Source organism: Lactuca virosa, chromosome 7 (assembly GCF_052849685.1).
Source record: "Lactuca virosa cultivar CGN04683 chromosome 7, Lactuca_virosa_CGN04683_v6, whole genome shotgun sequence".
NCBI classification, from domain to species: Eukaryota; Viridiplantae; Streptophyta; class Magnoliopsida; order Asterales; family Asteraceae; genus Lactuca; species Lactuca virosa.
In genome coordinates, this window is record NC_136432.1 from 2548360 (window position 1) to 2620448 (window position 72089).

General features: G+C 39.7%; 3 long non-coding RNA genes across 4 annotated transcripts; 1 reads left to right on the forward strand and 2 right to left on the reverse strand.

The window, feature by feature from the left end:
• Window positions 1–8821: 8821 nt before the first annotated feature.
• On the reverse strand, window positions 8822–10786 carry LOC145125570 (uncharacterized). Its single transcript, XR_013716051.1, has 3 exons — window positions 10510–10786; window positions 10335–10419; window positions 8822–8982 (listed from the first exon to the last, which is right to left on the reverse strand). It is a non-coding gene; the product is annotated as an uncharacterized LOC145125570 (long non-coding RNA).
• Window positions 10787–15639: 4853 nt separating this feature from the next.
• Window positions 15640–19065, reverse strand: LOC145125435 (uncharacterized). Of its 2 annotated transcripts, none has more exons than XR_013715995.1 (3): window positions 18772–19065; window positions 18597–18681; window positions 15640–16197 (listed from the first exon to the last, which is right to left on the reverse strand). It is a non-coding gene; the product is annotated as an uncharacterized LOC145125435 (long non-coding RNA). The 2 variants fall into 2 exon arrangements; XR_013715994.1 differs by lacking the exon at window positions 15640–16197 and adding an exon at window positions 17084–17244 and having other exon boundaries at window positions 18772–19045.
• A 35689-nt stretch (window positions 19066–54754) lies between these two features.
• Window positions 54755–55472, forward strand: LOC145125988 (uncharacterized). The gene is made up of 2 exons (XR_013716241.1): window positions 54755–55221; window positions 55324–55472. It is a non-coding gene; the product is annotated as an uncharacterized LOC145125988 (long non-coding RNA).
• The last annotated feature ends 16617 nt before the right edge of the window (window positions 55473–72089 follow it).

Sequence of the window (72089 nt, forward strand, 5' to 3'; positions counted from 1 at the left end):
TATGAGTAGAGGAAAATCTTAGGATAGCCTGAGATTGAGGTATGCGGTATATGTGGGATATGGCTTGGTTGTGGGACGAATTGGAGATATCGGGTAGAGCAGTGGGGAAAGGTACAGGTAGGTGTGGAAGGTAATATTGGGCCCGTACTACTGGAAGCACAGGACCTATACCCGAAGCACTGTTAGATCGGACGACTCCAAGGAGGACCGGTGTGGAAAGATCCCTTATATGGAAATCCTGATCATTGTAATTTATGGTATTTCAGTCCAGCATGGTGATGACACGATTTGGAGCAGGAGGATCAGGATCGGGGTCTGGATCCGGGGCGAGATCTGGAGACACTACTGATGTCATCGATGAGAGGCTGTGCGAACTCATTGCAGCCGAGGTTACCAGGGGTATTCTTGACGCGACCCCAGTCATTTTTGGGACGGTCAAGGAGGGTATTATGGAGATTATGGAGGAGAGACTCAGATCGTTCAGGACTGAGATTGTTGCGGGCCAGATTGGGGCCCAAACTCCCTCGTTTTGGGAGTTCAAGGCGTGTGGGGCGCCGGAGTTCTTCGGGGTCAGGGACCCCATTGTCAGCCGACGCTGGGTAGCGGACATCAAGAACGCCCAGCGCACGAGTTCCTGCCCTGATGCGGAAAAGGTTGGGTTTGCTTCTTGCATGATGAGGGATAGGGCCCGAGATTGGTGGGGCGAGGTTACTAGCCAGGTGGGGCCAGCCGGGGTGGCGGAGATGTCATGGGCCGAGTTTGTTCGGCGGTTTGATTTGGAGTTTGAACCACCTATTGAGGTGCAGCGCCTAGTGAGGGAGTTTCACGACTTGCAGCAGACCACCGAGACTGTGGCGGAGATCACCGCCAAGTTTCGGGAACGAGCCTTGTTGATCCCACAGTATGATACCGATGAGGAGATGAGGCGGACCCGATATCATTCCATGTTGAGGGATGATATTTGGGAGTTTGTGAGCTTTACGGGGTGCAAGACCCTGAATGAGATGGTGGAGAAGGCCCATGAGAGGGAGATGGAGTTGGATACCCGCATGAAGCGGAAGACTGATCAGGCGCAGGCAGCAGGAGGTCTGGCTAAGAAGCCTAAGACCTCTGATTCTTCGGGCAGGGGCCAACAGGGTCGGGGCCGGTGTGCCAAGTGCGGGAGGTTTCATAGTGGGGCGTGTCGGACAGCTGGGATATCGGGATGTTACTCTTGTGGTCAGCAGGGCCATGTGAGCAAGGATTCCCCCAAGAAGGGCCTGATATGTTTCCACTGCAACCAGATTGGCCATAAAAGGCCGATTGTCCGAGGTTGCAGGGAGGGGGAGGAGCAGTGATGGTGCCCGCGCCTGCCACAATGAGGATCATAGATGGCCGCCCTACTAAGGCGGATGCCCCAGCGGTGAAGAGCCGTGCTTTTCAGCTGACTACCGAGGAGGCTCGGGAAGCTCCGGACGTCGTGGCTGGTACGTATTTGTTATTCTCTATTCCTATTTACTTGTGTGACTTATGTGTACTATATGCTTGTATGAGGACCTTTTTGGTCAATGGTATGTCTGCTCATGTCCTATTTGATTCGGGTGCTACCCGATCATTTGTGTTGCTTGCACTTAGCAAGAAGTTCGGAGACGCGTCGGGGACCTTGGATTCCCCACTCGAGGTGGAGATTGCAGACGACCGCACCGTTAGTGTTGCGAGGGTATATCGGGACTGTGTACTGAATGTATTGGGCGAGAGGTTCTGTGTTGATCTAGTTCCGATACCATTGCGAGGGTTGAAAGTGATTGTCGGGATGGATTGGATGGGGGCCCACAGGGCCATGATTGATTGTGAGCGCCAGTTGGTCAGGGTTTGAACCCCAAATGGGGGAGAACTGGTTATTCAGGGTGAGAGGGCCTCGCAGGGACCGACCCTCTGTTCGGCAGCGAGGGCTAGGAGGTTTTTACAGCAGGGTTGCACGGGATTTCTGGCTTATGTCTCGGATACGAGGGTAGAGATCGTGACGGATGTGAGCAGTGTGCCGGTGGTACAAGATTTTCGGGACGTCTTCCCCGAATAATTACTAGGAGTGCCTCCGGAGAGGCAGGTGGAGTTTCGCATTGACTTGGTGCCGGGTGCCGCTCCGATAGAAAAGGCACCCTACCGGTTGGCACCTCCGGAGATGCAGGAGCTATCTACGCAGCTCCAGGAGCTGCTAGAACGAGGGTTCATTTGTCCGAGCAGTTCCCCGTGGGGAGTACCGATTCTTTTCGTGAAAAAGAAGGATGGATCGCACAGGATGTGCATCGATTATAGGGAGATGAATAAACTAACAGTGAAGAACCGTTATCCGTTGCCAAGAATCGATGATTTGTTCGATCAGCTGCAGGGTGCGTCATGGTTTTCTAAGATTGATCTTCGGTCGGGATACCATCAGATGAGGATTAGGGATGAAGATATACCGAAGACGGCTTTCAGGACTCGATACGGGCATTATGAGTTTGTGGTGATGTCGTTTGGGCTCACCAATGCCCCAACAACGTTCATGGATCTTATGAACAGGGTATGCAGACCGATGATGGATCGGTCGGTGATCGTTTTTATTGATGATATCCCGGTCTACTCTAAGACCAGGGAGCAGCACGAGCAACATTTGAGGGAGGTATTAGAGACCCTGAGGGCGGAGAAACTTTATGCGAAGTTCTCCAAGTGTGATTTATGGCTGCGGGAAGTACAATTTCTGGGGCATGTCATCAATCGGGAGGGTATTTCGGTTGATCCAACCAACGTTGAGGCTGTGATGCGGTGGGAAGTACCGAGGAATGCATCAGAGATTCGTTGTTTTTTGGGCTTAGCGGGCTACTATCGGAGATTTATCCGGGACTTCTCCAAGGTTGTCGTACCTCTGACCCGCTTGACCAAGAAAAACGTCACTTTTCGGTGGGGTGCGGATCAGCAGATGGCTTTTGAGACCCTGAGGCGGAGGTTATGCGAGGCTCCGATTCTAGTACTACCTGATGATGGGTTTTAGGTAAAACAAATAAACTAGAAAAACAATTCCTAAGTTCACATGCAACCTACTTTGGATCTATGTTTTATCTATTGAACATATAACTTTGAATTGTAAACAAGAACCCTAAGGAGAGAGGCTATTTTCGAAAATACCAATTAGGGTTTAAGAGTTACATACCTTTCAATTGTTATAGCAAACAATTGACAATCCTTTGATATTGGTCTTCTTGGAAGCTTAGCACCACAAATGTAATGCCTCTAATGGAATCACACCCAAGAGCTAGCAAGAAGGAAACTTATGAGGAGAGAGAGGCTAGGGTATGCAAAATTCGGCCTAGGGTTTCTTCCAAGGTAGGAGTGACCGAATTTTAGGAGCTGGGAGGCTCCTTATATAGCTGAGGGATCTAGGGTTTAGGGAAAACCCTAATACTCCTTTGCTTAGGGCCTAAGCTAACCCAAAGGCCTTATCCAAAGCCCATTGGACGAAATCCTTAGGGTTTCCCCTATAGATTTCGTCCACCTCCTTCCAAGGAGGTTCTGGAGCCTTCCACTCAACTATTAGATAACTGCAAACTAGTCCCTGCACTTTATAATTAATACTTTTAACCCCAAAATTAATTCTGATTAATTTATGGCTAACTATTAATTAAACATAATGATTTCTAATTAATATATTAATCTTTTAACATATTAATAAATCATTTATATTAATTTATTAATCTTATAAATTAATATCTCTCCTTTCATAATTTCCTTGTCTAGTTGCTAGGTTTGAGGGCAACCCAAAAGGACTGTGCTGCTATCAATTCAAGTACATACCAATTATAGTTATGGGCTTAGACACCTAATCGAACAGTCTCCCACTTGGATAAGTCTGTAACTATAATTGCTAGTATGCCTTCTAAATTTGACCAGCAAATTGTAGCTTCCAAAAGCTGTTGCTGAACTCTGACCCAGTCAGTTACGTGTCCTTAGATAAGTGATCATATAATCCTTCGTTCTGCAAGATATCCCCAGACATAAGACATGGAACGAAATCAACCTCTTTGTCCAGAATCTATGTTTCCCGATTTCTGATTTGTGATGATGTAGGACTTCTAATTGAACACATTAATTTAGTCCTGGCTGGGCCCAACACATAAGTCAACACCAAATCATCGAGGGGCCCACAGATATCGCTTTTCCGGTTAGGGCAAAAGGAACGAATAAACGTTGATTTATATGCTTGTATCTTTTACTCATCAAATTATACATGACAATACGTTTTATAACACCAAGTTACTGATGCGTTTTCGTATCACCAATGTATAACCGACTTTGTAAATTACAACTCATATATCTTCGTTTCAAGATTATAAGATATTATCGTCTCAGTATTACTCGTGATGAATTCCATGAAGTGATACTCTGAGCGAGGGTTTATCCAATACTCAAATCTCAATTTCTGAGTACTCATGAACATTGCAGCAATTCTATTGCCATGTCTATCCTTAGACAATCTACAATCCAATTCATGACAGTCTTAATTCACTACTTGCTTCCAAAAGTACGAGCGACGGTGGAGTTTGAATAATCTTATTATTCGGGAAGTAAAACATGCAAAATATGAAACATAATAATAAACAATCGACAAAAGGCAGTAACCAAACTTATAAATAATACTTTATTATTTAATCACCAAAAGTCAATTACATTTACTTTGTTACTAGTTTCAGAACAAAACTAATCTAACTACTAAAACTAATATCATCTTTCAGTCCTATGCTCCGAGCATGTTGAATATGCTTAGCCCTACTCAGACCCTTTGTGAGGGGGTCTGCTGGGTTATCTTCAGATGACACCCTCTTTACTACAAGATGGCCTTCTTCTACTCTATGTCTGATAAAATGGTACTTTCTGTCGATATGTCTGGTTTTACCATGATCTCTCGGTTCCTTTGTTAAGGCAACCGCTCCCTCATTATCGCAGAACAGTTCCATAGGCTCCTGGATGGTTGGAACAACTCCGAGATCTCCGATGAAGTTCCTTAACCAAGCTGCTTCTTTCGACGCTTCACTCGCTGCTATGTACTTTGATTCACAAGTAGAATCAGCCACCGTATCTTGCTTGGAACTTTTCCAAGTAACCGCTCCTCCATTCAGTAAAAATACCCAGCCAGATTGAGAACGGAAGTTATCTCTATCCATTTGAAAACTGGCATCACTGTAACCATCTACTCTCAAAGTATCATTGCCACCAAGCACAAGGACCCAGTCCTTTGTCCTTCGCAAATACTTGAGTATATTCTTAACCGCTATCCAATGAGCTCTACTCGGGTTTCCCTGATAGCGACTGACCATGCTCAAAGCAAATGCCACATCAGGGCGAGTACATGTCATAGCGTACATGATCGATCCGACAGCGGAAGCATAAGGTACACGACTCATGTCTGCTATTTCCTCATCTGTACTCAGGCATTGAGTCTTACTCAATTTGGTATTGCTCTGGATAGGTAGCTCTCCCTTCTTGGAATTTTCCATACTAAACCTCTTTAGTACCTTATCCAAGTATGTGCTCTGACTAATTCCAATTAGTCTCTTCTTTCTATCTCTCAATATTCTAATCCCAAGAATATAGGCAGCTTCTCCAAGGTCTTTCATGGCAAAACACTTTCCAAGCCAAGACTTAACATCTTTCAAGGTTGGAACGTCGTTACCAATGAGTAATATGTCATCGACATATAACACCAGAAAAGTTACTATACTCCCACTAGCCTTGATATACACACAAAACTCATCTTCACTTCTAGAGATACCAAACTCTTTGACTTTCTCATGGAAGCAAAGATTCCAGCTGCGAGATGCTTGTTTCAATCCATAAATGGATTTCTCAAGCTTGCACACTCTATTAGGAAACTTTGCATCAACAAAACCCTCTGGCTGATTCATGTAAACATCCTCAACCAACTTCCTGTTAAGGAAAGCAGTCTTGACATCCATGTGCTAGATTTCATAGTCATGAAAGGCAGCTATGGCGAGCAATATCCTAATGGATTTAATCTTGGCTACTGGCGAAAAGGTCTCATCATAGTCAACCCCTGGGGTTTGAGTGAAACCTTTTGCAACCAGTCGAGCCTTGAATGTGTGCACATTTCCATCCATGTCTGTCTTCTTCTCGAAGATCCATTTGCACCCAACTGTCTTACGACCTGGTGCACTTTCAACCAAATTCCAAACTTGGTTGTCATACATGGACTTAATCTCGCTTTCCATTGCCTCTTTCCACTTGGAAGCCTCTGGGCCTGCCATTGCTTCCTTATAAGTAACTGGTTCATCTAAATTTACCAGTGCCCTATCACTGATGAATGTGTCGCCATCTGAAGTAATATGAAAACCATACAACTCAGGTGGCACACTCACCCTAGTGGATCTTCGAAGAGGTAACGAGTTATCAACTGGTTCAACAGGAACTGTTTCCTCTGGTTGAGTGCTAGTGTCATCTAAGGTTCCTTCATTGGCCAACTCTTGAATTTCTTCAAGGTCTATGGTGCTCCCACTGTCCTCTTTGAATATGAGCTCTCTTTCTAGAAAGACTCCTCTTCGTGCTACAAAGACCACGTTTTCACTAGGTCTGTAGAACAAATATCCAAAAGACTGCTTTGGGTAACCAATGAAAACACATTTCTCACTTCTAGCTGCTAGCTTGTCGTGAGTCTCCCGTCTTACGAAAGCTTCACAACCCCAGACTTTAATATGTGCTAACGAGGGAACTTTCCCCGTCCACATTTCGTGAGGTGTTTTGGCAACCTTCTTTGTAGGGACAAGATTGAGGATGTGGGCGGCTCTCTCTAATGCATACCCCCAGAAGTAAATAGGAAGCGAAGCACGACTCATCATAGAACGAACCATGTCTAACAAGGTTCGATTACGCCTCTCAGCTACACCCTTTAAATGTGGTGTCCTAGGAGGAGTTAATTGTGAGACTATCCCACATTCTTTCAGATAGTCGTTGAACTCGATACTAAGATACTCCCCGCCTCTATCAGATCTAAGTACCTTTATCTTCCTGCCCAATTGATTTTCGACCTCATGCTTAAACTCTTTGAACTTTTCAAAGGTTTCTGACTTATGTTTGATTAAGTAGATATAGCCATATCTGCTATAATCATCAGTGAAAGTCACATAGAACCGATTAGCATCCCTTGTAGTTGATCTGAAGGGCCCACACACATCTGTGTGTATGAGATCCAACAGACTTTCACCTCTTTCACAAGACCCTGTGAATGGTGATTTTGTCATCTTTCCCAAAAGACAAGATTCACACATATCATCTGATTTTAGGTCAAATGATTCCAACACTCCATCCTTTTGGAGTTGGGCTGTGGGTTTCTTGTTAATGTGTCCAAGACGACAGTGCCACAAGCATGCCTTGTCTACACTATTAGACAAGTCAATATTAAATACACTATTTCCTAAGCTATCAACACAAGTCACTGTTTCATACACACCATCACAAGGTAAAGCTTCAAATACAAAAACACCATTCTTATAAACAGAAATTGAACCATTCAAATCATTAAAAGAATATTTAAAACCTTGTATGAACAATGCATGAAATGAAATAATGTTTCTCATCATCTCAGACGAATAGCAACAATTTAATAAATCTAATCTAACATCATTACTAAGCAAAAGTTGATAAACTCCGATCTTGGTCACTGGTGAAGACTTCTTGTTTCCCATGATCAAGTTTATCCTTCCTCGCTCTATCTCCTCACTTTCTTTTAGCCCCTGTAAATCAGAACAGATGTGAAAACCACATCCTGTATCAAGGACCTATGAACGAGAAGATAATGAGTTATTAGAAGAAATAGTGTAAATACCTGCTGAAGATGGCTTCACTTTGCCATCTTTGATATCCTGCAGATATTTTGGGCAGCTTCTCTTCCAGTGCCCTTTGTCATTGCAATAAAAGCAATCTGCATATTTTGGATCAGAAACATGGGGAATGGTAGCATTGGGCTTAGCCTTTGGGCCGTTACTAGATGACCCAGCTTGAGCCTTGTTCTTCCAGTTTTGCTTAGGAGGACCTTTCCTCTTTTTCCCCTTTCCCTGTCCAATAGCCAAGACAGAGGCACTTGCAGGAGTGGAGGCTATACTTTTACCCTTCATCCATGCTTCAGCTGTCTGCAACAAGTTGTACAATTGGGCCAGTGTCTGCTCAGTGTTGTTCAAATGGTAAGTTAGAATAAACTGACCATAACAATCAGGTAATGAGTTCAAGACCATGTCAATGGACAATTCCTCATCAAAGTGAATGTTGAGCTTGACCAAACGCTCTATGTAGCGTTGCATTCTTTGCACATGAGACACAACCGACTCCCCTTCTTTCATCTTGCAAGCCATGAGTGACTTGACTACTTCAAACTTTTCTTGACGAGCTCGCTTATGGTACTTTTCCATAAGGTCCTTGTTCATCTCAAAGGGCCAGTAGTCCTCATAGTACCTCTGCAGTTCTGGGGACATGGTTGCGACCATGATGCATGCCACTTTGGTGGCATCATCATAATGTTTCTTGTAGGCAGCATATTCTTTAGGAATAGCTTTAGACTCATCAAGCTCTTTGAGCTCCTTTTCAAGGACATATTCTTTGTCCTCAAAACGAAGCGCCATCTTGATGTTGCGCATCCAATCGTTATAGTTAGAGCCATCCATAACGACTTTGGAGCAAATGTTGAGCAAAGAGAAGTTGTGGTTGGAGGATGATGTCACACCCCCAAACCAAGGATGGCGGAAACGTCCGGGGGTGGAGGACTTCATGTATAGTATCATAACAGCAATTGTAATAGTAATTCAAGCAAACACAACCAACATATATATAATTGAAAAAATATTACATCATTGTATGAATTACATGTTTACGAATCAATTACAATATGTTGATAAAATATGAAATAGTAGACGCCTTAGCGTCCCATCCTCAAAAGCACTTGATTACCTGTTTAATGATTTCCTGAGAATACAAGTTGTTTGAAAAAGTGTCAACACAAAGGTTGGTGAGTTCATAAGCTTTTCATTTGTAAAAGTAGTATTTGTGTTAGAAAAATCCAATATTTTCCTTAATGTGTAAATGTAGTCTTAAAACCCAAAGACCGAAATGTACAAGTAATTTGTCATATTTATAGTAAAACAATGCAATTTTAAATCGACATAAAATCGTTAAATTTTAATGAAGTTCCCGTAAATTCCAATGTTTGTTAATACTTTATGTGAGTTTATTATAACCATACTATGACCAAGGTTGCCTAAAACGACGTTCTTCAGGCGTCGGAAATGTTATGACATTTGTCACCCCAGACCTATCGGTCTAACTGTTGCATGCAGTTTAGGTGTGGGTTTGTCAAACCCAATATAGATCTATACACAAGTATCACGCTCTCCCTCAAGGAGACTCTGGTTACAATACAGGACTTAATGGTAATTTGAAGTAATTGTCTCACAAAGTCATTAACGGAATTTCGTGTTATGAAAACTTGGTACCGTATGGCCGTACCTTGCTTAATGAAAATATCCTTTGTATAAATGTACCCTTTTTAAATGTATGTGTTATGTAATGTATCATAAACTATACCTATTATAGTTTATCAACCAAGGGTAGTACGTGGTAATGTATGCAAACTATATTCAAAATAGTTTATTTAATGTTTGAATGTATCGATTGTACTTTGATTATAATCACTTGTTATTCTTTATATTTTATATGACCAAATCCATTTGTAAACTGATGTGTGTCTAAATATTAAGATAAAATGTCATATATTGCAGTAACATATAGTCACATAAAGATATACACCTTGCTCAACATGTTACAAGATGAAATGAAATTAACAGCAACTTTTCGTTAAAAACAGTTTCTGTTACCGTTCTTAGAAAATTTATAGAAAAATCATCACAGCTCTAAATCCAAATCCGCAAATTTTGAGAGTTTGGAATATGAGTCTAGTTTGTTCGTGAATTTTATCATGATTTTTAGTGATCTCTAACAGAGGTGAAAATGTTCATAATCACAGACTGGTCGGGGTTTGCCTCTGAAATGACAGACAGTTTTGTAAAAATCACCATTAATTGTAGAAAAATCATTTGGAGGTGTGCAAGTAGTCATTTTAAAGCTAAGAGTTTGAACTACTTGCATCTGAAACAGTTTTGAAAACTAAAATTTTTAAGTTAGCCAAAACAGTCCGTGATTAACGTCCATCTTTTCTGATGCAATCTGTTAGAAAAAGTTTAATTGTGTTCTTGATGATTTTACTTGTATTCCCCCCTTAAAACTTAAGAAAAACATGTAAATGTATGGTATGAACTCACTTTATGTGGTTTCAGTGGATGAAAGTGAGAGAGAGGAAGTGTTCAACTCAAGAACACTAAGAAGATGTCTTGATGATTCGAAAATCTAACACCGAATAAGATGGAACTTGTGTAAGATATCAATGATTTGAGTAGAATGGAGTTTAATAATTATGTGAATGATGAAGATACTTACTAATTGAAGCAAGAAATCCCTGGAGAAAGCCTTGAAGTTCTTGAAGTTGAGAGAAAAGATGAGAGAATTTTGGAGAGTGTTCTTGGTTGCTAAGTGTAGAATGAAAGAGTTTTTATGGAGGATGAGGAGAGAGGATCAATCCTCCAGCTCTTAGAACGTGGGAAGAGCTGGAGATTGGTTGTAAAGGTCCACTAAGGAGACAAGGAGTAGTGGGAAAGAGTGGATGATCATAGAGTGAGGTGGTGGTGGCTTGCTTTTGTCATAAAATAAGGAAAAGCAAATATTCCCTCAATAATTAGTCCAACCACCAATTCTTTTAATACATTTTTATAAAAACCCTGGAGATTTATATATTTTGGGGCCTTAGTTTATAAAATAAAGTTTTGGGTGAAAATCCCACGTTAAAATAATGAAAAACGGAGTTAAAACGAAGTCGTAGTCGAAAAACCGGAAAAATTATGACACGCAAACATGCATGTCGTCTTCTTTTATGACAGGGGCTTCCTTGATACTCATTGCGTGTCCTAAACACGCGAGTCGTAAGTTTACGACAGACAAATGTGTGTCGTCTTCCTTTATGACAGGGACTTCGGTCCTGAAGCTTCAGTTTTGGGTCCTTAAGCCTATTTTACCCGTTTTTACCCCGTTTCAAGTGGTTTTTGACCCAGTTAAGGGTCGGGATGGCCCGAATGATTACAAAAAATTAAAGGAACTTTTGAGAGAGATTTGGGAGAGATTTTAATAGAGAGAGGTTGAGTGAAAGAGATTGTGAGAGGTTTCGTTTGTGATCTTTTTGAGTGTCCGGCTTCGCAACGAAAGGTCCATAAACCCCGTTAAGCCATGATTTAGTGTCTTACACAATCCCGATGATTGTGCAATAGTGTTTTATCGCTTTGGTCTGTTGTTTAGCATTGTTAAGGCTAAGGAAAATCAAACACATGAACTTTCCAAATGATGATTTCTCATTAAAATAGCGAATTGTATAGTGATTACATAACGTAAACCCTAGCATACAAGGGTTATTGGAGTTGACCGGTTTGACTTGTTGACTTTGAATTGACCGAAATTTGACGGTTGTCACATCATCCCCCCGTTAGAAGGAATTTCGTCCCGAAATTTTCATTTTGACTGGGATTTCAAGAGTTTGGGAAGAGATGTGGATACTTTTGTTTCATCTGATCCTCGCGTTCCCAGGTGAATTCGGGTCCTCGTTTAGCGTTCCAACGTACCTTCACAATGGGAATACGACTTTGTTTCGTTCGTTTGATTTCCCGGTCCATGATCTCCACAGGTTCTTCCACGAAGTTGAGGCTCTCATTGATCTCGATTTCCTCGAGTGGAATAATGAGAGTCTCATCGGATAGGCACTTTTTCAAGTTCGAGACGTGGAAGGTAGGATGCACATTACTAAGTTTGCGGGGTAGATTGAGTTTGTAAGCTACGGGGCCGATTCTAGCGAGAATCTCAAAAGGTCCTATGTATCTTGGATTCAGCTTCCCACGCTTTCCGAAGCGTATCAAGCCTTTCCAGGGTGAGACTTTCAAAAGGACTCGGTCTCCCACCTGGAATTCCAAGGGTTTCCTCCGCTTGTCCGCGTAGCTTTTCTGTCGGTCTCTTGAGGCTTTAAGTCGTGCTCGGATTTGTACGATCTTTTCGGTGGTTTCGCGGATGATTTCTGGACCGGTGAGAGTGCTATTAGAGACTTGCCCTCTAGCTAGCTGTGTATCCCCCACCTCAGCCCAACACAGGGGTGATCTGCATTTGCGACCGTAAAGAGCTTCGAATGGAGCGACTTTGATGCTAGTATGATAGCTGTTATTGTAGGAGAATTCGATAAGCGGTAGATGGGTATCCCATGCTTTACCGAAGTCTATCACACAAGCTCTTAACATGTCTTCCAACGTTTGAATGGTTCGCTCGCTCTGTCCGTCGGTTTGTGGGTGGTAGGCCGTACTCATGTCAAGCCTAGTTCCCAATGATTTTTGTAGAGACTGCCAAAACCGTGAGGTAAATCTACTATCTCTATCGGAGATAATGGATATCGGCACACCATGGAGTCGTACAATCTCTCTGATGTACGTTCTAGTCAGCTTCTCCATCTTGTCGGTTTCTTTTATTGGAAGAAAGTGTGCTGATTTGGTCAATCTGTCTACAATTACCCATATTGTGTCAAGACCGCCCGATGTCTTAGGCAGCTTGGTTATGAAGTCCATTGTTATTCGTTCCCACTTCCACTCAGGTATATCCGGCTGTTGTAATAGCCCGGATGGTTTCTGGTATTCGGTTTTGACCTTAGCGCAAGTCAGGCACTTGCTCACATAGGTAGCAATCTCAGCTTTCATGTTCGGCCACCAGTATAATTTCTTGAGGTCCAGATACATCTTATCCGACCCGGGATGGATGGAGTATCGAGTCTTGTGTGCTTCATTCATGACGACATCTCGGAGTCCACCGAACTTCGGTGTCCAAATCCGGTTCATGATATAACGTGCTCCATCCTCCTTGACTTCTAAGTTTTTATCCATTCCCCTTAATGTCTCTCCTGCCACCTTTTCTGGTTTCAAAGCTTCCAGTTGAGCTTCCTTGATTTGTATGGTCAGGTGGGAATGGATTGTCATTGTTAAGGATTTTACTCGGCGGCCCGAGTACTCCTTCCTGCTTAGAGCATCGGCCACTACATTGGCCTTGCCCGGATGATAACGAATTTCGCACTCGTAGTCATTCAGCAACTCCACCCATCTCCTCTGTCGCATGTTGAGCTCTTTCTGATTGAGGATATGCTGAAGACTTTTGTGATCAGTGAAGATAGTGCATTTCGTGCCGTAGAGGTAGTGTCTCCAGATCTTCAAAGCGAATACCACTGCTCCTAATTCCAGGTCGTGCGTAGTATAATTAACCTCGTGCGTCTTAAGCTGTCTCGATGCATACGCGATAACCTTCCCTCTCTGCATGAGCACACATCCGAGGCCTTGATTCGAAGCATCACAGTACACTACGAAGTCCTCGGTTCCCTCTGGGAGAGACAAGATCGGTGCGCTGCATAGGGCTTGTTTTAACGTTTGGAAAGCAGTTTCTTGTTTATTTTCCCACTTGAATATCACACCTTTCTGCGTCAAAGTGGTGAGTGGTTTCGCAATCTTGGAGAAGTTTTGTATAAATCTTCGATAGTAGCCAGCAAGCCCAAGGAATTGTCGAATTTCGGTTGGCGTCTTGGGTGCTGACCAATTCTCGATTGCCTTGATCTTGGAGGGATCCACATGTATGCCTTTCTCACTTACCACATGTCCAAGGAAATCCACTTCTCTAATCCAGAATTCACACTTAGAGAACTTAGCATAAAGCTTCTCCGCTCTTAGCGTCTCTAGCACTTGGCGTAGATGTAGGCGATGCTCCTCCTCGCTTCGCGAGTAGATCAAGATATCGTCGATGAATACGATTACAAACTTGTCTAGGTAGGGTCGACACACTCTATTCATTAGGTCCATGAATACCGCAGGTGCGTTTGTTAAACCGAAGGACATCACCACAAACTCGTAGTGTCCATAGCGAGTTCTGAATGCAGTTTTGGGAATATCTTCTTCTTGAACTCGTAGTTGATGGTAGCCTGACCTTAGGTCGATCTTTGAGAAGAAATTTGCTCCTTGGAGTTGGTCGAAAAGGTCGTCGATTCGGGGCAGAGGATATCGGTTTTTGATGGTGAGCTTGTTTAGTTCCCGATAATCGATGCACATGCGAAAGGATCCGTCCTTCTTCTTTACAAAAAGGACTGGTGCTCCCCAAGGTGAGAAGCTTGGTCTGATGAACCCTTTGTTCAAAAGCTCGGTTAATTGACTGGACAACTCCTGCATTTCTGATGGTGCGAGGCGGCATGGAGCTCTGGCTACGGGGGTAGCTCCGGGTATTAAGTCAATTCTGAAATCGACTTGTCGTGCGAGTGGTACACCAGGAAGATCCTCTGGGAACACATCCGGGAAGTTACACACTTCGGGGATGTCCTTGATGTCTTTCACGTCTTGTTTCTTGTCTACTATGTGGGCTAAGAAGGCGTGGTACTCCTTCCGGAGATACTTTTGGGCTTTGATGCATGAGATGATTTGTAAATTCACACTAGGTTTGTCACCATAGATAAGAAGGGTTTCGTCATTTGGTAGATTGAGGCGAACGGCCCTTTCGTAACATAGAATGTCGGCACGGTGAGGAACTAACCAATCCATCCCGATGATTACGTCGAAGCTTTTTATGGTGACTGGCATCAGGTCAATTTTAAATGTATGGTTGTCTAGAGTGAGATTACATTCTGAGTATATATCGCTAGTGCTTTCTACTTTCCCATTTGCCATTTCTACTACATAAGTATCCTTTAGTGATTGGGGATTTTGTTCAAGTAAATGTTTATATTGGTGGCTCACGAAACTCCTCTCCGCTCCACTATCGAATAGTACGCATGCATAAGAGTTATTGAGGAGAAACGTACCGGTAACCACCGTGGGATCCTCGACTGCTTCCCCGTGTCCTATTGCCAGGACTCTTCCTACTCCACCAGCATTAGGGGCTTGTGCTTTGGGGCAGTCTCTTTTGAAGTGACCTGCGTCTCCACAGTTGTAGCAGGTCCGGGTTGCCCCCGTACTGGCGACTTGGTTGATTGGTTGAGCCGGCGCTTTACAGAAACGAGCAGTGTGCCCCTTCCTGTCGCAGTTGTTACAGTGCATCTCCCTACAAGCACCATTGTGGTGAAAGTTGCACTTGTTGCACTTAGGTAGTTTTCCCGCATATGGCTTCGGTGGTGCTGGAGTGGTAGCAGTAGTGGCAGCATTAGTGGCAGCATGGACAGCAACAATTTGTTGCTTCTTAGCGGGGTCCTGTGCTGGTTGGCTCTTCTTTTCGTTCCAGAACTTCCTTTTGTTGTTTCCCCCTTTTGATTTATCAGTGGTGGTGGTTGTAGTATTATGACCGGCTCGGTGGTCAACAAGTTGTTGTGCCAGCTCCCTGGCACTGTCAAAAGTAGTTGGCCTTGAAGCCAGGACACTACTTTGCACGTGGAGAGACAGTCCCCAAAGGTATCGCTCCACCTTTTTCTCCTCCGGAGTAACCATTGTTGGGCAGAGGAGAGCCAATTCATTGAATCGGGTGGTGTAGGTTTCAAGGTCAGAGCCCGTCATCCTGAGGTTCCAGAGTTCTTGTTCCAGCTTTTGAATTTCACCTCTCGGGCAGTACTCCTTCATCATCAACGTTTTTAGTTCTGCCCAGGTTATGGAGCTAGCCACTTCGAGAGTAAGTGACTTAACCCGGCAGTTCCACCAAGTAAGGGCCCGGCCGGTGAAGGTTAAGGTTGCGAACTTAACCTTGCTCGCTTCGGGGCAGGAGCACACCTGAAAGACTACTTCGGTCTTTTCAAACCATTGCATCAACGTGATGACTCCCCCGCTTCCATTGAAGTTGTCGGGTTTGCCATTTGTGAAGTCCTTGTATGAACACTCTTTTGCACGCCACGTACTGTCTCCGTGGATAGAGTGTGTAGCTCCCGATCCCGAACCACCAGCTCCGTTGGTCCCTATATGTGACATTGCGGCCGCTACGGCTGCTGTTACTGCAGCCTGGAACATCACGGGATCAAACTGTGGAGGCGGCGGCGGAGGAGGTGTTGCTGTGTTGCTGGAAGGTCTTGGTCTTCTTCTTGGCGGCATGGTTCTGTCATAAGTCGTAAACCAATGTACTTTTAGTAAAAGTGTATTTATAGGGAGAGAAATCTTTTATACATAAAGTATATTATTACGTTGTTTTCCGGTATGTTTACGATACATACGATTTTATACTTTTTATTGACCCAATACATTGGGTTATGAGGTAAAATGAAAGTATAAAATATTTTTATTATAGTAACACAAAATACTCCTATAGTATTTGTAAATGTTTAGTTTTGAGTTTTTAAAGCATTTAGTTACTTTATAATATTCATCATACTTTTAATGAGAATTTATAAGTCCTTGTCTTACCCGTTCGGCTAACGACCCTCCACCGATCAAGGAAGCGGTGGGTGAGAGTGGACACCCATTAAGTTGCCATTTTATAGGCAACAACCTTATACCCCCCTTATAGACCGGCTTCGTGAATGAGGCGTACTAGCGGTAAGACGAGTTTGTTAGATTTGTTGTCCATCCTGACCATCCCCCGGTATATGCAAGTCAATTCCCGGACAGATATAGTTGATCAGGCTATATCCTTCCCAGACTTGATTTACATATACCAAGGCATACCCATAATGTACAACTCCTCTTCTTTTATTTTATGTTGTTGTAGTTATGACACTATGTGAGCATGTATGCATGTATTTATACTTTTTAATAAAAAGAATCATTTATTTTCTAAAAGTATATTTATTTGAAAAATGCACAAATCAGAGACTATTAGTCCCAATTGTGTTTATAGTTTGTATATCTTATGTGGTTTGATATACTTAATTCACTATAAACTGCGCACTGATACCAATCTGTCACACCCCCAAACCAAGGATGGCGGAAACGTCCGGGGGTGGAGGACTTCATGTATAGTATCATAACAGCAATTGTAATAGTAATTCAAGCAAACACAACCAACATATATATAATTGAAAAAATATTACATCATTGTATGAATTACATGTTTACGAATCAATTACAATATGTTGATAAAATATGAAATAGTAGACGCCTTAGCGTCCCATCCTCAAAAGCACTTGATTACCTGTTTAATGATTTCCTGAGAATACAAGTTGTTTGAAAAAGTGTCAACACAAAGGTTGGTGAGTTCATAAGCTTTTCATTTGTAAAAGTAGTATTTGTGTTAGAAAAATCCAATATTTTCCTTAATGTGTAAATGTAGTCTTAAAACCCAAAGACCGAAATGTACAAGTAATTTGTCATATTTATAGTAAAACAATGCAATTTTAAATCGACATAAAATCGTTAAATTTTAATGAAGTTCCCGTAAATTCCAATGTTTGTTAATACTTTATGTGAGTTTATTATAACCATACTATGACCAAGGTTGCCTAAAACGACGTTCTTCAGGCGTCGGAAATGTTATGACATTTGTCACCCCAGACCTATCGGTCTAACTGTTGCATGCAGTTTAGGTGTGGGTTTGTCAAACCCAATATAGATCTATACACAAGTATCACGCTCTCCCTCAAGGAGACTCTGGTTACAATACAGGACTTAATGGTAATTTGAAGTAATTGTCTCACAAAGTCATTAACGGAATTTCGTGTTATGAAAACTTGGTACCGTATGGCCGTACCTTGCTTAATGAAAATATCCTTTGTATAAATGTACCCTTTTTAAATGTATGTGTTATGTAATGTATCATAAACTATACCTATTATAGTTTATCAACCAAGGGTAGTACGTGGTAATGTATGCAAACTATATTCAAAATAGTTTATTTAATGTTTGAATGTATCGATTGTACTTTGATTATAATCACTTGTTATTCTTTATATTTTATATGACCAAATCCATTTGTAAACTGATGTGTGTCTAAATATTAAGATAAAATGTCATATATTGCAGTAACATATAGTCACATAAAGATATACACCTTGCTCAACATGTTACAAGATGAAATGAAATTAACAGCAACTTTTCGTTAAAAACAGTTTCTGTTACCGTTCTTAGAAAATTTATAGAAAAATCATCACAGCTCTAAATCCAAATCCGCAAATTTTGAGAGTTTGGAATATGAGTCTAGTTTGTTCGTGAATTTTATCATGATTTTTAGTGATCTCTAACAGAGGTGAAAATGTTCATAATCACAGACTGGTCGGGGTTTGCCTCTGAAATGACAGGCAGTTTTGTAAAAATCACCATTAATTGTAGAAAAATCATTTGGAGGTGTGCAAGTAGTCATTTTAAAGCTAAGAGTTTGAACTACTTGCATCTGAAACAGTTTTGAAAACTAAAATTTTTAAGTTAGCCAAAACAGTCCGTGATTAACGTCCATCTTTTCTGATGCAATCTGTTAGAAAAAGTTTAATTGTGTTCTTGATGATTTTACTTGTATTCCCCCCTTAAAACTTAAGAAAAACATGTAAATGTATGGTATGAACTCACTTTATGTGGTTTCAGTGGATGAAAGTGAGAGAGAGGAAGTGTTCAACTCAAGAACACTAAGAAGATGTCTTGATGATTCGAAAATCTAACACCGAATAAGATGGAACTTGTGTAAGATATCAATGATTTGAGTAGAATGGAGTTTAATAATTATGTGAATGATGAAGATACTTACTAATTGAAGCAAGAAATCCCTGGAGAAAGCCTTGAAGTTCTTGAAGTTGAGAGAAAAGATGAGAGAATTTTGGAGAGTGTTCTTGGTTGCTAAGTGTAGAATGAAAGAGTTTTTATGGAGGATGAGGAGAGAGGATCAATCCTCCAGCTCTTAGAACGTGGGAAGAGCTGGAGATTGGTTGTAAAGGTCCACTAAGGAGACAAGGAGTAGTGGGAAAGAGTGGATGATCATAGAGTGAGGTGGTGGTGGCTTGCTTTTGTCATAAAATAAGGAAAAGCAAATATTCCCTCAATAATTAGTCCAACCACCAATTCTTTTAATACATTTTTATAAAAACCCTGGAGATTTATATATTTTGGGGCCTTAGTTTATAAAATAAAGTTTTGGGTGAAAATCCCACGTTAAAATAATGAAAAACGGAGTTAAAACGAAGTCGTAGTCGAAAAACCGGAAAAATTATGACACGCAAACATGCATGTCGTCTTCTTTTATGACAGGGGCTTCCTTGATACTCATTGCGTGTCCTAAACACGCGAGTCGTAAGTTTACGACAGACAAATGTGTGTCGTCTTCCTTTATGACAGGGACTTCGGTCCTGAAGCTTCAGTTTTGGGTCCTTAAGCCTATTTTACCCGTTTTTACCCCGTTTCAAGTGGTTTTTGACCCAGTTAAGGGTCGGGATGGCCCGAATGATTACAAAAAATTAAAGGAACTTTTGAGAGAGATTTGGGAGAGATTTGGGAGAGATTTTAATAGAGAGAGGTTGAGTGAAAGAGATTGTGAGAGGTTTCGTTTGTGATCTTTTTGAGTGTCCGGCTTCGCAACGAAAGGTCCATAAACCCCGTTAAGCCATGATTTAGTGTCTTACACAATCCCGATGATTGTGCAATAGTGTTTTATCGCTTTGGTTTGTTGTTTAGCATTGTTAAGGCTAAGGAAAATCAAACACATGAACTTTCCAAATGATGATTTCTCATTAAAATAGCGAATTGTATAGTGATTACATAACGTAAACCCTAGCATACAAGGGTTATTGGAGTTGACCGGTTTGACTTGTTGACTTTGAATTGACCGAAATTTGACGGTTGTCACAGATGATGAAGCAGAAGTGTTTCCAGGAGTAGACATCTGAAAAGAAAGAAAGTTTTAGTTAGATCTCAAGATACCTCAATATAATAACCCAAAGATATAATATTAAGGTTAGGAACCAACTATGAAGATTCACAACTTAGAAATGGGATGCCGAGATCCAAGTGTAAATTTCATAAAGGTAGGTGAATGATGATTCACCAATTCCACCATTAGACGAAATAAACGAAGTGAAATTCCTAATTCTTTTGAGATACATTGAAACTATTCAATGGCATGTTTTAATCTCAGATTATGCTCTTCTATTTGTGACTGGGATGCCGAGGATCACAAACAAGATGTGAATAACCATGCAAATGTGCTTGGTAACCTCATTGTCTTTATCATTAACTATTGATGTGCTGGTAAACCACACACGCTCCATCAAAATGACAATTATGAGATACCCATTACTACTCTTTATTAGTGCATTTTAGTGTGTTGGTTAACCACACACGCTCCACTAACGACCAATAAAGCATAATGTGCAATTTCATGGATTAACATACTTTTCACATTTTTCCTAAAGTAACTAGAGTTGGGATTTTGTAAAATAATGTTCTAGTACTTTCTTTAATAACATTATACTTTTAATGAGATGTAGTTGTCCTATCAAACCCGTTCTGCTAACGACCCTCCACTAATCAAGGAAGCGGTGGGTGAGAGTGGACACCCATTTAACTACCATTTTATAGGCAGTTTCATTATACCTCCCTTATAGACTAGCTTCGTGAATGAGGCATACTAGCGATTTGACTGACCATATTCTTATACATATATAATATTAAACTTTTAATTATAATACATATATAAGGTGTGTTTTAAACTTTTTAAAACGTTAAGGTTTATATATAAATTTCGAAAAATTAAACTATTAATTTAAATTTAAAATAAACCAAATAACTAGATTTAATAATTATCTATTAATTAACTTTTAATTAATCTATTAAATCTTGTAAGGATTATCTAATCAAATTAAACAATTAATTTAATCCTAATCCTTATCCCTCTAGATTTCGAAAATTAGGGTAAAGGATAATTTCCTTATTTTTCTCAATTATCCAATTAGGCAATAATTATCCAAAATAAGATAAAACCCTAAAATAACAAGCAAATTTCGAAATTCAAGGGAGGAGGCTAGAGTTTTCCAAAACCCTAACCCTAATTTCGATTAGGGTTCATGGAGGCTAGGGTTTTTCGAAAAACCCTTTGAACCAAAAACCCTAAAAATGAAAATTTTGGCCTTTAGGGTTTAATGGCTATAAACCCTAATTTGCAATTCAACTATTATAGCAATTCAATTTAAAACAAACAATGGCTCTGATACCACTGATGGGTTTTAGGTAAAACAAATAAACTAGAAAAACAATTCCTAAGTTCACATGCAACCTACTTTGGATCTATGTTTTATCTATTAAACATATAACTTTGAATTGTAAACAAGAACCCTAAGGAGAGAGGCTATTTTCGAAAATACCAATTAGGGTTTAAGAGTTACATACCTTTCAATTGTTATAGCAAACAATTGACAATCCTTTGATATTGATCTTCTTGGAAGCTTAGCACCACAAATGTAATGCCTCTAATGGAATCACACCCAAGAGCTAGCAAGAAGGAAACTTATGAGGAGAGAGAGGCTAGGGTATAAAAAATTCGGCCTAGGGTTTCTTCCAAGGTAGGAGTGACCGAATTTTAGGAGCTGGGAGGCTCCTTATATAGCTGAGGGATCTAGGGTTTAGGGAAAACCCTAATACTCCTTTGCTTAGGGCCTAAGCTAACCCAAAGGCCTTATCCAAAACCCCTTGGACGAAATCCTTAGGATTTCCCTTATAGATTTCGTCCACCTCCTTCCAAGGAGGTTCTGGAGCTTTCCACTCAACTATTAGATAACTGCAAACTAGTCCCTGCACTTTATAATTAATACTTTTAACCCCAAAATTAATTCTGATTAATTTCTGGCTAAATATTAATTAAACATAATGATTTCTAATTAATATATTAATCTTTTAACATATTAATAAATCATTTATATTAATTTATTAATCTTATAAATTAATATCTCTCCTTTCATAATTTCCTTGTCTAGTTGTTAGGTTTGAGGGCAACCCAAAAGGACTGTGCTGCTATCAATTCAAGTACATACCAATTATAGTTATGGGCTTAGACACCTAATCCAACACCTGAGGGGTTAGAGGATTTGGTGGTGTATTGCAATGCGTCGATCTCAGGGTTAGGCGCGGTACTGATGCAGAGGGGGCATGTGATAGCTTACGCCTCGAGGCAGTTGAAGCCTCATGACCTGGAATTGGGGGTAGTGGTGTTTTCCCTCAAGATTTGGAGGCACTATTTATATGGAGTGCGGTTCACTATCTATACCGATCACAAGAGTCTGAAGTATTTGATGGATCAGCAGAACCTCAACATGCGACAGAGGAGGTGGCTGGATGTGCTGAAGGATTATGATTGCGAGATTCTATACCACCCAGGGAAGGCCAACGTGGTGGCCGATGCATTGAGCTGCAAGACGGCGGGGTCCCCGACTAGGGACATTTGTATGAGGATGACTGTGATTTCTCCTTTGTTGGATATGATCAGGGAGGCCCAGGTCGAGGGGACGAAGAAAGAGAACTGGAAGATAGAGAAAATACGGGGGCAGAATCCTTTGTTTGTTAAGGATAGCCACAGACTTTTGACACAGTGTGGTCGAGTATGGGTACCAGTGACAGGGGGAGTGAGGCAGAGGCTACTAGAGGAAGCGCACAAGTCCAAGTTCTCTATACACCTAGGGGCTACGAAAATGTATAGAGACTTGAGGCTGAGTTATTGGTGGCCCTGCATGAAGCGGGAGATCGCCTGGTTCGTGGAGGGGTGCTTGACCTGCAAAAAGGTCAAGGCCGAGCATCAGGGGCCTCATGGCAAGGTTCAACCACTACCCATTCCCATGTGGAAGTGGGAAGAGATCACCATGGATTTCATCACGAAGTTGCCTAGAACGGCAAGGGGAGTGGACGCTATATGGGTTATCATAGACAGACTGACAAAGAGTGCCCACTTTATTTCGATTTCCGAGAAGTTGGCAGATATTTATGTGTGTGAGGTAGTGACTAGACACGGGGTGCCCGTGTCTGTGGTCTCCGACAGGGATGTCCGGTTTACTTCCAGGTTTTGGAAGAAGTTCCACGAGGAGCTGGGCACTTAGCTACATTTTAGTACGGCGTACCATCTTCAGACTGACGGTCAGAGTGAGAGGACGATCCAGACACTAGAGGACATGCTTCGTGCATGCGTGCTGGATTTTGGAGGGAGTTTGGACACATACCTCCCACTGGTAGAGTTCTCATATAATAATAGTTATCATGCCAGTATTGACCGAGTTCCATTCGAGATGTTATATGGTCGGAGGTGCAGGACCCCGGTGTGTTGGGACGAGTTTGGGCACCGGGTCATGGGGAGCACTGAGGTAGTGCTCAAGACTACCAGGCTGATTCAGCAGGTGTGCGACCGATTGCGAGTCGCGCAGAGCCGCCATAAAAGTTATGATGAACGACGACGTTCGGATCTCGAGTTTCAGGTGGGGGATTTTGTTTTACTGAAGGTGTCGCCCTGGAAGGGGATTATCAGGTTTCGGAAGAGGGGTAAGTTGGGGCCTCGGTTCATAGGCCCGTTCAGGATTTCGGCCCGAGTGGGCAAGATGGCATATCGTTTGGAGCTGCCGGAGGAGCTTAGTCAGATTCACAACACCTTCCACGTGTCTCAGCTTCAGAAGTGTGTTGCAGACGAATCCGCAGTCGTCTCCTTGGATGACATTCAGGTGGATGGGAGCCTGAATTATGTCGAGAAGTCGGTCGCCATCTTAAATAGGAAGATGAAGGGCCTTCGACGCAAAGAAGTGAAGCTGGTAAAGGTGCAATGGCAGCACCGGAAGGGCTCTGAATGGACTTGGGAGCCGGAGGAGGAGATGCGGGAGCATTTCCCTGAACTGTTTACAGTTGCGGACTTCAAGGACGAAGTCTAGTTCAACTGGGGGAGAGTTGTAACACCCAAAAACCTGGTATGTCTTGAAACCCTCAAGAATTCATATTTTTTCATATTTGGTCCCTTGAGTACGCTGGGCGTACCTATGGGTACGCTTAGCGTACTCTGCCTGAGTGATCGCGGAGGAGCCTAACGTACGCTGGGCGTACGTGAGGGTACGCCGGGCGTACACATCAGAGGGTCAAAACCCTAAATCCCGGACTTGTTCCCTATTTAAACGTCTCTTGGCCTCTTGGACCAAACCCTATCAGTATCTTTAGCCCCATTTCGTCTTCCTTCAGCTGAGTTAGTGTGTGAGTGAAATTTGGAGCCTAAGAAGAGGGTTTTGGTGGTCATTTTGGAATCTTTCAAGAAGGAGAGTTGTCAAGCAAACTTGGATCAGTTGGGTGCTTCAAGAGTCTGCTGTTGGGTCATCTTACAAGGCTTATGGAGGTTAAAAGCTTGTACCTTTCCATTTAAATCGTTAGATCTAGCTAGGGTTTTCTAGTTTGGTCCCTTTGTTGGACTTTAGACCTCTTTTGGCGAGTTAAGCAACTCCATGAGAGGAGAATGGCAGATCTAAGGTCCCTTGGTCGTTTTGAAGTATAAAAATGGAGTCTTGGTGGAAGTATTGGTCTCATGCATGGGTTAGGGATCTTGGAAAGGTCTTAATGAAGGTTTTGGGTGTATGTGAGGCATGCAAAGGCATAAAGTTGGCAACTTTATGCCTTAGGACGTGTTAATCAACTCAGATCTGGCTTTTGGACGTAAAGGAATCGAGTATTAAGCACTTAATGGAGAAAGTGCTTAATCTGGAAGAACGTTGGGCGTACTCAATGTATACTGCGCGTAGTACTTAAGACCCCCGTACGCTGCGCGTACCAGAGCGGTACGCCGAGCGTACGCACTGCAGATTAGGTCGGATCTGTTTTGGGCCTCATTTGATTATTGGGCATGGTGGTATTCTGAGAATTATGGTTCATATCATCTATTATGGGCCATGGACATATTGATTGGGCCTTATTAGGCCAAGATGCCCATTAGGGATTTTGGACTTGAACTTTGGGCCCATTTGCAAGGGATGGATAATTGGGCCTTAGGGAAGGGTTTGGAGTTTGGGTTTCCTTTGACTAATTAAAGTCCTGACATTGTTTAATATTATTATTCAGCACGGGAGGTTACAGACCATTAGGAGAACAACTTTTGTATTCAGCAGGCAGAGGTGAGTCTTCTCACCATACCCATGGGTCTAAGGCACCAAGGCCGGCCCATTATGTAATTATTATTTATGTATTGGTCATTCTGTGATTTGATATGATATGTGATGGCATGTTTTGGATGTAAGACCATGTCGGGTAGCCCATGGCAGTCCTAGGTAAAGACCATGTGGGGGAGCCCATGGCATTGGATGTAAGACCATGTGGGGTAGCCCATGGCAGTCCTAGGTAAAGACCATGTGGGGTAGCCCAATGCATTCTTACATGTTTTATGTATGCATGGCTTATGTGATATGTGTGTAGCTTTAATTAGCTAACAATATATGTGTATGTTTATTGTGTGTGGTATGCTCTCGAGGACTCACTAAGCATTTCACTTACATGTTGTTGATTTGTTTCAGGTACATCTGAGCCCAAGGGCAAGGGCAAGGCGTGATGGTGCGGCGTGCACTCTATCTCTCTTTTACTGATATGTTTTTGGGGACACTCTGATGAATTAAATAAGTTGTAATGAATACTGATTTGAAAACAATTACGTTGGGATTCCATGGATTATGCAAATGTGTTTTATTAATTTAAAACGAAAATTTCTTTGAAATTTGTTTGGGTTGTTACAGATCTGACTTTTTTTCGGGAAAAACTAGGTGCCACGACGTGGTGATTGGAGCACCACGATGTGGCGTATCTTATGCATGATTGTGTGTTTAGTTGGTCGCCACTGCGTGGCAGCTGTGGCGGCCCAAACCCGTGATTTTTAGGGTTTTCTCCATATTTAAGCACCTAATCTCAAGGATTAGGGCATCATTTTCAACCTCCAACCCTTTCAAACGAAACCCTAGCCTCCTTGGAGTGAATCCTGTTATATTAGTAGTGATTCTTGAAGTTTGAAGCTTTGGGTTGCATTTTTGGAAGATGGAGTGGTGTGCTTGCTAGTTAGAAGAGAGAATCACTTTAGATCTTGCCCATCATGCATCTTGTGGAGCTTTGGAAGGTATAAATTTCCCGCTTTGTTAGTTATCCCTTCATAGATATAAGATTTATTGCATTTCTTGGTTTATATTCAAGTTTGGGTGGGTTTAAAGAGATAAAGTTTGCAACTTTATAACTCATCTTGGTCCCTTGGTCATTATATCTTTTGGATTTGAAGTTTGATTGTGTTTTGAAATCCATGTATGAGATTTTGGTCTTTTCCCCCCCATTTTGACCAAGATTGAGATCTAGACTTGCATTGGTCGTGTATATCCTTAAAGGTGTGATTTCTATGTTGGAATAGAAGTAAGAAGTCCTTCTGGAAGTTATAAATTTGTGGCTTTGGTTATTAAGAGATTAAAGGTTGATTCCCAACTTTAAGTTGTCATTAAGGATCTAGGTTTAGGGATCTAGACTCACTGGGATAACTTAATGGGTAAAGTTGGAATATTTATACATAAAGGCCTTGGGAAGGACTACATCTGATCTTTGAAGCTCTTGATGTTGAAGGAAAACAGCTTAATTCATAAAGCTGTTGAGACCTAGTTCTCACGACGTGTTTGACAACCGTCAATTTTGGCCAAGTCAAAGTCAACTAAAGTCAACAAGTCAAACCGGTCAACTCATCTAACCCTTGTATATTAGGGTTTCCATTATGTTTCTTATCGAACAACTCGCAATCCTAATACAAAGTATCACTTGGAATTTTCACGTGTTCGAAAACTCTAAACCCTAATCAGGGCAAGTGATGAAACTACTCGATAAAACATTATTCCTTAACCCTCGGGGGCATATAACAATCATAACAAGACTTAACGAGGTTTACAAACCTTACATTACGGAGCCAAACACTCAAAAAGGTCACAAAAGAAGTCTCTCCCAATCTCTTCCACTCTAACTCTCCCAAATCTCTCTTTGTATGGGAGATCTCTCCAAGAATGTAAAATCTCTCCCAAATCTCTCTTTGTATGAGAAATCTATCCAAGAATGTAAAATCTCTCCCAAATCTCTCTTTGTATGAGAAATCTCTCCAAGAATGTAAAATCTCTCCCAAATCTCTCTTTGTATGAGAAATTTCTCCAAGAATGTGAAATCTCTCCCAAATCTCTCTCTGTATGAGAAATCTCTCCAAGAATGTAAAATCTCTCCCAAATCTCTCTTTGTATGAGAAATCTCTCCAAGAATGTAAAATCTCTCCCAAATCTCTCTTTGTATGTGAAATCTCTCCAAGAATGTGAAATCTCTCCCAAATCTCTCTCTGTATGAGAAATCTCTCCAAGAATGTGAAATCTCTCCCAAATCTCTCACAGTATGTGAAATCTCTCCAAGTATGTCAAATCTCTCTCAAAACCTCTTTTGATCTTTTTTGTAATCATTTGGGGCATCCCGACACTTGACTTGGTGAAAAACCCTTCGAAACGGGACGATGCCTTGGAAAATAGCCTTTTAGGGCCGAAGTCCCCCTATAGGGGCCAAACCCTCTTTGGACCGGAGTCTCCTTGAGCAGCCGCAGCCAGCGAGCCGCAGCCGGCGAGCCGCAGCCACCGACCGCAGCCTGCTCGGACCGCAGCGCCTTCCTTCTTCGACCTCTTCGTCCGCGACCAAGCCTTCACTTCGGATAAGTAGCTGCTAACACCGGAACCACCCTCCTGACTTCGGATTTTGCCATTTTCCACCCGGTTTTCGACCACGACTCCATTTTAAGTCCGTTTTTAATTATTTTAACGCGGGATTTTCTCCAAAAATCATATTTTAACATATAAGACCTTAAATATTCATAATTTAAACATATTTTTATGGAAATCTTTATTTAAGAATAAAATCTAGTGGGTGGATATTTGTGGTGGAGTGTTGACTTTACTTTAGTTTATGACACAAGAAACCACCCCCATGCCCACTCCATGACCAGCCCACACCCCTCCCCACCATACCTGGTCATTCAAGAGTACTTTCTCCACCATTTGACCAGCCATACTCTTGGTCAAGGCTGAAATCTATCCTCTCTCCCAACACTTTCTCTCATTTCTCTTATTATTCCTCCAAAGAACAAACACTTTCTCTCTCACTTCTCTCCCTCTCAAATTCGAGATTCAAGGGCTGATCATCATGTTTTCTTTCACTTTTGGTAAGTATATTCATCCTCCATATAATTATTTCACTTCCTTCTACACAAATCATAGATATCTTACACAAATATTGTCATATTTGTTGTTAGATCTTCAAATCTTCAAGCATCTCCCAAGTGTTCTTGAGTTGAACACTTCTTTTCTCCATCATCCATCTACTGAAATCACTCAAGGTGAGTTCATACCCCTATCTTTTCATGTTTTTCTTAAGTTTTAAGGGGGGGAATACAAGTTAAAACACCAAGAACACAACTAAACTCATTTAACAGCCTTCATCAGAAAAGTTCAACTCCATTCACAGACTGTTTTGGTCAACTTAAACATTTTAGTTTTCAAAACTGTATTAGGTGCAAATAGTTCATGTTCATACCTTTAAAATGACTATTTTCATATCTCCATACGATTTTTCTACGATTTATGGTGATTTTTACAAAACTGCCTATCATTTCAGAAACAAATTCGGACCAGTCTGTGAATATGAACATTTTAACACAAGTTAAAGACTTCTAAAAATCATAATAAAAATTATGAATAAACTAGACACATTTTGTGAACTCTCAGAATTTACGGAATCAGTTTTTGAGTTCGTATGATTTTTCTAGGATTTTTCTAAAACAGTGTAGAAAGGTAAAAATCTAGATAACAGCTTATAACTTTCATAACACTTTGTATTATGTTGAGCAAAGTGTATAACAATAAGTTCTAAATATTGAATGTAGTTTCTTGTTAGTTTATCATCATAAACTGAAATTTAGTCATTCATGATAAGAATTCTTCATTCATTCGAACACATATAATAAGCTATAATAAGCATAGTTATGGATTTTTACTACATGAGAAAGGTTTTTACTCTCAAACAAATGGGTTTTTCATAACTACATAATAGTAATAGTTTATGGACTTATAGTACTAATGTGTTTTCGGATAAACTATAATAGATATAGTTTAGGTATCATTTACATTTCAGTAAGATTCTTTTACGTTACAAACGTTTTGGATAAACTATAATAGGTATAGTTTATGTATCATTTACCTTTCAAACTCATTTACCAAAGGTTTTCAGTTCAGTTCACGTAAATCTGTTAATGAATAAATTTGTGAGTCATTCACTTCGTGTTACCTTCAAAGTAACAAAGTCAAAAGTCCTGTAAATTGTAGCCAGAGTCTCCTGGAGGGAGAGCGTGATAGTTGTGTATAGATCTATATTGGGTTTGACAAACCCACACCTGAGCTGCATGCAACAGCTAGACCGGCAGGTCTGTGGTGACAAGTGTCATTTAACGTATGACGCCTGAAGAACGTCGTGTTACGAGGCCATCTAAACTAGTCTTAGCATGGTTATAATAGCTCACATGTGGTATTAACAAATCATAAGATTTACGGGTTCTTACTTTTAAATTAGCGAGTTATGTCGATTTAACTCACAGGAAATACTTTAAGTATGGAAAAATACTTGTTTATCTTCGGTCCTGGGATTTAGGACCACCTAACTTTAAAAAGGGTTTTATGCCGATTTAAAATTTGCTTTTATATCTTTAAGTATGGAAAATACTTGTTTACTTTCGGTCCTGAGATTTAGGACCACATAACTTTTATAAGGAAAATATAGGATTTTCTTTGGAATCATATCTCTGTTAAAACTATATTTCATCTAGAATTGTTAGACTTCAGCTATAATTGCTAAGTGTATATGATAGAGTTATATAAGAATCTAGTCATAATCGACTTAGAATTGGTGGGCCCGCCTTACTTCCTGTTTCTTGTTTGGTTGTGTACCTAGGGCAGACCCATTATATTCAACGGTTTATTTAACTTAGAATTTTTATAACTTATATACACTGGGCGATTATAGAAGGAAATCTATGAGTCTTTCTAGGGTTCATTATCGCATAACATAGAAGCATTCATTTCACTTAATAAAGAAAATATTGGATTTTCTGGAAACATACTTTGTCGCTTTTACAAGGAAAACGGTTTCTTCCTCAAACAAAACTCTTATGAACTCACCAACTTAATTGTTGACACTTTTTCAAAACTACTTGTATTCTCAGGAAATCAGTGAAACAGGAAAACATCAGCACTTTGAGGATGGGACGTTAAATCGTCAAACAGTTCATTTTGTCATCATAATGTAATTGATTTTGAAACATGTAAACATATACTATGGTGTAACCTTTTCAATTATATTTATGATGGTTGTATTTACTTTGAGCACTATTATACTCGTTGTTGTGATACTATACATGAAGTCCTCTACCCCCGGACGTTTCCGCCATCCTTGGTTTGGGGGTGTGACAACGTGGAAAATGGAGGCCACGACATGGCGACTGGGGGACGTCCTACTATTTTGTTGTTTTTCTCCCACGACATGGCAATGGGAGGTCACCATGGTTTTTGGGATGTTACAAGTTGGTATCAGAGCCCTGGTTTGAGGGATTTGGATGAACACTCGTGGGATTCCAAACTCAAACTATGGAGCTGAGACTTTTGCTAAACATTTTTGGAGAATATTCATTTGAAGAAAAGAAAGGAGAAGGTGCGATGTGTACAGGCTGTCAGAGCTCGAAAAGTGAATTCCCAAAATATCCATACTTACTTTATATGTTGTAACTGACTTGCTGTGATATGTGTTATAGTATGATGTGCATGCTATAATCCAGGCTAAGGATCTACTCAAGATTGCATGCTAGAGTGCCTGCTTAGGAGAGATGCCTTTTATGTGTGATGAATGAGCTGTTAGAGATGCAAGATAGTGTGTAGGCTAAGGATCGTCGGGAATTGCATGTTAGAATTGTCTGATCCTTATGATGCCTTTTTGCCTATTGTTTTTCTGCTCGAATGCTTCTTGTTTTATGCTATGTGAAACCTATATTGATGTTAGTTAGTTATTAAACAAATACAGTAAGTTGCCGCCACAAGGATTAAATAGTTTTAGAATGTCTAATTTAGCCTATTGCATAACTCTTGTTTGATTCCAACTGTTGTAGTGCAAGATCTTTCAGTCGAAGAACTATTTAATCCTTGCTGCATGTAATTGTATTCGTAAGATAGTTAGCTGACATTGGTGGAAGTTTTTGTCACAATTGATAGCAGGGTGGGAGTGAGTATTCCTAGTCATATTCAAGGAGTGCTAGAGTGTGCTGGTATGAGCACTTGCGTATGAGGAAGTCTAAGTTAGGAATCTAGGCAGTTTGTGGTGGCTTTTCGAAGCACATGGGTGTGATGATACACCTGGAAGTGGTGGAGTTCCTAGAAAAGCATTCTACTGTGTGTTCATACGCGAGAAGAACCCTAGAGTGAGAGATACTAGGATAGGTGGTAGTATGTTCTTGTTGTGACATAGGTATCTGAGATTGATAGTAGTATGGTATAGTGACTTAAAGACTTTGAGGCAATTATCGGGACACGTACGGATAGATGTGGAAGGTAGTAGGGGCCCATACTACTGAAAGAACAGGATCCGTACGGGGATCGGGAAGGGTCAAAAGGGTTTCTAAGGAGCTACAGAAGGGTAGATAGTGTGGTATAGTACTAGCGTAATTGCAGTCGTTCCCGTCGCTGTCGGCTATGATTGTTCAGAATGAAACCAGTAATCGTGTGGGCCTTAGTATCCATGATAGTTCGAGTCTGGTTGGTACATACCTATGTGACTTATCTGATTGAAAGGCCTCATTAGCCTTGTGCGAAGTAGTGACCGACTGAGTCGCAGGACTCAAGGAGGAAGTCGCTATGATGATCGACTTAAGGGTTGCAGCATGAGGCTGAGTGTTCAGCCGATGGCAAGGGATGTTACTTTCTGTATCGGGGTTGTGTTTTCCTGCCTCCTAGGATCGAGGGGGAAGATATCGGATATGGTTCAGTTGATGGTTAATATATGAGATGCTGATCTCTTCATCGATTCTGTTGAAGGAAGGTGAATTTTGGTTTGTAGTAAATCGTCTTTGTGTCGCAGCGAAAGGATATTTGAGACTAGATGGTTCTTGTGGTTTGATGGCCAAGGTGAAGGCCATGTTGTAGGTGGAATATGTATCGCATATTCTATAGGGTCAGGTATGTCTGATGAGGCATCGAGTGGTTCCTGTTTTAGGACACAAGAGAGTTCTATAGTTATGTTGGGTTTGTCAGAGCTATGTTTTGAGCATTTTTAAGGGATTGTTGGGGTCTCAAGAGGAGGATGAATTTGTGGATCAACTTTCCAAGTGTAAGGTTTATGGTGCATAAGTTCAACTCAGAAGGTGCCTAGCCTAACTTAGGGAGTTCTGATCGTTCTCACTAGGTTTAGTTGGCGATGATGGAAGAAAGGTCTCCGAAGTCTCCATTTGAGATTTAGAGTTTTATTGTTTGAAGGATAATTTCGTGTTGTTTATGCATTCTGAGAGTCAAGTCGAGTATGATCACGGTTAAGCCAATATGAGGTTTTGATGTTGCATACATCAGTCGATGATGGTCCAAACCCTAAGTGGGGGAGAACTGGGTATTCTTCTTGGGGGATTATTAGTCGATTTGATTTCATGGGTTCATCGCGAGGGGTCAGAGGGATTTGCAGTTCACGTGAGCAAGATTTTTGTTCCGTTTTATGGCCGCATGGGGGGGGGGGTAAGAAAGTGGGTTACCATCGAAGTGCTCATGATTAAGAAGTTTCTCATTGCGAGGATCTATCGAAACCTTCCATGGATGTAGATAATTTAAGGTTTAGACAGATTATGGGTGCAGAGAAAGCTGTCGTTGGTGCACGTATTTGAGAATGCATGAGTTGTTCTAACAGTTGAAAGCTGATGGTTAAGGAACTTGTTGTGGCCAGTAGCTCCTTTTGGGTAGCACCATGGATCTGGATGGAGGGACGTTGAACCGCCCGTTTGTGTATCAATTATAGGAAACATGGTTAGCTCGCAATATGGGTCAGTTATTCATGGCCGAGAATGGACAGTCATTGATGTGTCAGGCAGTTTCAGAGTTCGATAAGAGTATTTTCGCGGGTATTTTGTTCGGTATGTGTAGGGTCATCGGGTTTGGTTCTTGATCCATTTTTTGATCGTTGGTTGTTCGTTTATCAGTATCAGTTAATGTTATTCGAAGGATTCAAGATGAATCAACTAAGGATGTAACTAATGAGTTGACCCTTAGTCAAGTCTAGTAAAGTTGTGTTTTGGCCTCGGTGTAGGTGACCTCTCGATTTATTGGTTATGAAATTGTTGATTCTTGTGAGTTGATATGATAGGTGGTCTTTGGTATTGGAATGTCGGATATCGGATCAACGTTTTTCAGTTTTCAAGAATGATCGTGGTTGCGCAAGATTCGGTTTCGGCATATCGCATCGGCTAGGTTGATATTGGGATTGTTTCGAGCAGGATTTTGGCAACATTTTTGATCAATTTTGGAATCCCTTCCGAAATTGAAGGTTCTATTGATTTTTTGCGCATTAGTTGGATATGTTCAGTTCGTCAAGGTGTGGGATCTTGAATGTGGTCGATAGAAGAATGTGTCTAATAGCGGTTGGGGATTTGTCATTTTGTTCAATTTGCTAGTACGTCACCTTATGGGTAAGGTCACGTCTAAGAAGAAACATAGTTGGCATGAGGAGAATTGTGATTTCTCTTGGGGAGTGTGTCATGTTGTGTTTACAAGATGGGGTAGGCGTTCGACCATTTTTTCCTGATTGTGTGTTGTCATGTTTCATCTAACATAATGTCAGAGGCAGTTGTATTGTGGAAGAGTGTGTGTTTCAGAATGGTATGGCTCCTAAATTTTTACATTGTTGAGTGGAATGTTAACTGGGTCATTACCAGTGAGTGGGATGATGACAATGTATCTTTAGACCGTTGGATGATTGGTCATGAGTCTTCATGTTTGTGGTTAGGCAATGGCAAGAATGGTGAAGAACCATGAGCTCCTCATCCCAGTGGTTGGATAGCGCCATGGTGGGTCGTGATCCATCGTGGTTTTCACTTTTATGAGTAGGGATGGAAGTTGTGTAGCAGAGAACTGTGTGTTGGTTTGCTAATCGTATGGCATTGGTGGGTGCTTGAGCAGTATAGTGTTGTCACTATTGGCCTAGTGACCGACAGGTTGGGTCGAGCAGTCGTAGGGTGTTGACTTGATGGCAAAGTCATAATGATGTACTAGTAGTTTGTTATTGAGATCCGTGTTCGTTTTATGATAAGGTTTCGCGTGAAATCTCTCACTATTTTACCTATGTCATAGTTGTACACATGCTAGACTAGCCGAGTCTTAGTATCTGATGGTTGTTATGAGTATTTTCGGAGCTGCTGATAACTCCAGGATTGTTGATAGTCCCAGGGTTGATGATAACTCGTAGCGGATTAGATTAACATAGGTATGGTTATATGTTGGGTTGAATACTATTGGGTTATGAGCATTCTAACACTCCTAAGTGTACATGCAACCCTAAATACCTTGGATCTATGTTTTCTCTATTATACATACAATTATGAACATCCAAGGTATTATCCTAATCTAGCATACAAAATAATAAATATAACAAGATAGAATACATACCTCTTTGATGTAGAATGTCTTCATGAAGCTTGAGTGCCTAGTGCCCCAAGTGTGACACCTCAAATGGTTCACACAACACCAAATACACTTGGAATAACTTGAGAGAAACTTGAACACTCCTTGAAATCGTCTAGCCCTCACACTCACACATTAGTGCACGATTTCTTGAGCCATGGGATTCTTTTATATGGTGGCTATTAGGGTTACACCATGTAACTCATAACTTTACCCATTCCTTATGCTCCATGGATTTTAACCTCCATGGAGTATCCATGGGTCACCCCATGGACTTAGTCCAACATAAGGAATCTTGGATCACAAGCCCACATATATAAGAATGAATGATTTACACAATCAACCCATATATTTAATTAGTCTCCTTTTGATCACTTAATTAATTCCAAATTAATTCTTGATCAATACTAATTAAATAACCTTATTAATATATTAGAACTTATAATATATTAACCAACCTTAAGTGTTATTTCTCTCATTATAGTCTATCCAAATGCATGATGCCATGCAACCCAAATGGACCATGCCGGGTCGGGTCAAGTCTTACCAATTATAGTTATGGACTTAGACATTAATCCAACAAATACCAGGGGTAGTGATCTGGGTAGCTATGAGTCTCATGGATGTCTTGGATGATAGTTGTACACCTGAGATGCTGGGAGCGTGGAGGTCACACGAGTGGGTTTTAACCATGGTTTCGCTTGTGGGAGTAGTTGGTTAGTCTCAATTTGTCAGAAGGCCAGGTGTGCACTTGGGGGATTTTAGGCGATCTCCGAGCTTGGAATGGATTGAACTCTTGATCGGAGTATTGAGTGTTGTATGTGCCTAATAGCGGTTCCACTGGTTAGGGTCTTGGGGGTATGTGTAACGAGTGGATGGTCGTCAGCCGATAGGTATGTCTCTAGTGCTTAGACTATTGTGCTTCTGTTTGTAAGGTACACTGATGGGGATGGCATGTAGACTAGGTTTTTTTGGTTTTCATTTAAGTGGTTTTCGCTATGAGTTGGGTTGTTGTTGAAATTTAGTGTTTCAAGTGAATGGGTGGTTGCTGGCATTAGTTGGGTTCTAGATGGTCTCCCGAGTTCGTTATGGACGTGTTAATTATATGGAATGGTTGGCAGGATCTTATGGTTTGTGTTAGTGCAGTTAAAATTCTAACCTATTCAGATTTCAAGGACGAAATCTTATTTAAGTGGGGAGGAGGGGGTTGTAACACCCGTTACTAGAATGGATCGGGTGAGGGCTTGGTGGGATTAGAGATCTGATTTTTTTGGGAAAAACTAGGTGTCACGACGTGGTGATTGGAGCACCACGATGTGGCGTATCTTATGCATGATCACATGTTTAGTTGGTCGCCAATGTGTGGCAAGGAAGGCCACATCATGGCAGCTGTGGTGGCCCTAGCCCATGATTTTTATTGTTTTCTCCATATTTAAGCACCTAATCTCAAGGATTAGGGCATCCGTTTCAGCCTCCAACCCTTTGAAGCGAAACCCTAGCCTCCTTGGAGTGAATCTTGTTATATTAGTGGTGATTCTTGAAGTTTGTGTTGGATAAGGTGTCTAAGTCCATAATTATTTCTGGTATGTACTTGACCCGATTGGCATGGTCCATTTGGGTTGCATGGCATCATGACACTTGGATAGACAAAATGAGAAAAAGACACTTATGGTTTATTAATATATTATAAGTTCTAATATATTAATAATATTATTTAATTAGTATTGGTCAAGAATTAATTTGGAATTAATTTTGTGATCAAAATTGAGACTAATTAAATATATGGGTTGATTGTGTAAATAATCCATTCTTAATATTGTGGGCTAATGATCCATGGTTTATTGGATTGGGCTAAATCCATAGGGTGCTCCATGGATGCTCCATGGAGGCTAAAACCCATGGATCATGGAGGAAATGAAAAGTCATGTCAATTAGGGTTTACATGGTGTAACCCTACTTGTGACTCACTATAAAAGGACCCCGTGGACTACCAAAATCGGCACTAAGTGAAGAACTAGAGGGCTAGCCGATTTTGAGTGTTTGTGTACTTCTCTCAAAGTTATTCCAAGAGTTGTGGTGTTGTGTGAAACATTTGAGGCACCACATTTGGGGTGCTAGGCTCACAAAGTTCTTAAGGAATCCAAGCAACAAGAAAGGTATGTTCTTCTACTAGCTTTTATGTTTCAAGTTCCCCATGCCATGCTAGTTAGGTTAAGAACCTTGGAAAAATCAAATTTGCATGTATCTTAGTAAAACATAGATCCAAGGTTTCTAGGGTTGCATGTACACCATAGGAGTGTTAGAATGCTCAAAACTCATCAGTGGCATCAGAGCCTAGGCTTGTTTACTTGATACTTGATGCAAATTGTTGAAGAAAGTCAAAATTTCTGCATTCTGCTGAGTGAACTCGCCGAGTCCATGGGGGGACTCGACGAGTCCATGCATATATTCATCCTACTCGTCGAGTAGGTTCATGCACTCGACGAATAGAAGGCCATAAGTGTAGATTTTCGAGTTTTGCTGCTGGAAATGGACTAGAATCATTATCCTAAACTGTTTTGGACTTGTAAAACATGTTTTTGGTGTGGTAATGATTATGCTAATCCATTTTCAATGGTTATTATCAAAATTTCAAGTTTTATATGTGTTTATATGATTCTTGAAATTGTTGATATGAATGTTCATACACTTATGAGTTTGGTAGATCATAGGAATTATTTGCAAACTTGTTGTTAGTTTAATTCTTGATCTAAGTGTTTTAATGGAATCCATAATTTGTCCTCAAATTATGGATTACCAAAAGTCTTTTCTTTTAAACTCCATTAAAGAACACATAGGTTACATAAAAAGAAGAGTCTTCATTTTAATAAACCATTAACTCATAAGTTATAAAGTTGAAAAGTTTTGAATAGTTACAAAACTTGACCTCAAGTTTTGGAACATGTAAAGTCACTTTAGAAAACTTTAGTTCCAACCCCTAGAATTTTAAAAGTTAAAATTCAACCCTTATACTTTATAGTATTATAAGTTAATAATATATATATATATATATATATATATATATATATATATATATATATATATATGTATAAGATCAAGTCGTCTTACCGTTAGTAGGCCTCATTCACGAAGTCAGTCTATAAGGGGGGTATAAGGTTGTTGCCTATAAAATGGCAGCTTAATGGGTGTCCACTCTCACCCACCACTTCCTTGACTGGTGGAGGGTCGTTAGCCGAACGGATAGGACAATGACTTTAACTCTCATTAAAAGTATAATGATTATTATAAAGTAACTAAATGTTTTATAAATTCACAATCTTAGTTACTTTAGGAAAATGTGAACTTGGTGCTAACCCATGAAATTACACTTTGCACCTTGCTTAAGTCGTTAGTGGAGCGTGTGTGGTTAACCGGCACACTAACTTGGATTTAACAAGGTTGGCAAAGGGTGGCTTAAGGTTTATCATAGATCGGTGGAGCGCGTGTGGTTAACCGGCACATCGATTAGGTGATAAACATTAAGAGTACCAAGTAAATTTGCATGGTTATTCACACCTTGTTTTGTGATCCTCGGCATCCTAGTCATAAAACTTGAAGGGCACAATCGAGATTGAAACATGCCATTGAAAAGTTCAATGAATCTCAAAAGAATCTAGGAGTTTCAAAACCAATTAAAACCTAATAATACATTTCGTTTTCATGGTGGAAATTGGTGAATCGTCATTCACCTACGTTCAAATATTTTATAGCTTGGATTACGACATCCCTCTTTTAAGTTATAAAATATTGTGTTGGGTCCTAGCCTTAATATTACATCTGTGTGTCTTATTAAGGACTATCTTGATATCTAATCTAAACTTGTCTTTCTTTCTTTTCAGATATCTTCCAGTAATGCTGCTTATGGCTCAAACCCTACCCGCTCCTTCTCTCTCATGAAACTTTGTAGGAGAGTCATCTTTGATGGGTCTAATTTCAATGACTGTGTGCACCTTGTGAAATCTTTTGGTTTGATGCAAAGCACGAAATTAATAGCTTTTTCATGATTATACTCTAACTTAAAATTTTAGTTTTCTAAAAGTAACTGTTCAAATGGTATGAATTGGTTACATATGGTGATGATGAAAAAGAGAGAATAAAGGTTGTGATTGTAGTGGTGTTGATTATGATGGCGTGTGCGGAATTAAGAATGATTTAGTAAATCATCAAGTAAAATCAAGAACATGAACACAAGATCTAAATAATTCTTTTAAGCTCTCATTAGTTTCATAGAAAGAGTACAAAATGGGTTTTGCAAATTCTCTCTCTAAACTAATCTCTCAAAATGTTCATTAGATAAAATGGGGGTCACTCACTTCCTTATAAAGGAAAGACAACTCATTATGCACAATCAAAGGAGTAAGCCCTCATAACATCCAAGAGTGACTTTGCACCCTTACATTCTCCCCCTCAAAGTTAGGATTGGATGTCCGGCTTCAATATCCAACGAGCACGCGTGATCAAGACCAAACTCCCCCTCGAAGTAAACACTGGTCTTCAAATCCGCAAATGAAATATCCGCTTCGAATACCCATCATTCTCCCCCTTTTTATAATCAAAAGAATGATTATAAAACCCAATAAGGGTGAGAAACGCTCGAGGAATGAACTTTACAAAACTCCCCCTTGATGTGTGCCAAAAATGAAACACCAAAAATCTTGCACGGAAAAACAATCACGAAAAAGCCACAAAAAATTTCCAAATTCGTGAAATTTTTGACTTTTTGGGTGAAAGTTGAAAGATTTTCCAAAATCCGGGTAGAAATTGTCATTTTCTGAATTCTGCAGGAACCCGTTGCGCCTAAAACAGCCAAATATGCGAAATTCTCCTCCATTTGCGAAACTGGGTAGAAAATGTTAATTCGCACAAACTGCAGGGACCAGAAATGAACATTCTTCAATTTCTTAAAAAATTAGCCCAATTTCGAAGTTAGGTATTTGCTGCCAACATTTCGAAACTAAAGGGGCTAAATGAGAAATTCTGCCTTCTTCACAAATTGTTTTTTTTACTCCAAAGTTGAATCTGGACTATTTCTGCCACTTCTTAGAAACTTCAGGGGTGCAAACTGAAGATGTTTGTTTTCTTCCCTAAATCGTTATCAGATGCGAACTCCATTTTAACCCCATATCAGCCAATCATGTTTGATCTCAATTCCAGAAATCAACAATTGACATATCTGATTTCGCCATTAGCCATTTGCAATTCCATTTGCTCACTCGATAAAAGCAAAATCGAACATCAAACTCAATATCGACATCTCAAACATCGCTTTTATCTGCTTTGACTTTTTCTTTTTGACTCTTAATTGAACTTCAAGAACAAATTCGATTTCCATTAATTGATTTCGATTCTGACTCCAAACAAACACAATCGATTTCATGTCTCAATCGATCATCTGTTTGTCAATCGATTAAACAACAACTTTTGATTTCGATCGCTCAACCTTCGCTTTTCAGTTAACACACATCCAAATTTCATCTTTCGTTCTTCTCAAATTAAGTCTTCCCAGTCGATCAAACACCTCATTGATATCACAAATCAATAACATCTCAAACCTTCATCTATCATTCATTCTTGATATCGTTCCAAATCAAATTAACCCAACAATTCGTCACATTGATAACACCAAGCCTTCGAAATCATGATAACGAACATCGACTGATTCCAAAATCCAACACATTTCGTTTTCTGCCATCGACATCGATTTCAACCCAATTGATCGACATCAACAGCAAACCAAACTCAACCCTTCTCATATCGAAATTTCTAGCCTTCGATTTTCATCATCCATTGACCACAATACAATCGATTCCCAGTAAACACCAATTGATTGCAATCGATTCCAACACAGTACGTTCGAATCGATTCGGGATGATCAATTTCAAAATTGATTTCAAATCGATTCAGATGATGAAATCGATAAAAAAAAACGATTTAATTGCTTATCTCGATTTGAATACTGATCTTGAGAACCATTCAAAGTCAATCACCGAATACGGAAGAATAAGAACGAATGAATAAAAAAAATCTGATTGAGAACGATGAACATTGAAGGTTTCAGCAGTTTGGGCTCAATATGAATAGTGATCAGATTATCATTTTGGGCTTGAAACAATTAACCAATGAACAATACATTTCACTAGTATTTGAGCTTACGAATCGGATATATGAACAGTAAATTCCGAGATTCAAACAAAATGAGTTGAATTTGATTTTGATCTAAACAAAAATAATTGGATGGGTTTGAAACGGATTAGATCCAATGAAGCAAATCGATCAAAAATGAAAAACGCAAAATATGAATCGAAATCATGGACGTTTTGGAATCCATTTGAGAATTTGAGATACCTTTTTGACGAATCGAGTTCCATTTTCAACGAACGAATCAAATTTGGAAGATCTTGGTTCTTTAGTTGGAATGAGAAAATCTCCAATTTGAACATTGTACCACCCATTATGCGAGATGTACAACTCGTTCTTCGTGTTCTTCATCAAACCAAGAACATCTTCAAAAGAACCACCAACACTTTTGGGTTTTGACTTCAAATTCAATGCAACCTTTGGAGATTGTTGCTTTGGAACCCAAATTTATTTCACGGATTTCGGCTTCACAACATTTGATGATTTTTGTGAATAAACCCGCTTGTTCTTCCGATTAATCTTCTTCTTCCTTTTCTTTCTCATCTTTTTCCATCTTGAAGACTTGATTTCATGAACAGACTCACTTTCCACAACTTCTTGAGTTTGAATCAAATCTTTTGGAGTTTGATACTTGTGATTTTCTTGGATCACCGACTTCCGATAAGGAATCATTCCTTCAAACGAATCACAAGAACACAAAATATCATCGGTTTGAACTCCAATCGAGCAAAAAACTTTTTCATCATGAGAATCAACTTGAACTCCTTTTTCTTGAACATCAAGAACATCACATTAAACTCCATTGTCAAGAACTTCAACAAACTTAAGAGCACGAACATCATTTGGGTCTTCAATAAGAGAAACATATTTCTTTTTGAACAAATATTTTTCTTCTCCATTCTTATCAGTACTACGTGTTGATATGGACCATGTAATATCAGCCAACCATTTGATCTCACAAAGTGGTTGAAATATCAAGCTTCCATGATCATCATTCAATCCTCCATAAGAAACCATAGTTCCCCAATATATCAACTTGTTTAACACCAACTCATAATATTGATCTTTATTGACTTTGTATTTGATATCTTCAACGATCACAATCCAAGAATTGTAAGGCAAATTCACCATGATCACAAAAACTTGAAGATTTCTAGAGAGAGAAAGTGATTTTGAATGAGTTTTCTAGAGAGAGAAAGTAAAAATCACTTGAATTGTAGCGAAGAAAACCGAATTATGAATAGAATCGAAGATGAATTCGATTTCTAGAATCCAAAAACTCTCTAAACCACGAAGATCAAAGATCAAAAAATGAATCACCAAATCAAGATCGCCATCAAGGATCAATTCTTGATCAAATCAAGAACACCCGCTCTGATACCAATTGTAGTGGTGTTGATTATGATGGCGTGTGCGGAATTAAGAATGATTTAGTGAATCATCAAGTAAAATCAAGAACATGAACACAAGATCTAAATAATTCTTTTAAGCTCTCATTAGTTTCATAGAAAGAGTACAAAATGGGTTTTGCAAATTCTCTCTCTAAACTAATCTCTCAAAATGTTCATTAGATAAAATGAGTGTCACTCACTTCCTTATAAAGGAAAGACAACTCAGTATGCACAATCAAAAGAGTAAGCCCTCATAACATCCAAGAGTGACTTTGCATCCTTACAATGGTCAATCTTGAAAACAAGAATCTCGAGTACCACCATGGGCTCTAACAAAGCTGGAGGTACGGAAGTTATGATGTCTTCAATGCTAAGGTTGAGAACTGTCATTTGTTGGCTAACAAGGGTATTTTTCATTAATTGGATACATAGATGTACTTATTCTTGTGTTCTCACTAATAGTAGGGATGGTTCTTTTTTGTTTTATTTGTGGAACTCATAGACACATACATATTTATTTACATTTGGCCTTTCAGGTAAGTAGTGCCTCAAGATGTTGATTCCTCATGATGAAGGGGAAAATCGCATGGTTAACTCTTTATGCACTTCAGTAAGTAATGCCTCAAGATGGTTACTTTCTTGGAGTTATATGAGGTTTGTGATGCATTCAAGTTTCTACCTTTGTTATGAATTATTTCTATTTGTTTAACAGTTACAAGATTTCATCTCATACTTACATTTATGCAGATTTAATATGCAGACTCTCCTTGGTTTTATCAATCTTAGACTCTATTATTCAATAAATCTGAAATATCTATCTACCCTTGATTCTCGGCTGAAAGCTTTAACTTCATGTAGGAATTTTCTATTACATAATAGATTATTATTGGATATGTCATGTTTTAAAAACGTTTTAAAATTTTTTGCAAATTTATATACTTTGACAATGTATGTTGATGCTAAAGACTAGAAAGATGGACCAAATAATACAAAATCTAGCCTTGGAATAGACCAACTTCAACCCCAACGTCCTGCTAATGAACCAGGTGCATTAATGCACATTGACTTTCTTGTTTTTTCAATATAATATAGGCAAAGGTATCAACTCTTGACTCTCAAGTATCTCTCTTCTTCTTGTATCTTAGTCTAAGATAAATGCTTATGTTTTAAACTTTTAATTGCTAATTGTTTATTTACAATTCCTTTTTATGTAAAATGTATGCTATCGATGAATGGTATAGAATTAGAATGAACCAAGAAAATGTGTTCAGATTTTATTCATACAATAATTTGTTTTTAGAGAACTTAAGTTAATTATTATTTTCCTTTTTATAAATTGTCTATTCATATAAAAAATTGGTTATTGATAGGGCTTTCAAACGACCTGCTAAAGAACAGAGCATATTATCTGCATTGAGTTGTAAGGCTTCTTTGTACAAGTGTTTTAATAATCGTTGAGTTTTTTTTTTTTTTTTTGTTCTTGATTCTATTTTGGGTTTATTGCATCTACATGTATATATGTAGGTGTTATTTTGGTTTGCAAAAGCTCAATACATACAATTAAAGATTTTGTATCGAGATCAAGCTAGAGATAATGGAGCAATTCATGTTTGTGCCTGACGATATTAAACTCTCATCATTGCTTGCCTAAGAATTTGTAGAGCTCAATTGTAGTTTGGAATAAGTCTATTGGTTCAAAAGGTGTGATGATTGACAGTCTGGCCTTTGGCTTCATGGTTTGGTCGTTAAAGGGCAATCTAAACCATTTTACCCTCGAATGGGAGTGAGTAACCTCCAATTTTATTTTATTGTTTAGTGCATGTTTTGAATGTTAAAAAGTATATATATGCTAAAGTGTAATATATGATGTTCTGGTTGGTTTTGCATTACTTTACACACAAGTTTGTTGTCTTTCTCTCTGTTGCGATATTGCCGATATTGTCCTTGGCCCAATTTCACATGTGTTGGCTTTCCATCTGTGTGTATGTGCTCTATATAATATAAGAAATAGAAATATATTTTTCAAAAAAAAAACCCAGTTAAAATAATGCACTTTAATATTTACTCATAATAGCAAAGTACTTTGAATTTTTCATGGTGAACTAAAAATGGGTTGCTTTTTTTTCTGCATTTAAACATATAAAACCTCTCTTGAACAAATTGAGTTATTATGTTTAGCAGAACTTATAAAACATCTTATTTTAATTGGTTTATTTAATGCCCCCACTCGAATCTCCTAGATGTAGCAAACTATTAGCGCAAAAGAACAAATCGTTTCTACAAACTAATTTCTGGAAAAAATATTTGCACCCGGCGCTTGGCGTGGGTATACGGCTAGTGTGTGTGTGTGTGTGTGTATATATATATATATATATCATTACTATATATAAAAGCCCTTTTATTCTGGTGGCTTCTGCAACAAAATCACGAGGTTCTATTTCCTCCACGTAACCCAATACTAAACGAAGCATTCTAGAAAAAAAAAAGTCGACTCAAACATTCCTAATCGTCGCATCCATTGTCTGGCTAAAGGAAATACAATAGACGAATACATCCTCCAAATATCTGTTGCGTATTTGAATCCTCCACAAGAAAAGGCAGAAGTCGATTACATTACCCACAACGATCAAAAACTTACTTCAACGCCAACTAATTTCAAATCGGAAGAAAGAAAACCACGATTCAAAGTGATCTCCCGCCGTCCTTTCATCCCCAAAGGCACATCATCACGAACCCTAATTTCATTCGACTGTGATTACTTTAGAATCGTTCTTGCTTCTCTTCTACATTATAACACGACATGTTCTTCTCTGATTTGTGAAATTGGCTCAAAACGTTTCTGAAATTGATGAACAACCTCTATCGAATTCATCTTCCTGATTCAATAAAGTTCCAAAATCGTTGTGATTGATTAGGACCTTCGTGTATGTTACCCTGTAGATAATCACTTTTCTTCTCTTGTTTCTTTTGTGTTATGAAGAATAAATCAGTCATATCTGCTTTTATCTTAACTACATTAGTATTCCATAAGAATATGATTTCAACATACTAACATCTACAGCAGTAATCAATGGAACAACCCATTAATTAGTTAAAATTACAGCATTTAGTTAGTATCAAGATTTTTGTCAATTGAACCTTATCAACTAACTATTTTAATGAACCAAATCGTCAACTGACCAAGAAATTGGTATAGTATTATCACCAAATTTCAAGATCATGACTGGATGTCATCAACCATCAAACGTTGACACAGAAATAACAACTATTGCTGACTGTTCTAATGTAGATAAGAAACTACACAGAAGAATAGCTATTATAAACTGGAAAAAAAAAGAATGGTAATTGTGATGCTCTAATTGACAAATTAGATATGGTCAATGATGCTCCTGCTTATAAGAAAAGATATAGAAAAGAAGCTCTCATAAAATGGAAAAAGAAGAAATTAAAGACTACTTGCCATACAAATGTAACAATAAACAACACAAATGGAAAAGTAAATGATACCGTACAAACAGGTTTATACCACATAAATGAAAACATAACTAATGAAAGTGAAAGACTCAACAAAAGAAAACTTATAAATCTAGGTCCACCAATTGAGAAATCAAATAATGTAGACAAGAAAAATAGCAATAGAAAAGGAAAGATTCTATTGCAACAAGTAATTTTATATGCTGATGTTCTTCCAGAAGTCATGTGTTGTTCTTATTGTCATGCTGTGAAATTTTATTCATAAACATCAAATTTCTGTTGTGTAGAAGTTCGTATTGTATTATCCAGTAATGAACTCCCATAAGTCATGCAAAATTTATTGACATCTAATTCTGAAGAGGCAAAATCGTTTAGAACATATATCAGAACATATAATAATACATTTGCATTCTCCAGACAACAAAAAGACAAAAAAATATTGTATATCAAGAGTATTACAATGTTCCAAACACAACTAAGGGTATATCTACAAACAAAACTCATCTTAGATATAACAGGCTTAATCAGGTAATGATATTTTTCTGTTTTCTCTAAAATTATGAAATGGACACAAAGTAAGTATTTTATGAATGTATAATAATTACATGATGTTCTTACACATGTCTCCTTCAAATCTTATGTTCGCATGTGAGCTAATGTGGCAGGGGTGTGCACTGAGGAAGATAAGTTGCATTTATTTTCATTCTCCTATTGGTATCACTTTTTAAACTTAATTTGCTTAATACTGTCACTTTTTTTCAGGATTTTACCATAGTGTAAGTCAACCATTTCATTTTTTATTTTCTTGTTGATTTTAGATAACTGAAGAACATCAGCATTTTACCCCAAGGTATGTACAACAGTCAGAAGTTTAACCAATTCGGAAAGGGTTTGCATTTCATCATAAATTGTCACTTCAGATTATGATGGGAAGGTATAGGTCTTAAAATATTTTGTTCAGATTTTAGTTTTAATTCAAATTACATTTTATATTTATAATTATAAGTTTTGTTTCAATGAAAAATGCTATTGTCAACTTTCAATTTAATACCAAATACATGGAAATGTAATACTAAATTGTGCTTCCATGTCTCATATGTTGTGACGGCAAAAGCCAAGAAACAAGATATTCACAATGAATCAAAATACACATGTTTTTGCAATCTCTAATTGTTCATTATTAATATCTTTTACTTTTACAGCTTTACAAAAGTTTTACTTTTTGCCACTCTAAGAAACATATGAATTTGCATACATGGCATCACTCCTGTCATTAATTTGACATTATATAGCATCATACTTATCTTCACTCTTTCTATTCCAAAAATATTACTATGAGTAACATGTGCATAGTTGTATTTTTGCCAGGAGAGAACTCTGGTTTTAAATTTTAACACAAATCAAAATTTTATATTTTTACTTCATAAAAAAATTGAATACTTTTAATATGATTTTGACCAGGTGGCCCACACAATGGTAAGGGTTCCCAGTGTGCAAATATTATAGAGCACTTCGGGCAGAAAAAAAAATCAGGGTCAGAAAAGAAAACAGGTAAAAATAAAAAAAGTTTTTTAATGATTAAAAATTTGTCAATTCTAATGTATTCATAATATTTTATAGGTACATGATTCAGAAGATGATCAAGGAAGGAAAATTGTTCCTTTAGAAGTAGCAATCAAACTTCTGAAAAAAATTTCATGTGAAATAATAGTAATGTTAATGAAAAGGACAGGTGGTGTGAATGGATCAATTACAGACTTCCAAGCAACATTTCCTGTTTGTTTTCCATGTAAACTTTACAACCATCACATGTGTTGTATATAACAATTTTTTTTACATTGTATGTCTATCATTTGAAATCAGATCATATTGCCATGGATTGATAACTATCGGCTAAATTAAATAACAAACTTTTAATATAAACACTAACAGAAATCAAATTCAACAACGTTTGAATAGCCTCAATTAAATCAATGTTTTGCACCCTGTTTTTCATTGGATTGAACCAAAATATTAAACACTGCATTTTATAAAATTCATTCATAATAAACGCAAAACTGTTTGGGGCCACATAACAGATGAGTAACTTATATAATTAAAGAAAAATCACATGGCTAAGTAATTGAAAAGTAAAACACACGGATATGAGTTATATCTATCCAACCAACATACAATATTAACTCAAAATACAATATATAATTATACGTCAAGCCCAGCCCAATTAAAATCCTCAACTTAAATAATCATTACCCGTCAATGACGTTGCCTTCCACATAAACCGCAGTAACGGCAGTTCTTGAAACTTCATTCTAACTGTCCTGTAGAATATTAACCGATTATAACGGTTTTCACCATGTATTGCATAAAAGCCATTATCCTGGCACATACAGTTTCTGAAACCAAAGTATTCAAATTCCTATTGACCGGACGATTCACAAACAGGTATGTTGGATGTTCGTTTCATGTGACTGCCTACTAATTTTCATATATTCAGATGGATGAAACTTTATGTACTGATTAGCAACACCATTTCAATGCGTTCTTTCGTTTTTCAAGAACAGACACATGTTCGATTATGTATTTGAGACTCACAGAACCACATTTTCAACTTGATTTGTAGCACCTGGTTCTTGGTACGTATTTCTTTCTAAGTATTTTGCATTTTTGGCCTTGGACTCGGCGAGTTGAAGGACCAACTCGCCGAGTAGAAGCGGGACGGGACGCGAGATTTAAGTGATGTACTCGGCGAGTCGGGTCCCGGACTCGGCGATTAGACACTGTCTGGACAAAAACCCTACCCCGAGGGCTTGCACCCTATTTAAACGACCTTGTGCAGCCTCCATCGCCCCTTTATGCTCCCAAACACCTCTCATTGAAACCCTAGCCGTTATTGAAGCAATCTAAGGCATTTGGAGTGATTTTGGTGCTTTTGTGACCCAAGGAAGGAAGGAAATGCTTGAAGGATCAAGAGGAGGCTAGAAGGATCCGATTTTGAGCATCATTTGCAGTCTACAGAAGGTATAAAGTCTATACCTTGTTTGTTCTTTTGATAGATCCCATTTTGTGGAGTTCTAGGGCTTTTCTAAGCCATTTTGGTCACCAACCATGATTGCAAGCATGGTTTGGGGTTGATGTTCGGATCTAGGTCCTTAGAGGGGTTACAAGGCAGAAAGGAGTGGCTTTTGCACTTAAAGAAGGCCCCATGCATTGTAAGAGCTTGTTTTAGGACCTTTTGAGCTCAAAGTCCCATGCAAGCACGTAAAGGTTGTAACTTTACGTGCTAGATCGATTGTAGAAGCATAGATCTATCTTTTGATCAAGAGTTGTACATCAGAAATCGAAGATTTAGTGAGGGGATGTGACCAACTCGACGAGTCCATTCTTGGACTCGGCGAGTCCTGGGGTTCTGTCCCATATCAGTTGAGGGTCAAAAGGACCCAGTTGAGTGTGGAAAGGTTTTAGGGAGTCCCGGGGAGTGACCCAACGTTCTGGACTAAGCTATGGTTCTGGAATTCATGGGACTCGGCGAGTGCATGAACAGACTCGGCGAGTCCAAGGCAATCTTCTTAAGGATGAAGATGAACTCGACGAGTTTTTCATCAACTCGGCGAGTCATGGACAGAACTGGTTCATCAGATGAAGGTGAACTCGACGAGTTGTTCATCAACTCGGCGAGTCGGATGAGTTTTCATGTGATGTTCATATGAGAGAAGAACTCGTCGAGTTGACGGCCCAACTCGACGAGTGGGGTCATGGATGAGGACGAGTAAAGGGTGAGGGACTCGGCGAGTTGACGGCCCAACTCGGCGAGTCGGGTCAACTGGAGGTTGACTTTGACTTGGACTTGGTTGGGGGTAAAATTGTCATTTTACCCTAAGAATAGATATCAGTTTCTAACTGAGTGTTTGTGGGGATTGTAGCCGGAGGATTTCCGGAGCAGCCGCGGACGGAGGTTTCCCGTACAGATTATCAACAGCTTCTTGTACGAGGTGAGTTACCTTCCAGTAGGGGTGGGTCTAAGGCCACAATGCCGGCCCACCAATGAGGAGTATTTAGAAGATGATTGTCTTTGTGATAATTATCTTGGTCTGGTTATGTGTTTGGTTATGAGTTATATCTGTATGATATGTTACGTGCATGATAGGGATAGTTTCCCTGACAGTGGTCCTTAGGACCAAAGGATAGGTCAGTACCCAGATGTGCCTGACTGTATGCTTATATCTTGTTATTGTATGCTAGTGGTAGGGGTGGAATAGTCCCCAGTTACCGGTTGAAAGATACCGATGATGGTTACCGGTTGAAAGATACCGATGATGATTACCGGTTGAAAGATACCGACGAAGATTACCGGTTGAAAGATACCGATGATGTTGTATGGTATGTGGTATGATGGGGGAACTCACTAAGCTTTGTGCTTACGGTTTCAATTTTGGTTTCAGGTACCTCTTCGTCTAAGGGGAAGGAGCCGGCGGCGTAGCATCGCATCACACACACACACATGATTTCCGCATAGAAGTTTTCTAGGACTGTACTCTGATATGTTATTAGTTTATGACTTGGGTTTCAGACATGATACATTGTTTTATGAGACGACGTGTTTTCACAGTATTTTCTAATGGATGTTTTTATGAGTTATTTAAATAAAAATGAAATTTTTGGGCGTGAATTTTGGGCTGTTACATGATTCGTATGAATTTTCTTGGACACTAAGCAAACAAACACTCACTGAACCCATCGAAGAACAAACTCCACCACCACTCCCATGCCAATTCAACTTTACCCCATTTAGTGAACTATACAAGTATGCAGATGAAGAAAATTATCTAAGTAAGACCTACACATTTACCCATTCATTTATATCCACTTACAACCACATTGTCACATATACACTATACCTTTTAAAATGCAGATGTAAGAGGTTTTGTAATTAAATGCTTTCCAATTCAGCATATGAAAAAGGATCAGAAACATCATCAAAAAGGGATGTAATCATTGTTAATGAGGAGTATGTGCAAGATTAACTTCATAGAATTAACAATATGATGCTCATTTTTTTTAAATTTAATTATTATTATTATTCTAAAATCGACACATTTATATCAGGAAAAAACTTCTAATTCTAACATTATGGAATCTCATCACTGAAATTGAAGGAAACGCCTTGGACAAAATAAACAATACCGGGCCTTCGGTATTTGCAATGAGGGTAAAGGTGACAACATTCCATGGTAAATTCAAATCCATTTCAACAATGCAAATATATATGCCTAAAAAAAATACACTAATGATTAACTACATGCATATCAGGAGAATCACTCACTACAAGAAACAAAAGGAATATCTTCAAAAATATTTCAGATGTAATGGTACCAAATGAAAATCAAACATTAGATTAAAAACCATTGAATCAAGTTTGAAGTCTTTTTTCAGCATGACAGATGTTGCAAGTGCAGGGATAAAAATCGACTTTATTATGTTCTTATATGATGTAGATTATCATGTCAAAATAAATATCTTAATGTTAAATTGATCGGCTCAATACTAATTCATTCCCGGGTTATATCTTTATTTGTTATATTACTTATAACATCTTTTACTTCTTTCCTTACTTCAGCATTCAATTTGACAATAATCACTTTGAAGAAAGTATACCTCATGCTTATGTGGGAAATAGGAATGTACGTTCCTTTGTTTGTATAACTAAGCATTGTACTTTCATATTCTTTTGCTTATTTAGGCATTTTATGTTGAAAATCTACCTATTTATATCCTTAATTAACCTACCAATTTTTTGTTATTAGCACAATATTTTTAAACAGTGTGAAGCAAATATATATATATATATATATATATATATATATATATATATATATATATATATATATATATATATATATATATATATATGTGTGTGTGTGTGCGCGCGCGCGCGCGCGCATGAGACGAGGGCCATATTTCCCAATTTAGGGTATATAAAGGTATGGAGACAATATGACGTTGTCATAGCCTTCCCCAAACGACGTTGTTGTATCAATTCAGAAACTGATTTAAAAAATAAATTATTTTTAATTTTTGTTTTTTTGTTGGAACGAGAAGTCGCCCATATACATTTTCGCAGACGCACCTAAATCACTTTCTTTCCCGCCTAAAGTGTTGAGACGACAAGTCGTCACCGTTTCTTAAGAAGTCAAAATTGTTTCAATGAAGAAATTTCGGTGATTTAGGTTCATCTATAGTGAACACATATGTCATTCATATAGGCCTCGTAGCTATATTTATTCAATTCATTCGAAGTTTGAACTCCCACAACTATTGTAGTTTTTTAAAAAGCTCATTAAATTCTCAAATTTTCATTTCTATGAAATATCCAATATTTCATGGTTGATGAACATCTTTTTTTCGTTTCTTTATTCTTTATATTTAAATTAAATGTTGAAGTAAGGATCGATGATTCAACGTGCTCTCAATTAGTAGTTTTTACCTAACAACTAAGTGAAGGTTGCTATTCTTGAATGTGCGTCTTTGGTTAGAGTCACATACGCACACTAATTAAGCAATTAGTTGTCTACATTGTAGATCACGTGTGCCAATTCTTGACTACAAAAACATCGCGTATTAGAGGTTTGTTTACCCGATTTGAGGTGTACACATGGAATAATATAATGATCTATGTGTTATGCTGGTCTTCGGATGTGCTTGCTTTCTTTTTGGCCACTAATATTGTGACACGCAAACTTTCAATTGATCACCGGTATGTAGATGTGTGCTCGATTTCAATGCCAGAGTCTCTAATCACTATAAACACGTAAATGCATAATATGCGGGTAACACATAATTATGCTAAATATAGCCCATAGATATTGTTTTTTTTTTTTTTTTTTTTTTTTTTGTGTGTGTGTGTGTGTGTAAAAGTAGGTTGATTTTAAAAAACTATTGTAAAAAGAGGTTATATTTTTCAAATATATCGTAGAAATATATTGCTTTGAAGCAGAGGCCCTCATTTCTATCTTTCTCTATCGGTTTTTTTTTTTTTTTTGGTTGCAAAAGAAAACATATATTTTCATCTTTAACCGTTACATGTTAGGAATTTAACCCTTCAATATTTATCTTATTTTATTTATATCTTTTACAATTGAACAATTTATTTTTTACCCTTATATAATATATTAATTTATTTCATAATATATGATTATATCTTATGTATTATTTTTTACAAATTATACCCTTAAATATATCTCACAAACACCTTCAATTAGATACCAATATTGAATATATTACAAAAATACGAAATTACAAGAACAATTAAAAAATATATATTATAATACGAATGAAGCATAAAATTACAATACAAGTTAAACACTAACTTACGTCGTTAATTAAAAATGTTATAGTGCAAGTTAAACACTAACTTACATCATTAATTAAAAAACTTCATATCGCATTGAATCTTGGATGAGAATTTGGACAATTTCTTCTACTATGACCAAATTTGTGACATAGTCTACATTTGTGAGGTTCGTCGGGATGATGAATGTTCATCTCGTTATGAAATCGATTTGCAGGCCTCCGGTCTTGATGCAAATAAAGTTTTAAGTTATTTCAACCAATAATCATCATGAGAAAGTGGGGAAAAAAAATGATATATATTGTTGTTTATATGACATAATAATGTACACAATATTTACAATAGAAAGAGGGTTATCCCCTTTATAACTACAAACTTTAATAACAAGCCAACATGGAAATCTTTCAATCTGTCACTTACCACATGTGCATGTTTGTTGAAAATAATGGACAGTGTGCGCATTTCCACCTTTTCCATTTATTTGTAACTTTATGATAATTTTGTAGACACCTTCATTGTAGTCAAACACGGTTAATTTATGTCTTTGCGCACGAGTTTCTCGATTTCGAAAGAGATGTCACATACATGATGGTAGAGATGTATTGCAATTCAATTGAGCATCACTGTACTTTATAAAACGTTGCAACATCACTAACTTTCACAAATAGTGACAACTCAGACTATACATTTTAGGGGTTATGGACTAAAGATTTCTCATATTTACAAATAAACGATGATAAAAATATCATTACAATTACTATGATTTAGTGTTTAATTTATATTGTAGATTATTGTATAATGTGTACTGTAATATCGTTTTTAATTGATCTTTTTATTTTCTGACGTAATATATTCAATATTGTATCTATTTGAAGGTATTTGTATCATTTGTTCAATGGTATAACTATTTAAGAATAATACATAAATTATAATCATATATTTTTGTAATAAATTATCTATGTATAATATAAATGTAAAAAATTGAATTGATCAATAATGAAAGATATAAGAAAAAAAAGATATGAAAGTTGAAGGGTGATATTTGTAACATATAGGGATTTAAATGAAAACACATATTTTTGATGTCATAGATAAAACATGGAAATAATGGCCATGCTCAAACAAGTCTATTTCTACAACATTTTTTAAAAGTAGCCTATTTCTACAAACCTTTTTGAAACAAACCTAATTTTACAAAAATATAATAGACATATTGGGGATCCATGAAGAATATACAAATTAATTATGAACGTCTAGCAGTGCACGTAATCTTGGGATCAATATTTTATGGACATACTTCTCTGATTCTTACCGATCATTATTCCACACGCCACAAGTATTTCAATTCATGACATTTTAAATAATGCATGATCGACTCATATATGCATGCAACCTTAAGTTTGGATTTCGTCATGAAACTAATAACCGATAAAAGTTTAGTTACTTGTACTATTCCGTCAGTCTGTGAAAATGCTAAACTACCCTTGGACAGATGCATGCAAGACCCCTCTAACCAAGAAAAATATTTAGTTACTTGTACTAATTAATACATATGTTTCTAGATGAAAAAGACAATACTATCCTTGGCTTGAAAAAAACACAAGACATTCTTAGGATACCTCTATATATAGTTTTGAAACTCGTACGTTTATATATGACCGAGGAACAAAAAACATGAAAGAGGTAAAAATCAAAATTGCATGGGCTTTGGCGATCCTATTGGTGCTTGGGCGGCCGAATACACAGGTTGAAGGACAGCTTAGTCTTCCGTGCATGAGGATTAATCTTCGCATGATAACTTGTTATCTACACGTGATAACTTGCCACCCTAATTGTAGAAAAGCTCCATGTAACGATCAATGCACACCTCCCCCAATATCGTGTTGTGTACAACTTGCGAGGATAGGAAAAGGTATAAACACTAATGCTGATGCAAAAAATCTATGTGACTGCATACAAGAAACCGTTATCGACAGACAAGGCACACCGTTTACTGGCGTCGGCCTCTCAGTTCTTCCCAAGGAATGCATGCTTGCAATGAAACTTCCTCCGGTCAAAGCCGACACCAACTGTAAAAAGTATGTTAAACATACCTAATTCATCTTTTTTCTCATCAACTTATTGTCGTTTAACTGTATATTAGTCTGTGTATTGATCATAATCTTGGTTTTCTTATGTAGGTGGAAGAAAAAGATGATAGTACGTGTCTAGCTTTCCATATATAAATATATAATGAGAATTAAAGCTAGTAATGAAATCGCTATATATGTTTATATGTATAATCTTGAAACTTCGTCCATTTATACTAAAGGTTCAAACTTGCTACCTAGTAGGCATCTTTAGCAAGTTTTAATAATAAGAATAACAAATTACCATGCGATTGAGTATTACTAACATATAGTTAGGTTGTGTTTGTTACATTATACAACATAAAAAGACTAGATGAGACTAAGGGTGTTCGTGGTGTAGTGCAATTTTGCACGTGAGGTTTCTTGCAGTTTGCTAAACACTCATAATTTTATAAAGAACAACACGTATCAAATAACTCTACCGTTAATTTAGCAATAATCACCAACACCGACCAAGCCCGTATAAGGAAGGTGCATACATCGAAATAAAATTAAAATGAATTCATCGCACATGCATTTTAAAATATGTTCTCCTTAGAATTAAATTAATATTATATATTTTGTATGAGACCATATAATTTTGTGTAAGTTAGATCCCTCTCATAAATAATAGGAACAATGCAATTAAAAACGATTTTATTATAACTTAATCAAAACACATTGCTACTAATGAAAATGTGACTTGTGAGCATCATATCTACCTGTGGTGTGAGAAATGAGAAAAACCCAGTGACATTAGACTTGAAGTGTCTAAGTGTTGAAGAACTGAAATAGAATTTCAGAATCATCAAATGGCAAGTAATGCGGAAACTAATTAGTTGTGAATCAACCAAATTTTATGATAAAACATTTTTGTATGTTCAAAGTCAATGATTCAAAAGTGTCTTATATTCATATTCATAAAGATTTGATTACAAGTATTTGAAGTAATGAAGACACAAAGTAAGAAACGCTCAAAAGCTCTCTGGAAATTATGAAGTAATGTAAGGAGTAATTGAGCAGAATGAGCAAGAATTGAAAAAATTTATAATGGAGCCCAATGGGCCTATTTATAGGCTTTAGAAAAGCCCATGACATTGCTTGACCAATCAGGTGTTGACACATCATCATAACCAAGTTACCAGTTGACACCTTGACCTACTTAACAGAGAATGAATGGAATATTCCAATTCTCTTAGTATTCCGTTAGGGTTCCATCCAAGTCTTGAGTCTTCATTTCTCTTGAGCATTCTTGATCAACATTGAGGGTATGTTGAGCATCATGAGCATCATGTTACTCCATTGTCTCTTAAGATGTCATCAACTTTTAGAAGTTCCATTGATTAAGGTAGGTGGCTTTTTGAATGTTGGGATGTGTCCTGGAGCTAAAGATGTGCAAACACGAAACATGATGTGTCGTAGATGAACTGGATGTGTCATTGAGGACTTGGATTTGCCATCGTCGTTCATGATGTGCCATGTGAAATCTTGATGAGCCATCAACGTATTCATGATGCTCCATTGACTTGAGATGAGTCGCCAATATTCATGTTGCTCCACATATGATCTAGATGTTCCATCTGAGATCATGATGGTCCAAATTGCTTTCAACAAGTGCTTCATGTCAACTCCAAGAGCTGCAACATCTGATTCTTTAAACACTTGGTGAATCTTCAGGATCTTTCCAACCTGAAACATTCTGATAATGTTTATTAGAAAATGTAATTCAGTACTCATCTTATTTCAAGTGACAATCACATAAAAATATTTCCAACAGTTTCCCCCTATGTGATGGGTACTGAAACAAAGAGTCTTAAAAATATGCAAAAGGAAAAATATTGATTTAACATCCCCCCCCCCTGCTTCAATGAGATTTTCTGTTGAAGTGAACACACACAAAAAAAAATTAAATATTGCTTCGAGAGAATGTGTTCCTCGAGCTTGAAATATTTTGTTAAAGAAAAGTTTAACTGTCAATTTGACAATTGTTAAAAAATATTTGGAATTGATTATTAGTGAAAAAATTTGTTGGAAAATTTGTAGTAGAACTTCTAATCAGATTCCAAAAAAATGTTCGAATTTGCATAATCTAGACAAAAAATTAATTTATTGTCGAGATAGAGAAATGAATTGACAAATGGAAGTAGTTTGCAAATGCGGTTTGTGTTTTATTTAAGCTGAAAGTTTGAAGAAAAAAAGCAAGTGTTGAATAGTAGTGAGAAACTTGATCATTTTAACAAACTATAAATTTTTCTTTTTGATATTTTGCTAAATAGGTATTTACCTTAAAAGACTGTTGCATATCATTTTTTATCATAAATGTTATTTTTGAAATATGTTTGGATAAAAAAATTATTTTTTATAAATATTAGATAAACAATAAGAGTCCTAAAAAGATAAAACTTTAAACTTCGAATAAGGATATGATTCTTTTTGGTTTCTTGGTTTAAAATCGGCTATAAAAGCATATATCCTAAAAACAAAATTAAAAAAACAAAAGAAACAAAATAATTTAAAAAAAACGTGTGTGTAAAAAAATGGAAGAAAGAAAAATCGTGCATGCCTGGGATTTACGCCATACATGTGAAATTTCACATACACCTAACGTGTGTTTCTTTTTGCAGTTACTTGCTCTTATGTTCAAGTGTCACAAAAAAAAGAACTTCTAAATGTCATAAAAAAAACTTTTTGACCTTTGGTTCTTCACAACATGTTGGGGGTTTCTTGGTGGGTCTAGATGTTACATTCAATAAAATCAAGAACACACATGTAAGAAAATATGTTACATGCGTTGTGGTGATGCATCGAGATCTAAAAGCAATGAAAGTATGAATGCTCTTGACGTGAGTACTTTGCTGCAACCAATAAGTGTCGGGAAAATGAGGGTGCACATGAAGATCGAGAGAGCTCCTTTGGGGGAGGGTGTGGTGTATGTTGGGTTAATCAGATTTACGGGTGTAGGGGCATTTTGGGAAGTTTTTTATTTGAACTGTTTTTCTTCTAGTTTTAGAGTTAGAGTCTGATACATTTTTTGGGTATAAATATGGGACGTTAGTGTCATTGTAATTAATCCCATAATAAGTTTTACCAATTAATAAAAGGGGTAATTACTAATCTAGCCAAATTAAGGAAGTCATTAGCAATTTTTAGCCAAAAATTAGTAAATGTCCAAATATAGCCCACGAAACCGTAGGTTTCGATATTCGTCTACTGTTTCGCCAATTCGTCTACTGTTTCGTGTTCTGTATAATTTTTTTTTTCATTTTCAACATACAAAACCGTAGGTATTTCGAAACCTACGGTTTCCCTAACCGTAGGCTACGGTTTTAAGGGAAAAAATACGTTTTTTTTTAATCTACTACTTTGGGGGTTTTAACTACTGTTTTGTCAAAAAAGCTACGGTTTTAATTTTTTTTTTTTTTTTTTGTAATATAGAGTATAAAAAAGAGTGTTTATTTAACAATTATTTGACTAATTTTTTGTTAAATTTGACTACTTTTTTGAACCTACCTTATATATATTAAGTATTTTATATTTTTGGAAATATTTCATATCTGGGAAATTTTCTTCTCTGTAGCTTCTTTATTCTTAAAATTAAGATAATGAGTTGTAACGAGTATTTTGTATTGCTCATTACGGATGGCAGATGGGAGTTTGTTAATTCCCAATTATCATATGTTTGGCCACCGGGATACAATCCAAGAATGTTTTATTTAGGTGTTGAATTTTACGAAACCACGACGTTCACCGAATTTGTTCATTTGGTGAAGTGCAAGATGGGTCTTCCCGAAGAATCAAAAGTTAGTCTGGCTTATCAACATCCAGAACAACTCTATTATTGTGGTATTGTTGATGATCGTGATATTAGAAAGTTGATCAAGGTAATAAATGTCGTTGGAGATAAATCTGTGTCTGTGTATGTGGTGGTTGAAGAAAGTGTTTGGCGTAACGAAGTGGATGATAGAGGAAAGGCATTTGCAGCTAATTTATCAAGTGGAAAAGGGAGCAACAACCCATTAGGTAATTTTAAAAGTCCAAGTAAAAGTCAATATCATAGTATCGCTGAAAATGTAAATGTAGTGCCAGAACTGATTATGTATGTTACACCGAAGAATTATAAGTATATCGGTGATAATGATGTTGGTACATATGTTAATGATGTTGGTGTAAATCATTACTCTGATAAAAAAAAGCAGTAGCCGTGGTGAATAAGGTTGGTAATGAATCTGGAAAACAGGAAGTTCCGTTTTTTCATGATGTTGAACTAAAAGGATATGGCGAGTTTGCGGATTGTGACAAGTTGGATATATCCGGCCTAGAGAGTGATTCTAACGGAGAAGAATTTGATGACGAACCTAAGCTTATTTATTCAGATACCATGTTTCATGGTATGCACCCTTTGCCTTCGTGTCCTGTAAACGCTGATGTGAACATTCCATGTCAGAGGGTGGATATAAGTGAAGAGATTAAGGTTCTAGACATTTTTGATGACAAAAAGTTGCTCAAGCTTGCAATTGGAAGACAATGCATGGAACAAGGTAAGCAGTATAAGACTACCAGATCGAGCAAAGAAAGGTTCGAGGTTGTTTGTTTGGTAAAAAATTGTTCATGGATGGTTAGGGCAAGGGGAATCCAATCGACTACTACTTTCCAAGTCACAAAAGTTGTTGACCAACACACATGTTGTGCAACAAACTTGGAGTCTAATCATCGACAATCAAAGAAAAAGGTACTCGGGCACTTTATCGCTGAAGTATTGGCCGGAGATTATAATAGAGTTTATCGGGGTAATGAAATTGTGAGGGACATCAATTCGAAATTTCCAATCAATATCTCATACCAACAGGCATGGCGGGCAAAACAGTATGCGTTGTTGATGTTAAGAGGTACCAAAGAGGATTCATTCACCAAACTACCAGCGTATCTACACAACTTGGTCAAGCACAATCCAGGAACTGTTACTCAGATAAGAACAGACGATGATGATCGGTTTGAGTTCGTGTTTATCGCGTTGGGTTGCTCGGTAAGCAGTGATAATTTTTATAACAAATATAATATATGAATCCTAATTGGTATTTGTTAATGCAATAAAAAATAATTGTAGGTACGAGCGTTCATACAATATTGTAGGCCGACCCTAATAATTGATGGTGGTCACCTAAAGGGTGAATTCAAGGGTACGATGTTGCTCGCAGTGACAATGGACGGTCAAAACCAAATCATGCATGTTGCTTATGCCATATGCAAAAGTGAATGTACGGACATGTGGTCCTGGTTCCTTCGAAAACTACGTGAATGTATAGGCAACCTGGAAGACCTTACAATCATATCTGATAGGGCTCCATCCATAGCGACGTCAATTGCAAATATATTTCCTCACGCCCATCATGGAATATGTGGTATCCATTTGTATTTCAACATTTCAGCAAAATTTGGAAGCAGCGATACAATACACGCATTATTTTGGGAGACATGCAAAGCGTATACTATTAAAAAATTTGATAATGGGATGAAAAAAATTAAAAATGTAAATAATCATGTATGGGAATACCTACAAAACATCAATCCAGAAAGATGGGCCAAGACACATTTTCCTGGGAATCAGTATTTTCTTATGACATCAAATAGTGCGGAGTCGATAAATTTAATGTCAAGATTTGCAAGAAAGATGCCAATATTGATGTTGATTGAGTATTTTCGTGCAACAATGCAACAATGGAGTTTTTAGAAACGTAATGTTGTAGGTACTAATATTTTATATATAATAGTACTTGAAATGTTATTTTACTACTCTTATGATATTATGAAATTATGTCTATTTTTTTAGCTGAAACAAAAACAACACTCACCCCATGGGATGAAACTATTATACAGGCAAATAAGAATGCTTGTAATACATGGATGGTGTACCCTATCTCAAATAGCAGATTTGAAGTGAAAAGCTGTAACATCCCAAAAATACCAGCTAAAAATTTCATTTTTAAATTAGGTTAATACATAAAAACATCGTTACAAAACATTCATAATATTAATTCATGTCTGAAAACCGGTAACATCATAGTAAAATATTCAGAGTACATCCCAGAAAATCCATAGTGCGGAAACAAGAGTGTGTGTGTGATATGCCGCTACCGCGCCGACTCCTTTCCCCTAGCTGAAGAGGTACCTGAAAACAAAACTATAAAACGTAAGCACGAAGCTTAGTGAGTTCCCCCAACGAACCTCATACCATACAATCACATAGCATACATGTCTGCCGGACATTTCTGGGTGCCCGACCTTCCTCTTCGGTCCTGTCGACCGGATACTGCCCAGCATATCTGGGTGCTGGCCTACCCCTTCGGTCCTGTCGACCGGATCGGGGACTGTTTCACCCCCTACTACTACTACCACATAATAACATATCACATAACCCATACATCATAAACTGCTAGCACATAAAGCATATCAGGTAGTAACAAACCTAGGTGATTATCACACAGACAGTCATCTATCATACGACTCCTACTAGTGGGCCGGCATTGTGGCCTTAGACCCACTTTTACTGGAAGGTAACTCACCTCGAGGGTAGCTGCTGAAAACCCGCTCAACCTACGCCTGGCTGCCGCACCGGTAACCCTCCGGCTAGAAATCTGTAATCATGGATTAGGTACTCATAAATACCCCTTAGGTCAAATGACTGGTCAAAGTCAACTTCTTGGTCAAAGTCAACTCTCTGATTGACTGGACTCGCCGAGTCCATATAGCAACTCGCCGAGTCCTTCTACGTCTAGCCCGACTCTGACTCATCGGGTCCCTGTTCCCACTCACTGAGTCAGCCTGACTCGCTAAACGGGGACAACTAACAAACCCGCGACTGGACTCGCCGAGTCCAAGGGGGGACTCGCCGAGTCCGACGAACAGATCTCACAATTCGCTCCAATCTTCCATCAGAACATCAACCTTGGAGATTTGGAGATTCTGGGACTATAGCTACACGTTAAATTGCTAATTCCATGTGCGACTACGAAGGGTTGGACCTCCTACACTTAAACCCTTCTTATCCTAGTGACAGTTCATATGACTCGCCGAGTTTGAAGAACAACTCGCCGAGTTCAAGGCTATATTCAAGGGACTCGCCGAGTTTGAAGAACGACTCGCCGAGTACCAAGCAATATTCATAGGACTCGCTGAGTTGTTCATCCAACTCGTCGAGTCTAAGGCCATCTTCATGGAACTCGCTGAGTGCACTTTGGCACTCGCCGAGTTCCCTTCGACTCTTCACCCAATCTGGCCAAATCTGAGACATGCAACTGATCCAACTCATGGGTCTCAGTTCCTAGGGTCTGGTTATCACATATACACACGAAATCTGGGGGTTTTAAGGCTTGAAGATCAACCATTGGGGACAAAAAGGAACCTAAGAGCTAATGAGCAAAGTGAGGGTTTTATTACCTGATTTGATGCCTTCCCCAGAGAAGATTTCGGATCTACCTTCACTTCTGGAACACTCCAACTTTCTCCTTCTTCTTCTAAGCTCCAAAACCTTCTTTGGAAGATCAAAATCACTCAAGAACATTAAAGGAGCTAGGGTTGTTCTCTACTGCTCTCTGGGAGGAAAATGGGACGAAATGGGTGTTTTAGAATGGGTAAAATAGGGTGCAATGTCTGAAAATAGAGTTTCATCCAGACAGGTGGACTCGCCGAGTCCATATGTCGACTCGCCGAGTTCCCAGCTTAAATCCCGTGTCCACCTCGCTGCTACTCGGCGAGTCGGGACGCAGACTCGCCGAGTTCATGGCAAAAATTTAAGAAAATACTTAAATAAAATCGTACCAGGAATCCGGTGTTACAAATCTCCCCCACTTATTTTAGACTTCGTCCTCGAAGTCTGCCGCTCCCTCCCGGAACAGCTCCGGATAATGCTCCACCATCTCATCTGCGGGCTCCCAAGTCCATTCCGAGCCCTTCCGGTCCTGCCATTGCACCTTCACCAGCTCCACCCTCTTGTTCCTCAGCTCCTTCGACTTCCGGTCTAGGATAGCCACAGGCCGCTCGATATAATTCAGGCTGTCATCAACCTGGATGTCCTCCAAAGGTACCACCGCTGAGTCGTCCACCAGGCACTTCCGCAGCTGGGAGACGTGGAAAGTGTTGTGGATCTGACTGAGTTCGGCTGGCAGATCCAGCCGGTATGCCACCTTGCCCACTCGGGCTGCAACCCTAAACGGTCCAATATACCTGGGACCCAACTTGCCCCGCTTCCTGAATCGGATGACGCCCTTCCAAGGCTACACTTTCAGGAGAACCATATCCCCAACCTGGAACTCCAAGTCTGATCGGCGCCTATCGGCATAACTCTTCTGCCGACTCTGAGCAGTCTGAAGCCTGCTCCGGACCTGCTGAATCTTCTCTGTCGTCTTGAGCACTACTTCGGTGCTCCCCATGACTCTCTGTCCAACCTCGCCCCAACATATCGGGGTCCTGCACTTCCTCCCGTACAACATCTCGAAGGGAGGACAGTCAATACTCGCGTGATAGCTGTTATTGTATGAAAACTCGGCTAAAGGAAGATAGGTATCCCAGCTACCACCGAAGTCTAAAACACACGCCCGCAGCATGTCCTCCAGAGTCTGGATGGTCCGCTCACTCTGGCCATCCGTCTGCGGGTGGAAGGCTGTACTAAAATGCAGACGAGTACCCAGCTCGTCATGAAACTTCTTCCAGAACCTGGAAGTGAACCGCACATACCTATCTGAAATCACTGAAACTGGCACCCCATGTCGTGCCACTACCTCTCTGATGTAGATATCGGCCAATTTCTCGGCTGAGATGCTCTCCTGAATCGGGATAAATTGGGCGCTCTTGGTCAACCGATCGACGATGACCCATATCGAATCCACTCCCTGCGCGGTCCTGGGAAGCTTGGTGATGAAATCCATCGTGATGTCTTCCCATTTCCACAGCGGGATATCCAACGGCTGCATCTTGCCGTGCGGTCTCTGGTGTTCGGCCTTGACCTTCCTGCAGGTCAGGCACCGCTCAACGTACCATGCTACATCCCGCTTCATGCAGGGCCACCAATAGTCCAGACGAAGATCCCTATACATCTTCGTTGCCCCTGGATGAATGGAGAATCGGGATTTGTGCGCCTCCTCCATCAGAACCTGGCGCACGCCTCCGAGGTATGGAACCCACACCCTGCGGTGTAATGTCAATAATCCCCTGCTGTCATGGTCGAAGGAGGAAACCTGTCCTACAATCCGCTCACTCTTCTGATGTTCCTCCTTCATAGCCTCCTGCTGAGCCTCCCGGATCCGCTCCAGAAGCGGAGTCACCACCGTCATCCTTAAACAGATATCCCTGATCGGTGCTGCCTTGCGGCTAAGCGCATCGGCCACGGCATTGGCCTTCCCTGGGTGGTAGAGGATCTCACAATCGTAATCCTTTGCCACATCAAGCCACCGACGCTGCCTCATATTCAGATTTGGCTGGTCCATGAGGTACCTCAAACTCTTGTGGTCCGTGTAAATCGTACAGCGAACCCCATAGAGGTAATGACCCCAAATCTTGAGGGCGAACACAACGGCCCCCAACTCCAAATCATGTGTCGGGTAGTTCGCCTCGTGAGGCTTCAGCTGCCTCGACGCGTAGGCGATGACATGCCCTCTCTGCATCAATACTGCGCCCAAACCTGAGGCGGACGCATCGCAGCATACAACAAAATCCTCCATGCCCTCTGGCAAGGCTAAGATTGGCGCCTCGCACAATCTCTGTCTCAGTGTCTCGAATGATGCCTGCTGCTCAGGCCCCCAACGAAAGACCACAGCCTTCCTCGTTAACCTGGTCAGAGGTAATGCTATCTTGGAGAAATCCTGGATGAATCTCCGATAGTAGCCAGCCAATCCCAGGAAACTTCGAATCTCAGATGGAGATTTCGGAACCTCCCATCTCATCACGGCCTCCACCTTGGCCGAATCCACCGAAATCCCGTTCTGGTTGACAAGGTGCCCAAGAAACTGCACCTCGCGCAACCAGAACTCACACTTGGAGAACTTGGCATACAAGTTCTCCCTCCTCAAGGTCTCTAGAACCTCTCGCAAATGCTCCTCATGCTGCTCTCGCGTCTTGGAGTAAACCAAGATATCATCAATAAATACTATCACCGACCGGTCTAACATCGGTCTACACACGCGGTTCATGAGGTCCATGAACGCGGTAGGAGCATTGGTGAGCCCGAAAGGCATCACCACGAACTCATAGTGGCCATAACGTGTCCGAAATGTCGTCTTCTGCACATCCTCATCTCTGACCCTCACCTGGTGATACCCTGAACGCAAATCTATCTTGGAGAACCAAGATGCTCCCTGAAGCTGGTCAAAGAGGTCGTCAATCCTCGGGAGTGGGTAGCGGTTCTTCACCGTTACCTTATTCAGCTCCCTATAATCGATACACATCCGATGCGACCTGTCCTTCTTCTTCACAAACAGAATCGGGGCTCCCCAGGGTGAACTGCTCGGTCGAATTAAACCTCTGTCTAACAGCTCCTGAAGCTGTGTAGACAACTCCTGCATCTCAGGAGGAGCCAACCGATACGGTGCCTTGGCTATCGGAGCCGCACCAGGGACTAGGTCGATCCTGAACTCCACTTGTCGCTCCAGAGGTATCCCAGGCAGCTCCTCGGGGAATACATCCGTGAACTCTCGTACTACGGGCACATCGCCCACCGTCACCTTACCCGCCTCCCGGGTGTCCATGACATATGCGACATATCCTGCGCAACCCTGCTGAAGGTAACGCCTTGCCCTCGCTGCCGAACAGAAGGTTGGCCCTCGCTGTGATCTCTCACCCTGAATTACTAACTCTCCCCCACTTGGGGCTCTGACTCGTACTAACTGCTGCGCGCAATCTATCACTGCCCCATTGGGACTCAGCCAATCCATACCAATAATGACCTTGTTTCCTCGCAATGGAATGGGAACTAGGTCAACCAAGTACCGCTCTTCGAACAACCTCAATACACAATCTCGGAAGACCTCTGATGCTCGCACCGACCGGTCGTCCGCAATCTCAACCTCTAAAGGGCAATCCAACATGCATGTGGACTCAGGAAACTTCTTGCTAAGTGCAAGAGAAACAAAGGATCGGGTAGCCCCCGAATCAAACAACACCTGGACTGGAATACCGTTCACATGGAACGATCCCGTCACCACATCGGGTGCAGCGCGTGCCTCCTCGGCTGTCAGCTGAAATGCCCGGCTCCTCACCACCGGAGCCTCTGCCTTGCCCTGCCGGCCATCCGTAATCCGCAGGGTCGCTGGAGCTGGCGCCTGTACTGGCGCTGCTGCTGTCAACTGAGGGCAATTGGCCCTCTTGTGGCCCCTCTGGTTGCAGTGGAAACACAGCAACTCGGACGTCTGAAATACCGGAGTAGGAGCAGTACAATCCCTGCTAAAGTGCCCCGTCTTGCCGCACTTGTAGCAGCCTGACGATCCTAACCTGCATGGTCCCTCATGCGACTTGCCGCATTTCCTGCATCGGCTACGACTCGGTGGGCCTCTTGGGCCCGAATCTGATCCCTTGGGCTTCTTCCCCGAAGCCCCAGTCATCTGTCCCTCCTCAGCCTTTCTCTTCAGAATGTGACCCAGATCAATCTCCCTCTCCCTTGCCCTGGCAATCATGGACTCCAGGGTAGGGCAAGCTGAAAAACTGACATGCTCCCGGATGTCGGCTCGGAGCATGTCGTGGTAGCGGGTCCTCCTCATGCCCTCATCACCCGCGTACTGAGGTACCAGTAACGCCCTCTCCCGGAACTTGGCGGTGATCTCCGCCACTGTCTCTGTCGTCTGCCTTATATCCAAGAACTCCCGTGCCAACTGCTGGAGCTCCACCGCAGGCGCGAACTCTGTCCTGAATCGTGTCACAAAGTCCGGCCATGTCATAGCCTCAATGGCCGCGGCTCCCAAAGAGTCACAAACCGACTCCCACCAATCTCTAGCTCTGTCACGTAGACATCCTGCTGCAAATCGTACCTTCGACCCCTCAGGGCAGAAGCTGATCAGCTGTGCAGACTCAAGGTCTGTAATCCATCGTCTGGCAGCAATGGGGTCCTTCGCCCCATGGAAATCTGGTGCACCACTGCCCCTAAAGTCCTTAAAGGACAGTGTGCGTGGTCCTGACTGGCTAGCCGCCATATCACTCCTGAACGCCCTGAGACGATCCTCCATCAACTCTACAATACCCTCCTTGATCGACCCGAAGATGATGGGAGTCGAATCAAGGATGCCCCTGGTAATCTCTGACGCGATGAACTCGCGTAGACCCTCATCAACTGGTTTGGACCCTGAACCCGAACCCGATCCTGATCCTGATCCTGAGCCTCCCGCTCCCTGTCGTGTGGTCACCATACTGCAAAACATAGCATAACCACCATCAAACTATATTCCACTAACGAGGCTCACATACATATCACAAGTCCCCGGTCTCGTCTCGGCCCTTTTTAAATCGAGTACGGATCCTCCGCTTTCAGTAGTACGGGCCCATACTACCTTCCACGTCTATCCGTACTTTCCTCAAGAATTGCCTCAACTCAACCAAGTCCTTTCTACTAATACTGCGGTTCTCGTGCCACTCTCGCCCTAGGCTTGCCCTAAGTAATCGCCATCCCACTCTCTGCCATCAGCTGCACAAGAAGTCCCTGCTTTCTTTCCCTAACTAGCTCGCGAATACTATTACATATTACTCAGACTAGATAATTCTTCGAATGAGAGGTCCTACCCTACAACGGTTGGACTCAGACAAGAGCTGCGAAGCAGGGCTAGACCCAACCTTCTGAAATTATTTAGTCCTTGCAATATGTAACATAACATATTCGTTTTCTAGTTAGTGAGAGACAACTAGAACTCCTAAAAGCACATAGCAAGCAGCATTCGTGCATTGAGTACACATAATCAAGTATATACTATTCTGGCTATCATACTGACTGATCTGTACTAGCATGCAATTCTCATAAAGCTGGAACACATAAAGCAGGCACATAAGGCATCATTCCAAGATCCTTAGTCCTATTCTAGCATGCTGTTCTACTGAAACTGGAACTGATAATCATAACAATAACTTGTATGGGTACTTTGGGGAAAACTTACTTGAGCTCGGCCGGTCGCGCACATCACACACCTTGTTCTTTCTTTCTCGAAACTCTTTTACTTAGTCTTTAGAAAAATCATTTCTTTATAAAAATCTTTTAATCCCCTTGATTTGAGTCCAGACACCCCCGAAGGTGTGTCCGAATCCCTCAAACCAGGGCTCTGATACCAACTTGTAACATCCCAAAAATACCAGATAAAAATTTCATTTTTAAATTAGGTTAATACATAAAAACATCGTTACAAAACATTCATAATATTAATTCATGTCTGAAAACCGGTAACATCATAGTAAAATATTCAGAGTACATCCCAGAAAATCCATAGTGCGGAAACAAGAGTGTGTGTGTGATATGCCGCTACCGCGCCAGCTCCTTTCCCCTAGCTGAAGAGGTACCTGAAAACAAAACTATAAAACGTAAGCAAGAAGCTTAGTGAGTTCCCCCAACGAACCTCATACCATACAATCACATAGCATACATGTCTGCCGGGCATTTCTGGGTGCCCGACCTTCCCCTTCGGTCCTGTCGACCGAATACTGCCCAACATATCTGGGTGTTGGCCTACCCCTTCGGTCCTGTCGACCGGATCGGGGACTGTTTCACCCCCTACTACTACTACCACATAATAACATATCACATAACCCATACATCATAATCTGCTAGCACATAAAGCATATCAGGTAGTAACAAACCTAGGTGATTATCACACAGACAGTCATCTATCATACGACTCCTACTAGTGGGCCGGCATTGTGGCCTTAGACCCACTTTTACTGGAAGGTAACTCACCTCGAGGGTAGCTGCTGAAAACCCGCTCAACCTACACCTGGCTGCCGCACCGGTAACCCTCCGGCTATAAATCTGTAATCATGGATTAGGTACTCATAAATACCCCTTAGGTCAAATGACTGGTCAAAGTCAACTTCTTGGTCAAAGTCAACTCTCTGATTGACTGGACTCGCCGAGTCCATATAGCGACTCGCCGAGTCCTTCTATGTCTAGCCTGACTCTGACTCATCGGGTCCCTGTTCCCACTCACTGAGTCAGCCTGACTCGCTAAACGGGGACAACTAACAAACCCGCGACTGGACTCGCCGAGTCCAAGGGGGGACTCGCCGAGTCCGACGAACAGATCTCACAATTCGCTCCAATCTTCCATCAGAACATCAACCTTGGAGATTTGGAGATTCTGGGACTATAGCTACACGTTAAATTGCTAATTCCACGTGCGACTACGAAGGGTTGGACCTCCTACACTTAAACCCTTCTTATCCTAGTGACAGTTCATATGACTCGTCGAGTTTGAAGAACAACTCGCCGAGTTCAAGGCTATATTCAGGGGACTCGCCGAGTTTGAAGAACGACTCGCCGAGTACCAGGCAATCTTCATAGGACTCGCCGAGTTGTTCATCCAACTCGTCGAGTCTAAGGTCATCTTCATGGAACTCGCCGAGTGCACTTTGGCACTCGCCGAGTTCCCTTCGACTCTTCACCCAATCTGGCCAAATCTGAGACATGCAACTGATCCAACTCATGGGTCTCAGTTCCTAGGGTCTGGTTGTCACATATACACACGAAATCTGGGGGTTTTAAGGCTTGAAGATCAACCATTGGGGACAAAAAGGAACCTAAGAGCTAATGAGCAAAGTGAGGGTTTTATTACCTGATTTGATGTCTTCCCCAGAGAAGATTTCGGATCTACCTTCACTTCTGGAACACTCCAACTTCCTCCTTCTTCTTCTAAGCTCCAAAACCTTCTTTGGAAGATTAAAATCACTCAAGAACATTAAAGGAGCTAGGGTTGTTCTCTACTGCTCTCTGGGAGGAAAATGGGACGCAATGGGTGTTTTGAATGGGTAAAATAGGGTGCAATGTCTGAAAATAGAGTTTCATCCAGACAGGTGGACTCGCCGAGTCCATATGTCGACTCGCCGAGTTCCCAGCTTAAATCCCGTGTCCACCTCGCTGCTATTCGGCGAGTCGGGACGCAGACTCGCCGAGTTCATGGCAAAAATTTAAGAAAATACTTAAATAAAATCGTACCAGGAATCCAGTGTTACAAAAGCTCTACACATAAAAGTGTCATTGTTGATTTCCAACAAAGAACCTGTACATGTAGGCGGTGGCAAATAGATGGCTTACCTTGTGGCCATGTCATAAAAGTGCTAACAATGAGCCGTTATGAAGATTGTTCGGAATTTGCTTTAAAAGCTTACTTTACAGAGACACTGAGGAAAACTTACGAGGAGTTTGTGAACCCCTTACCAAGTCCATCTGAGTGGGAGATCCCGGATGATTTGATGACCGTGAAGCCACCCATAATGGAGATACGTCAGCCACGTAGGCCAAGAAACACTGGTCGTATTCCTTCTCAAGGTGAGCGTCCCATACGACAAGAATGTTCTACATGCGGTCAATTTGGACACACGAGGAACGATTGTACGGGTAGGGGATCGGGGAGCGGGTCTGGTGGGAGGAAAAAATCTACACAAAAGGGCATAATGACTGATGAATTTGCATCCGGAAGCGGGTCACAGAACGAAAGCGTGTACCCTACTTTTGATTTGAACAGCACATTTGATTTAAATTGTCCTTAGATTAATGTAGGAAAGTAATGAATTTCCGTATTTGTAATTTGTATTGCTTGTATTAAACTGCACTTCTGAGATTATTAATTAAATCTAGTACCCCACTTATTATCTACTTTATTCCATGAAAAATAAAACACAAACATAAAACATTATTGGAAAAGAGATACACACGTAGGAAACATTACATAAGACATTTCACATAAAAGTGTCTTCTACATGAAATATTTGTTATTTTTAACTAGAATCCATGCATCCTCATACTCGAAGTCACTTCCCTCGTGCTCCAAAATGTAATGATCTTTAACCATTTCTAAAAGATCTTCGTCGTTGTTTGGATAACGATACCTGTTTTTAATATGATGATACCATCGATTGAACCATGTGATTTTTTCCTTTAAATCCATCCACTTACCAACAATATCTTCTTATGTTCGGTGTTTTCCTTCTCCCAACGAGAGGTTAAACATAGCTGTTATGCGGGTCCATTCATCACCTTCAAAGCAATCAGGGTTAACCATGGTTACATCATCGTAAATATTCATCCAACATCATGTTACCACCATTACCTCTCTTATCGTCCATGGATGTGGAGTATTGGACGGAGCAGCTGCGTTGGAAGAAGTTGCTTGATTGGAGGCCATCAATGGTTTTACATAGTTCTTCGTCGGAAAATATCCGGATTTTAAATCCGATATCGTTACATCATTGGTTTTACCCTCCAAAGTATGCTTCGTGGTGTTAAAAACGACATAAAATAACATAAGTTGCCTTTTTTAGCTTACGATAAAATAACATAAGTTGAGACATAATAAACATAACATAATTAAATTGGTTTCCACATATTAGGAAACTGTTTGGGATACAAATTTTGTTCACGGTCGATAAAATCCCCTCTAATTCTAACAACATCTGTTAGACGGTCCCGTTCAGCTTGAAGCATATTAAACTCCCTATTTGCCTCTCGAATCCATTTCTTAGCCTCTTTGATTTTTTTGTAGTTTCAGCAATCCATTTTTCTTTTTCAATTACTTGATCTGCTACGTCGTTTGCACGTTGGTTGAGTATGCGACTAATTTGAGAGTCCCTTTTCGTTGTCTTCTTCAGCGGCCTTCATAGCTTAG